Consider the following 72,089-nt stretch of genomic DNA (forward strand, 5'->3'; position numbering starts at 1 on the left):
CTGTCTCCTTTCTCTTGTAGCTTTTAATATTTTCTCTTTGTTCTGTATATTGGATATCTTCATAACAATGTGTCTTGGCATTGGTCTACTGTGATTTTGTGTGCTCGGTGTCCTGTATGCATCTTCAATTTGTATATCTGTTTCCTTTTTTATTTCTGGAAAGTTTTCTGTAATTATTTCATTCAGCAGGTTTCTCATTCCCTTGGTTTGAATCTCTGTACCTTCTTCTATCCCGATGACTCGTAAGTTTGGTTTCTTCATGTTATCCCATAACTCTTGGATGTTTTTCTCGTGATTTTTTACCAGCCTTTCTGAGTTGGCTAGACTCTTTTCAAGATGGTATATTTTGTCTTCATTATCTGATGTTCTGGCTTCTACTTGCTCCACTCTGTTAGTGATACTCTCAATTGAGTTTTTAATTTGGTTTATCGTTTCCTTCATTTCTAGAATTATTGTTTGATTCTTTTTTATAATCTCTATCTCGTGATAAAGATGCTTAACTTCTTCTTTTATCTGTTTATGTAATTCATTCTCAATGTGTTCTTTCGCTGCTTGAATTTGCTGTCTCGTATCCTCTTTAAGGTTCCATTCCATCTGTCTAAGGTGTTCCTTGAGGTCTTTATATGACCATTTTTCTGATGACTCTAGGTCCTCCTGAATATTTAGGCTGTCCTGCATTGTTTGTACTCCTTTTCTTCCTTGCTTCTTGAATCTGCTCATGTTGCTTCTTGTTCTGTTTGACTGCTGAGTTACTGTTTACTCCTATAAATTTATTTGATGCTTGGGAAGAAAGGTATTAGAAGGGAAGGGAAGAAGTCACTAAAGAGAATGAGAGTAGGCAGATAGAATTCAAGGAAGGGGGGATAAGAAAAATGAAAAGACAAAAGAAGAAAGAAATAGGAACTAAAAAAGAAAAAAATTAAAAAAAAATAATAATAATAATTAAAAAAATTAAAATTAAATTTAGAAGAGAAAGAAGAAGAAAAAGAGAAAAAAGAAAAAAACAAGATAGAAAAATGAAGATGAAAGAAAAACCCAAATCAAAAAAAAAAAAGAAAAACTAATAAATGCAGTCTTAGAGTTTGATTAACTTCTCTTCCACTAGGTGGCGCTGTGCCCACCAGGTCAAGTTACTCCTGTCAATACGCGGGAACCAATCACTGTGCAGCAGCTCCTCCCAGACTGGGCGAGTCTCCAATCCTGAGTGCCTAGGGCCTCCTCTTGTGTCCAATCACTTCCACTTTTCCTCTAGCCAGGCCCCTCTCAAGACAATATTGGCTACAGGCCAGGTCTGCTGCTCCCGGGAGCCCTGTTTTCATGAACGTCTGGGCTCACTCCTCCAGTTTGCCATTCCCTCAGACCCTAAGTTTGTAGAGCTTGGGGCTGAGAATCCTCAGAGAATTTTACTTGCCCTCCGGTAGCCACTCCCCCGTAGCTGGTGCAAGAGACCTCAGCAGTCAGCCCTGGTGGGAGCGGCAGTTCCACGCTGTGGGTCCCGCACCACCTCTGACTCCCTCGGGCTGACTGTAGCACTCACGGGAGAGCTGGGAGGGGCCCTTAAGGTTTCCCCGATGCGTGGAGAGGTAAAGCTAGGGGGTTACACACCTGTAGCAGCAGGCTTCAATGAAGTTATCTCCTTCGCCGCAGCCCTGCGACGCCAGCCCTCCGCCACAGTGGTGTCCCCCGCAAACGGCAACAGTTCGCCTACCCCTGCCGGGCGACCAATGCAACGGGCGGGTCCCCACTGTCTCTCCCAAGCCCCGCCTGGAACCTGCGGCCACTACCCACGAAGGCCCGGCAGGCATCCACCTCCGTAGGATGGGAAGGGCTGACCAGCCGCCTCAGCCGGATGGATTAATGCAGAGTCACAGCTGTCTGTCTCAGCTTTTCAGACGCGGCGGCTTGGGGCGCAGAGCACGGAGAGGCTTACTCACTTCCCACCGCCATCTTCCTCTTCTCGCTATTTCGGGATGATGGCAGGGCTCTCGTTCAGCTCCCTCCGGTGTGTCTCAGCCTCGGGCTCCCGCGCCTCTCTCCGCCGCGGCCCCCACAGCCAGCGCTGCCCCGGTCACTCTCTCCGCCCCCGGCATTCCCGGCTTCTGGCCGCACCGAGGCCCGCTCCGTGTCTCTCCGGCTTGTGGCTCCAGCGGCGCCCGGAGCCGGGGAGGCGACAGCCCCTCTCCGGCAAGTACCACAGTCCCCGGGCCCCGAGTCCCGGTGGCCACAAACTGTCACTTTTAATAAACCTACCAGTTCCCGGCAGGACCCCACTTCACAGAATTTTGCTAGAAGTTCCTCAGTAGGTAGACTGCCGCTGTTCCAAAGGGTGTTTCTGACCCCGTTAATGTGGAGACATTAGAATCGCTGCTTCCTCGTCGGCGGCCATGTTCTGGATCTCTTGTGCCCTTTTATAGTACATCCCTTCTTCCATTCCCAACTCCTGTCAACCCTGATCTTTATTTGGCTATATGTTAGTTTTCATTTTCTAAACTCATCAATAAATGGAATCATACAACATGTACTCTTTTGTATGTGGCTTCTCTCATTCAGCCTGCTGTTGAGATTCATTCATGTCATTGCAGGAATCAGAAATGTATTCCTTTTTATTTCTGAATAATATTCCATTGTACAAATTCACCACATCTTTTTTAAAAAAATCCATCTCTCTACATGGACATAATGCAATGGTTTTCAAATTTTAATTTTCATAGTTGTACGAGTTCAGTTGTGGTGCCTGGAATCTGTTCATGGGGATGAACTTTTCTGGGAAAAAATTCATTTGAAAAGGGAGTTCTAAAACTAAAAGAAAATGGTTAAGCAACAAATGACATTCTTGAGATCATGAAACTATTGGGAAGTAGATCTAGGGCTAAGATTCAGATATCTTTTCTCCTTGTCTCACCTTATTTCAGTCAATTCCACCAAACCTGATGAAGTCAACTCCCAAGCAGCCTAATGGGGAACCAGAGATGAATAGATAGAAAAAAATATGACCAAAGCAACTAAATGTGAAGCAAGGCATTACTGAGCAAAACTCAATGCACTCCTTTCATCCCAACTGCAGGGGTCCACATGACTTTGGGTGCTTCTGCAAAGGGAGTATCAAGGGACTGTCTCATTTGCCATGTGCTTACTCATTGAATTTTTTAAAATGAAGATTAATTAACAGTTCTCTAAATAGCTTAATTTCAAAATCAATGCAAAATTCATTCAAATTTCACCTATTATACATTTTATTAGTAATTTTTTACTGATTGTTATCTTAATTATACACATTTGTGGGGTATAGTGTGATAGTTTGATACTTGTACATAGTGTATAATGATCACATCTGTGTAGTTAACATTTCCCTCTCCTTAAACATATCTTTAAATCTTTTATTAACACTTACTGATTGTGTTAACATCACTTAATAATTGTGTCATTTATGAGGTACAGTGTGATAATTTCACACATGTATTTAGTGTATGATGATCAAATCAGGGTAATTAACATTTCCACGTCGTTATCATTACTTTGTCTTTAGAGGCTTCAAGCTCATGTCTTCTACTTATTTATAAATATAATATAATTGGTTATCATGAACTATAGTCCTTCCACTGTGCTGTGGAACACTAGAACTCATTACTTCTATATAATTGTTTCAGTGCCCATTATCCAACCTCTGCCTGTCTCCCCTCACCCCTACTCTTCCCAGCCTCTACTAATCACTACTATACATTTATATCAACATTTAAAAAAAAGTCCATAATACATTTTTAAAGGTACAGTCATCCCTCCGTATCTGTGGAGGATTTGTTTCAGGAAGCTTGTAGATAACAGTATTGGCAGATGCTCAAGTTCCCTATATAAAATGGTATAGTGTTTGCCTATAATCCACAATATCCTCCTATATACTACAAATCATCTCCAGGTGACTTATAATGCCTAATACAGTGTAAATTATTTATTAATAATTGTTACACTGTATTGTTTAGGGAACAATCACAAGAAAAGAAAGTCTGTACATGTTCAGTATAGACACATTTTCAACCTGTGGATGGTTATTTCACAAATAAGGAACCCATGAATACGGAGAACCAACTACATATAGTAGTACTAGCCACTGAGACCATGTTTGAATATCAGTAAAGAAAAACTAGGAAAAAGGCAAGTAAATTGAATCTTTAATTTATTCATTAAGGAAACTATAAGTTTTCTACTTTCAGCCAAGTACTGTGCTAGTGCTGGGGCAAGTTTCATACTTGCAAAATTTCCCTTAGTATTGAGATAAACATTTCAAATTAACATTGTGAAATGTCAAACTGGTGAAATCAGTAAAATTTTAAAGTGAATAAATGAAATTGCCTTCAGATAGAGAGAAATTCAGAAATTAAGAAAAAGGAAAACAGTATTCATTTTAATGATCCTGCTTTTGTGGGGGACAAATACTCCACTTTCCATTAAGGTTGGTTTAGAGTTCAAGATGGAATGATATTTTCACTAATGGTGCCCCAGGACAAAAATCACAGCAATGTCACTAGATTCCTTCTCTTTTTATTGACTTGCTGGTACAGGTGCAGCTTGCAGACAAAGTGACATAGTGGAGTCTGGAAATGGGGACTGTGGAATTGATTCTGCTACTAACTGTGTGACCTTAGTTATATCACTTTCTGGCCTTCAAATTTACCCATCAATATACCAGGAAGGTTGTGTTTAGTTAGCTAAGGACCTCTCTAACATTCTGTGTCTATGTGTTATTTTACATGTTTCCTTTCTTTTCTTATAAAAATGGAATCATATCATCAATTTACTCTGCAACTTGCTTTTTCCCCTTGACAATATATCATGCACATTCTTCCAGATCAATATATATAGATCTATCTCCGTGACTTTAAATGTTAGCCTTGACTGAAAAAAAAAAAAAAGCAGACAAACACAGCAGCTAATTAGTATGGTTCTGGCCCTTCCAGCACTAACATCCTGTTTCTAGGCATTTAAACTCTAAAAGCTATCTAATTTGACATTGACATCAATTTATTTTAAATGTAAAAATGAACTCTATGGGGGTGTTCTGAAATGAAATCAATGATGAGTTTTTGAAAACCCCTAAGGTTGAATATTGCTTCTCCCATTGATCAATTGCAAGCATACCAAGAAGTCCTCCACAGTGCCCACTCCATCCTCCACAGGAAGCTGGGTAGTGACGCTTACTTTTCTTCACCCTGAAAAGTAAAACAGGAAGATTTGATTGAAACTTGGATGGTTTTATCAAAAATTGAGAAAGTTTGCAAACTGAAAAACAGGCTTCAAATGATATTTGACACTGAAATATTCAAGGAGATTGAAGGGAAAAAAACAGTGTCCCATTCATAGGATTTGGGTTTTTAGTTGAAAATAGGCAGAACATAAGTATTTAGAGTATAAGCCCTGGAGAAAAATTGTTGAATTCCTTCATTGATTTTTCCACTTGTTCACTCAAGTCACTCTCGGTGCTTTGGTCTCTTTACCTGTAAAGTGAAGCTAATAGTAAGACCTACCTGTAGCACTCAGAGTTTGGCCAGGTAAACAAACACTACTCTAATTGTTTCAGGCAGGAAAAGATTTTAATAAAGAGAATTAATGGATTACAGATCCTTCAGAAGGCCTATGGGAGGTACTGTGAGGGATTGCTGCCATCAATTTCAGAAAACTGGAGAAATTGCAGGAATCTTGGGAGATTTTTAAAGATGTTGGGAAACTGCTGCCAATGATGTTTCTGAAGCAGCAGTTTCACAGGAATGCTCAGGAGTCACTTAAATCTCTTCTGACAAAGTCCACCACCTAAATGTGATGTCAGGAAGAGCAATGGTGGCATCTGCTTCTGTTTGCCAAATTTCCTGCAGGCACCTCCCAGGGGTCAATCAAAAATTAAACTCTGTTGCCAAAGGAGTGTGGGAAATGTAAAGTTTCTGAACTTTATAATGCAGGTGGGAGCTGAAAATATTAGGGATGGTATTGAATATGACTTCATAGATTAATATGAATCAATAGTATAAAGCACTTAAAACAATATCTGTCCTATAGTTAGAGTTTAAGAAATGTTAGCTGTCATTGGGTTGTCTGGGTCACATGAGCCCAAGATATGCTAAGAATCGAAGTACTTAATTGCATCCTAAATGCTACATCCCAGTGCTGTTCCTCCACTTGAACATTTGAGCATCCATACACATATCATCTATTCAGTACGTGATTATTAATCACCTATTGTATAGCAGATTCTATGCTCTCTGCTAGGGATGCAGTGGTGAATGAACCATTACTTGTTGCCTCCAGTCAAAGAGTTCATTGTCTAAGTGGGGAGAAAGCCACATATGCAGGCGGTGTTGCTGCATGAATTTGTATCTTCCTAGTTCTTTGGTTTGTAAAGTACTTTACATACCTTATGGTTTATCTTATTCTTGAGCATATATTACCCTGTATCATCCTCAAAACAATTTAATGACATAAGCAGAACAAGTATATTATAAATATTACTAATTGCCATTTACAAAGGATAAAAATATTTAAAGAGTCTGTGAATTTATCAAGGTCAAAAATTAGTGACAGCTAGGTGTGGTGGCACACACCTGTAGTCCTAGCAGCTCAGGATGCTGAGGCAGAAGGATCATGAGTTCAAAGCCAGCCTTGGCAAATGCGAGGTGCTAAGCAATTCAGTGAGACCCAATCTCTAAATAAAATACAAAATAGGGCTGGGGAAGTGGCTCATGAGTTGAGTGTTCCTGAGTTCAATCCCCAGTACCAAAAAAATATATATAAAAAAATAAAAATGTTAGTGACAGAATTGGGATTGGAATGTATTCTTCTGATCTTTCTAGATTAATGATATTTCTGATGGAAGCTTAATGGATTTAGGGAATCATTGGAAAAGAGGCATAGAAAGAAGAGAAGATTGTTGCTGATCATGTTAAATGAAATATGCCTCATGTAAATAGACAAGTGTAATATGTTTTCTCTCATATGTGGAAACTAGAGAGAAAAAAGGTGAAAAATTGGGGGGAATCTCTTGAAATTAGAAAGGAGACCAGAAGGATAGAGGAAGGGGACCAGAGAGAGAGAAGAGGGAAAGGAAAGAGGAAGTATTGAGGAATGAAATTGACCAAATTATGTTTATGCATACACCAATATGTCACAATTACAATGCACCAAAAAATGTTTTAGAAGATTGATGCTGAGCAAAGAAAGGAAAAAAATCCTGTTTTCACATTGTCTGGATTCAAAGTATTACCTTGACACTAGCTATATGATCCTGGACAAATTTCTACCTCCATTTCCTTATCTGTAACAGGAAAACAAATATAGGGTTGACCTCATCAAGTTGTTAAGATTGTATCACTTCATTTATGTAACATACTGAGAACTATTATATAAAATGCTGAGAAGATTATATCTGTTAATTTATATAAAATATTTACTATTGAGACATAGTAAGTCCTCAATAAATGTTACCAATTATTCACATTGTTATTAAAATTACAGTTAATACTATTATTGAATTTTTGATGGACTCTAAAATTGTTGGCACTCATCTTGCTGGATGGCTTCTCCCTTTCCTCTTTTTTTCCACTAGCAATGAGCATAGTAACTCTTTCTAGAAGTTCAGGCAGCAGGTCAGACATTTCCAATGCAACATCATGATGGAGTGGTTGGGAAAAAAACACATGCTTAGGCGTCAGCAAGTCTGGGTTTTAGTCTGGGTTCTGCCATTAGTGAGCTATGAAACTCTGGGCAAATCACTTAACCTCTCTGGACTGCATCTGTCAAACAGGGGAAAATATATTCCTTAACCTACCTCACAGAACAGTTGAAAGATCAAATGAGATCATAGACGTTAGGATGTTAAAAAGTTCAAAGCACATTACAAATGCTACATGATGGTATTATCATTATCCTCAGATTTAGACTCTACATCTCCTTCTGGTTTACCCTTGACAATCATTCACTTAATGAATTTTATTGAGTCTTGATATAAAACATCTCCCAAATTCATTCACTCATGTCCTAGTTCATGGCTCCATCAACACTTACTAGGTGACTATAACAGGCTCCTAACTATTTCTCTCTAATCTGGTCCTACCTCTCTCTAAAGTAGCCATTCAAACGATGTCTCCAGAGTGAATTTTTAAGGGACAATCTGATCATGTTACTTTCACCACCACCCCATAATCACACTCCCAGATTACAAACTTCTAGTGACTCCTTATTGCCTATAGGATATGCAATACTTATTGCAACCCCTGTTAATCAGTCCATCCTTTTCACTCACTCCATCTCCACAAACTTTACACTCCAGGAAAATAATACTTTTTTTCTCCAAATGTAATTTGCTACTGCGTACACCATTCTCTGTCTGCTGTGCCCTTCCCATCTTCTATGCTTAGCTAAATTCCAGTCATCCTTCAAGAACCAGTTCAAATGTCATTTTTTCAATGAACCCTCCCCAGAGTTCATCCCAACTCACTTAACCCCAGATGGGTGATTTCATTCTATTTTTTCTTAAGAGCATTTTGCTTGATCCTCAATTTAACACCTTTCACGCTATTTTATAATTAGTTGTTTTGGAGTGTTTATCCCCAATTAGATCACAAGTTCATTGAGAGCAGGAACTTTGCTTTATTCAAATCTATCTCCCTAGTTCCTGGCACAGAGTGCATGCATAATAAGAATTGATTAAATGAATAAGTGGTAAAGCAATGTTTCTTAGACTAGCTGTGGTTATACACATTTTTAAAAAACATCTCCAAGCTGTCGTAGACTGGTAGTTTATAAAATACAACAAAAATATTGTAGCAATGTCAAATCACTTTAAAAGTTACTAAAGTTTACTCTGGATGCTGTCTTTATCTCATTGCAAACATTTTGAGTAGCATTTAGCTACACTCTTTGCAAAGATGTCTTCTTATTCCTGCCCCCTAAAATTTTATATTTAAGTTGGAAATGCTAATAAGGCTACTCATAAAAATAATAAACAAGTGCATCATGTATTCAGAACACAACTAGGCAAGAAATCAATAAAATAAAAATTTTCTAAGTAGGTACATATTCAGGTGAAGTAAATTAAGGGGGCAGTGGAGGACTAGGTGCAGAACTATATTTAGATAATAAAAGTTTGTATAGCATGTCAAAACCAATCTAGTAAATCTTTAGGAAAATCAAGATTTCTAGAAATTATACAAATCAAGATGGCTGATGTGGGGTGGAAGAAAGAAGGGAAAAGTTAAGAGGAAGAGGCTATGTCCAGTAAATCCTGTTTTAATATAATTTCATTTATTTGAATGTTTAATTCATAGCTTCCATTGAGTTCCAATAGATTGCAGCAACTCCTCCTGCCCTATGCATTCATGCAGTCACTATGTTGGGAACTTTACCAAGAAATTGGGCTTTCTGAGTAATTATTCTAGGAATGGCTATACTCCCTGATAAGAGTGGAAATTAAATTAATGATGTTAGTCAAAATTTTTATGATGTTGTCACTAATGAAATCTTGGAATTAGTGGGCAAAAGCAATGTATATTTTAATGACTTAGAAATAACACTCTCAAATGAATACATGGCATCACCTCAGTAGTGGGATTTAACTAAAATGAATAAACTGTGAAAATGGCATCAGAAAACTTTTTAAGATCGTCCTTGCCATCTTCTGTTGTTCATATTTTTAACCATTTAGGATTTTGGTTTCTAAAATGCTGAGAAGAATCCAGACACAATCCATCAAAAGAGCCAGTGAAGAGCCATATTTTTGCAATAAATAAATAAGCCATATTTATCTATACATATGTGGAATGGTCAGTCTTAATATGGATCTCCCAAGATACACTGCAACTCATTCCCCTTGAAAGCATCTAACACCTCAGGAGCTGATGATGCTACAACACACAAGAGACTATGTCAACACAACTCAGAGTTTAGTGGGGTTTTTGGAGAAGAGGGATTTGACATGTTTTTTTTTCATTTTTTATTATTCAGGTGAATAAAACCAATTCAATACAAAAACTTCAGTGATTTCCTGCCATGTGTGAGAAATGAGCTGCATACTAGAGTTACAGAAATAGGTAAAATGTAAATTCAGCTTTGGGAGGACTCAGAATATAATCCGATTATACTGCCTTATTTCTGTCTTCATTTATTGAATTCTTATTTCCACCCTTCAGAAAAAAGACAATCAATGTGGCCACTTGTCATAAGTGCTACTTTCCAAATGAGGTCTCATTTTAAAATAATAGAAGCTCATAAATTTATAGCACTAAACCTCTATAACATAGATACCATAATCATCAATCATCTCAGTTTTACAACTGAGGAAACTAAGATGTTGTTATGGGTTGGATATGTGTTGTCTCCTGAAAGCTCATGTATGAGAATGTTCAGAAGTGAAATAACCAGGTTATATGACCCTTAACCTAATCAGTGTGCTGATCTACTTGAATGGATCAACTGGGTGGTATAACTGTAAACAGGTAGGGTTTGGCTAGAGGGTTTGCTTTTGAGATTTTTACCTTGCTCCTGGTGAGTGGAGCACCCTCTTCCTCTCTGCTTTCTAGTTGTCACATCCTGAGGTGCTTTGCTCCACCACAATGTTCTGCTTCACCTCAGATACAGAGCTATGGAGTTGGCTAATCATGAACTGAACCTCTGAAACCATGAGCCCAAATAAACCTTTCCTCCACCATGTTGCTCTTGTTAAATCTTTTGGTTCCAGTGACAAAAAGTTGACTGAAACAGATACAAACACTTCAAGAAAACTACCAATGTCAAACAGTGGATAGTGTTGAATCCAGAATTCAAACTCAGCCCCATGCTCTTAACAACCTGGTATGGATAAGAAATTCATGTCTGTCAGCACTACCCATTCCATAAAGTATATTTTGAACTTATGGGAGCTTTTTGAAAAGCTCAGGGGGAAAGAATGATATTTCAAGTGTCCCCTAATTTTAATGTTGAAAATAAAATGAATCTTCCTGAGAAATAGGCTCTTGCCTGGTAGGTTGGACTAGGAAAACCTTCTTTGAGAAACTAATGTGAAGAAAAGACATGAAGTGTGCCTAAAATATTTCTAAAAGGATCAAAAAGCTGTGGGTATATGTGTGGGTATCTCTACATATGTATAGATAGGTTAGGAAGATTCTGGCTTACACAGTGCTAAAACACTGGATTATTCAATCAAAATATATGGTTGGTGTGGTGAGACTCATTCAAATTATATAAACAAAAAAAAATGTGTTCTAAAAACGTGTTGTTTTCCAGATACCTGGCATTTTTATGAGATCTTTAAGACTACAAGATGGTAAATATAATACTTTAATGCCCCTGATAAAGTCTGTGCCTGAAAATCCTTTTCTTGTAATACTCTTAGGAAAGTAGGATCATGGTGTCATTGATATATAAAGGCCATATCAGCTGGTTTCAGCCTCCACCTCCCTCTAATGCTATTCCAAGAATCTCTTTCCCCTTCAGATTAAATCTGTTTTCTGATTCAAAACCTGAGAGTATCAATAGAACAAAAAAGGAGCATCATAATTCTCACTAAATGTAGACAAGGGTCTCTTTGTAGTATCATGCTCTATAATAAGTAGAAGAATCCTTAGAAGTTGCATAGCAAGTAAATAGTGTTTCTGTTTATCTGCTCTTGGTTCTGGTTCAGATTCAGAGTCCCTTCATTCTGCATCAGGTCTTATTGAGGACGCCTTTATCTTGCTCTACTTCCTGAATTACTTGTCTACAAAGGTCTTCTGCTTTCTGAGATTTAGAGTCTGTCCTAGGTACAGAGTCCAGAGAGTTTACCTACACAATTAGCCTGGTCATCCTTGTGGCTGCCCAACTCCTAAGACAAACCTTCACAACTACAGCCTGCTCTCAGCAAGCCCTAATACCTGACTTGTAAGTTTACAACTATATTCTATAAATCCCCCAAATCTTGATTCGTGACTAAAACTTGAAAAATGAGCAGGTCTGTGATAGCATTCATACTTGACAGAACTGGACCAAACAAAGTAAATAAAATTTGGATGGGTGAAAATATTATTTTTTTGATTCTAGAATAACCTCCATTTCCTTTCTTCACCAGATCACCTTTCTTCTATTCAAAGAGCAGATTATAGTGCTAAAAAATGCGAGACATTGGTGCTCATTTCTGAGCTACAGAGCATTAATAACACTAAATACCATGAGATAGTGACCATTTCTCATCATAGGCTTTTCACCAACAAATATTTATTTCCTTCAGTCAATTCAATGTAGTTCCAGTCATATTAATTTCTGGACAGATGGTATGGCAGAAGAGCCAAATAAATGGAGTTGACTCATTCAATAAACATGTGTATTAAACTCATATTTTGTGCCAGATCCTTGTGAGGTGATGAAAATAAGCCCCTGCTTAGAACAGTGAGGACCTATCCCTTCCATAGCTTATAATTTAACAAGAGTGCAGAAATTAAATAGTCATACAAGTATATGAATATAAATTGTGATGAAGGCCATGAAAGCGAAATTTAGGGTACTGTGAATGTTTGCAATAAAGAAACTTGATTTCAACTGAGATGTTATAGAAGTCCATTTTTTTTTTTTGGTACCAGGGTTTGAACCCAGGAGCACATACCCACTAAACCACATTCCCCAGCCCTTTTAAAACATTTTCTCTTAAGATAGGGTCTCACTAAGTTGCTTAGGGCCTCACTAAGTTGCTGAGGCAGGCTTTCAACTCACAATCCTCCTGCCTCAGCCTCCAAAGCTGCTAAGATTACAGGCTAGCAAAGTCTATTCTTAATAAATCCTTTTAAGCTGAAATATCAAGGATGACCATGAGCAAAGAAGAATAGGAAGAATATTCCCAGAAGAGAGAAAACAATGTGCAAAAACCTCTGAGAAGAGGACAAGCTTACAATATTTCATAAAGACAGCATGGCTCCCCATAGCGCAAGAGTTAACAACTAGAATCAACAATTGGGACTTACTCAAACTAAAAAGTTTTTTCTCAGCAAAAGAAACAATAAGAGAGGTAAACAGGGAGCCTGCATCCTGGGAACAAATCTTTACTCCACACACTTCAGATAGAGCCCTAATATCCAGAGTATACAAAGAACTCAAAAACTTAGACAATAAGATAACAAATAACCCAATCAACAAATGGGCCAAGGACCTGAACAGACACTTCTCAGAGGAGGACATACAATCAATCAACAAGTACATGAAAAAAATGCTCACCATCGCTAGCAGTCAGAGAAATGCAAATCAAAACCACCCTAAGATACCATCTCACTCCAGTAAGATTGGCAGCCATTATGAAATCCAACAATAACAAGTGCTGGAGAGGATGCGGGGAAAAGGGTAGACTTGTTCATTGTTGGTGGGACTGCAAATTGGTGCAGCCAATTTGGAAAGCAGTATGGAGATTTCTTGGAAAGCTGGGAATGGAACCACCATTTGACCCAGCTATTCCCCTTCTCGGTCTATTCCCTAAAGACCTAATAAGAGCATGCTACAGGGACACTGCTACATCGATGTTCATAGCAGCACAATTCACGATAGCAAGATTGTGGAACCAACCTAGATGCCCTTCAATAGATGAATGGATAAAAAAAATGTGGCATTTATACACAATGGAGTATTACTCTGCATTAAAAAATGACAAAATCATAGAATTTGGAGGGAAATGGATGGCATTAGAGCAGATTATGCTAAGTGAAGCTAGCCAATCCTTAAAAAACAAATGCCAAATGACTTCTTTGATATAAGGGGAGTAACCAAGGACAGGGTAGGGACGAAGAGCTTGAGAAGAAGATTAACATTAAACAGGGATGAGAGGTGGGAGGGAAAGGGAGAGAGAAGGGAAATTGCATGGAAATGGAAGGTGATCCTCAGGGTTATACAAAATTACATATAAGAGGAAATGAGGGGTAAGAGAAGAATAATACAAGTGGAAGAAATGATTTACAGTAGATGGGGTAGAGAGAGAAGAGGGGAGGGGAGGGGAGGGGAGGGGGGATAGTAGAGAATAGGATAGACAGCAGAATACATCAGACACTAGAATGGCAATATGTAAATCAATGGAAGTGTAACTGATGTGATACAGCAATCTGTATACGGGGTAAAAATGGGAGTTCATAACCTACTTGAATCAAACTGTGAAATATGATATATTAAGAACTATGTAATGTTTTGAACGACCAACAATGAAAAAAAATTTTAAAAAAAGACAACATGGCTCAAATATGGTGAGCCCAAGAGGACAACATGCAAGATTAGTTTACTGTCTGATCATTTAGAGTCTTGTATGTCATGGTATATATGTTAGATTTCATTCCAAGAGTAATTGAAGCCTCAGAGTTTTAAGCACAGAAAGGATGTGGTCATAATGTGATTCTGGCTGCTTTGTCAAAAATAGACTATAGAAAGAAAAAACATGAAAATAGGGAGACCTATTAGACAACTTGTGTATTAGTCCAGATGAGAAATGATGGTGGCTCTGACTAGATAACATTTGTAAATAGGTTTGAAATATATGTAGAAAGAAGAGCCAATAGCACTTGGTGATTGATTAGATGTGCAGGGTAACAAAAAATGAGAATGAGTTAGGCATTCATTTTATGTTGTAGATATGAACTAGCTAAATATCCATAACAGGAAAGGACAATTAGCAACTTGGTGACTTGGGGAATCTGATTACATCTGAACAGCAAAATAGTGCATATTCTTTAAGGGGAGTGTTCAAAACATGTTTCAGGTGGAGTCTACCCCGACTCATTTTATGGATGAAGGAATTACGACTCAAAATGGATTGTGCTACTTTGCAAATTAATCTTGTACTGTATAAGAGTGCTTTATCTCCCAAATTAGAACATAAACTTCCAAATGGCAGCACTTGTTTTGTACACACATCTTCCTAACATCACCTGATACAGGAACTGAGAACATAGCAGACTCATCAAACGCTTCCCAAATTAAAATAAATTAAATTTCTTCTTCTTTCTCAGCAAACAGAACAAAACAGATATTCTGATTACTGATAATGGCAGCAAAGTGGCAGAATTCATCCTGGTGGGTTTCCCCAATCATCCAAAATTCCAGATTACCTTTTATTGTACCATGATGGTGGAGTGATCACAGTGATGGGTAACAATTTCATTATCATTGTGGTTAGAGTTGGTGGACAGCTTTATACACCCCCATGTATTTTTACCTAAATGATCTGTCCTTTCTGAATATCTGCTACTCCAGGAATTCAGTCTTGTTGTTGTTGTTATTATTCAATGGATTAACAGATTATTCCACAATTTCCAATAGTAGCTGTTACACCCAGAAGACCATTGCACTTTTTCTGGGGATGACAGTGTCCCCTCCTTGCAGTTATGGCTTATGACAGATTTTTGTTGTAATCTCCAATCCCTTGTGCTATATACCATCATTATGAATAACCAGGTCTGCATACAGTGGCAATGGTGACCTGGTCCAGTATCTTCCTTTGGCAATAATACTAATCATTGCAATTCCTGCTCTTTGTTGTGGACATAGCATTGTCAATCAGTTTACCTGTGAGGTACAGGTCTTATTGAAGCACTTCTGTTTACACACCCCAGTCAGGCTTATTTCTTGTCTGGTCATAGGCATAATTATACTGCCCCTGCCCTTCAACTTCATCCTCATGTCTTATACTAGCTTATGGTTGCCCTGCTGAGAATTCACTCTGTGGGAGCCAGGCACAAGGTTTTCTCCACCTGTGGATCCCTTCTGATTGTGGTCACCATATTTTTTGGGGTAGTCATCCACATGTACTTGAAATCCCAGTCAAGGGAGTCCCTAGGATGAGGGTAAAATTATCTGTACATTTTATGGTGTTGTGACATCTATATTAATATCTTATTTATACCTTGAGGAAAAAGAGTGTACAAAATGCTCTAAGAAAACTAGGAAGAAAAAGTTCTAAAAGGATGTGAATATCCCATGGACCTCATAACCAACAATTTGCTCTTTTTTGTTTGTTTTTCTTTTTTTTTTTTTTTGTATTAGAGCTCTATAGTTATTCATAGCAGTTGGGTTCATCCTGACAAACTCATACATGCATGCAATTGAATTTCAGTTCATGATCCACCCTTTCCATCCTCCCTCCCTTCTCCATTCTCCTTACTCTACTATACTTCCTTTCACTCATCTATTAATTTACAATTTGCTCTTGACTTGCAAAAATTATAAGGTAGAAATACTAAACAATATTTTAGTAAGTTTATTTCAAATGCATTTAGTTTCAAATGTATTTTTTCTGTTTCTAACAGGCAGGTAAAATAGAAAATCCTTTCACTGAGAAAAAACATGTTAAATTTTTATGATGCCATCTTTTTAAGTAGTAAATAACATGGGAAAATTTTGAGGAAGGGTTTTTTAAAATATTTAATTTTTAGTTGTAGATGAACACAATACCTTTATTTTATTTATTTATTGTTATATGGTGCTAAGGATCAAACCCAGGGCTTCACATACGCTAAGCCAGCACTCTACTATGGAGGCACAATCCCAGCCGGAGGGACAGTTTTTTTGTTTGTTTGTTTGTTTTTTAATATTTATTTTTTAGTTCTCGGCGGACACAACATCTTTGTTGGTATGTGGTGCTGAGGATCGAACCCGGGCCGCACGCATGCCAGGCGAGCTTGAGCCACAACCCCAGCCCCCGAGGGACAGTTTTTTAATGAAATAATTATTAGTACATTTTAATCCTGAGTGGCCTAACTCATTTTACTAAATAGGAAATATTCAAATATTCTCTTTTATAGGTGATAGAGAGTAAAGTTGCAAAGTGTACAATCTCTTATACCAATGATTTTTGTATGAGATATGCCATGACCCATGCTTTAAAGTGATGGATATTAGTGGGTAGAAAGAGAACAATTACTCAATTAGTATATAAGATTCCACATGGAGGGGCCTCTGCTGAAGCAAGGAACCCTTTAAGACTTTGTACAAAATGAGAACTGAACCCAATGACCATATGGACCTATGGAACCTGAAATTACATGTCTTGGTCATAAGATAGGAATGTGTTTTCTCTAACAGTGTATAATACTCTTTCCAACTTCCAAAGGTGTTGCCCTCATAAAAAGAACAAATTTGCCTCAGGGTTAATGACTTGCCACACAAGTAAATATGTACTTTATTTGAGGGTTATGAAAACTATAATGTTCATTATTATAAAATAGGTTAGAGTAGAGAAGAAATGGAAAATCACTTATAATCCTTATATTCAACAAGGCTTGCATAGGTTTTAGAATCAGACAGACATATATTTGAGTCTATGACTCACAATTGTGTGGAATTTAGCTAATTTCCATCTCTAAGCCTCCTTTTTCTCATTGTAAAATAAGGATTATAAGAGTACCTACCTCACAAGGTTGTCTTGAAAATTAAATGAAGTAATAGAGATAATGAATGTTAACTTTTCATTACAATGTCTAGCTCATGATTGATACTAAATACATGTGAGCCAAAAAGGAAAAAAATTCTGTCAGTTGGTTCTTTAATATCCATACCTATTGTATAAATGGTCGTTGACTATGCCTATACCAGTAAGGACTGAATCATTTAGAAATAATTTATGACATGACACACTGAAAAAATATATTCTCATTGTTATCCTAATTTGAATTTATCTCATTAGAAATTAGGTTGATGGGTTGGAGGTGTAACATGAGAAAGGCCCTGCATTTGACCCCCAACTCCACAAAAAAAGAAAGACAGAGAAATGAGATTAAATGTGTTTCCTTGTGTTCACGGGTCATTTGTATTTCAAAAGTGTTTGAAGTTAGGTCAAAATAACAATGAACCAGCTCAATTCTGGAAAAAGAAAATGCTAAACTCAGTGATATATGACTAATAAAAAGTCTCCGCACTTGTATCAACCTCAGTTGACTCCACCACTGCTTCTAGGTACATCCTGACAAGCAGACCCCCAGTTTGATCATTTCTGTTTCACTCTGCCAAGCACTCCTGGGATTAATACTTTATTGATCAACCACAAACTCACTGGATACTGTTGTAAATGTGAATGGAAATGAGAAAACATAGGAACCCCAAGTGAAATCTCTTTTGAAAGGGAATCTATGGTGTCATGCAAATTATATTTGACATTACCAATTCACAAATTGAACAAATTCTTGCATAAATTTAATTTCTGGTGTTTTCTAATCTTTCTGACTTAACCTAAACCACTTCTGAAACTAGAGGGGAGTTACTATGAACTAGCTAACAAGACACAGCAAGCAGATAAAGTCAATTGTGGAGGTGGCAGTGGGGAGGAGGTTGACAAACGTGATTGGAAGGGGAAAAAAAAGGAGTAAAACTACAAGCCTAATACTTATTGAAGTTTGATCATTTTCATTAGAGACTAAGAGGAGGTTGAGAAGAACGAGCAATGAGATGTGCCTTGTGCTGACAAAGAGAAATTTATTGGGGAGAGGCAGGGACCTTTTTAGCTGTGAGAGAAAATTAGACAGGTAAACTAATGTCTTTCGTTTTGATTACCTCAGGGAGACGTTAGACAAGGTTTTTCTCTAGAGAGAAATATGTTACATCTGGAAGTGGAGAACAAGCTACAAGAAGGCTCCTGACATGAAGTCAAGACTCCGGATGAATACAAAGTATAAAGGATTATAAGAACAACTAATCAGTTAAAGATTTGTGTCTCAGGTGCATTTATGTTAAATGTTTACTGTGAAAGTGGCCTTCTTCAAATCTTCCTTTTATTGCCAAATGAACAAGTTCAAATTATATTAAATAGGCAGTACTTTGGAACTACCTTACACCTCAGGAAGCTTGTTTAAATTTCTTATCTCTGCCAAACAGCACTTATGACTTGCAGTTGATAATGAGCAACTCTGCCTCTCTGCACACCATCTCTTCATAACATGTGCCAAAATCACAAGGCAACATTTTAGAAGGTTGAAATGACCCCTCAAAAATCGACATCATGGAGCAAAGAGCTTCATGCTGGGGACTGGCAGTAGCAGAGTGAAGAAAATGCACTCAAGAACCATAACCACAACTTTTTCTGGAAATTTTTTGAAGAAAGTAATTTAAAATTTGAAAAAGGCTGAGAATATATCATTGGATTTTTAGTGAATTTGTCCATAATGTCTGTACTTAAAAAAATTAATGTATTACCTCTGAAATATTTCTGAGTTTTAACATGTCATGAAATTAGAACTATGAAATCTACTATTTCAACACATGGAAAGAGACATGCAGAAAATTTTTCATTTGTTCCTGAAATTATTTTGTTGTTGATTCAGTTAAAATTATCCTCAAATAAAGTTTTCCACTAACATATTTGAGTCATAGTCCTGTATGTCCATATGTGCCTGCCCACATGTGCACATAGACACATATATACAGGCTTTATTAGCAGAAAGACCTGGCTCTGAGGCTAGATTTTTAGATTCAAAAATCTATTTTCCAGCTGTGCAATCTTGAGCAATTTACCTTAACCACTGAAACCTCATGCTTATCTGTGTGTAGGAGAATGTAATAATCTCTATTTCATAGTGTTGTTATGAGGATTGAAAAGGTAAACCATATAAAAAGCTTAGTCCAGTTCTTAGCAAATAATAAACACCTTACTACACTAGCCATAATTACCATTCTTATCATCATCATTAACATATAACTCTGGTATTTCAAATGAGTATATATTGAAAGACCTAGTTTATTCAGTGTATAGCAAACTTATCACACTTTTTTTTACAAAAGCCCATAGCTAGTATTGTGGAGAAGGTACATAGGTGTATGTGGGTATCTAAGTGTAGGTGTTGGAGAATATTTTACACTTTGTATTTTTTTATTCCTTATTCAACCAATTATTAAGTATCTCCCATTTGTTAGGTAATTTACTAGTACTGGGGATCTACATGGAAAAAGACAAAGTTCCTGACCTTAGGGACTAAACATTTTTACAGAAAGAGAGATATTAACCAGATTATCTTATATGTAAATAAAATAATTTGAAAAGTGTAAGTATTCTTGAAGGAAACAAACAGGAACCTGGAATAAGGAGTAAAGGGTAGAGCCTATTTAAAATAGAATTGTAAGGTAAAAATCTCTCCAAAGAAGTGATACTTATACTGAGAATGAAACAGTCACATTAAATGCTTAGTGTTAAGTTCAAAGAGTGAGAAGATGAATGTACTAGAATGAAGGGGAAAATGCAAACGTGCTGAAGGAAGAATTAGGTATGCTTGAGGAACAGGAAGAAGACAAAGAAGTGTAGAGCCAAATGGACAAGGAGATTGATAGGTGGTGTGTTGTGATTTGGAAGTGAGGTGTCCCCTCAAAAGCTCACGTGTGAGACAATGCAAGAAGGTTTAGAGGAGAAATGATTGGGTTATGAAAGAAGAAAGTAGTAGATCAGCTCAAAGAGGAGCAAAAGTGCCATATTTTTTGGGGGGTAGAACCTCCTAGAACACATAAGAGGTTTAGTTTCTTGATTTTTTTAAAAAAAGAAGAACTAAGGTCAGGTGTGGTGGTACATGTCTGTAATCCCAGCAGCTCAAGAGACTGAGGCAAGAGGATCACAAGTTCAAAACCAGCCTCAGCAACTTGGCAAAGCCCTGTCTCAAATTAAAAGGGCTGGAGATGTGGCTCATTGGTTAAGCACTGATAGGTTCAATCCCTTGAACCAGAAGGAAAGGAAGAAAGGAAGAAAGGAAGGAAGAAGGAAGGAAGGAAGGAAGGAAGGAAGGAAGGAAGGAAGGAAGGAAGGAAGGGAGGAAGGGAGGAAGGAAGGAAGGAAGGAAGGAAGGAAGGAGGGAAAGAAAGAAAAATTGAAAACATCTTAGTGGGTGCTCACAATAGTGAGACACCTTGGAGATTGAATTCCACCAATTTGGAGGACTTTGGTAAATATTGTAGGTTTTCTATTGAAACTTCAAAAGTGCCATGATTTAGGAATAAAAACTAGGTTTGAGGATTAAAGATTCACCCCAAGATTAACAGTAAAACTGATTTGGAACCATGGCAACAAAGTATAATATTTAGGCTCTAAAAACTCAAGATAATCAGCCTATAATTTAAAATTCAGATAGAATAAAAAGCAAAATATTGTTAGGAGGAAGATATGAAAATCAATAATTTCTACAAAATACCATCAATACTGTTATTATATAATCAAATATTAAAAGACATGAATAGAAAGAAAAATATAACACAAAGTAATAAGAAAAAAGTGAATAAAAATAGAAGCCATAATGATCCATGCTGAATTAACAGATAATAGTTTAAAAGCTATTATAAATATGCTCAAGGACTTAAAACAGGTGGCCAAATAAGTGGACAAGTGAATATTCAATATAGAAGTTGAAATTCTAAAAAAGAAACAAATGTAAATCTAAAGACTAAAAAAAGTATATTTGAAATGACATTTCACTGGCTTGGAGATGATAGAAAAAGATTATTAACAAACATGGAGACAACATGTTACAAATTGGAAAAAATAAAAGATTTTTACAACACTGTCAACAATATTGCCTGAATTCATATTGTTAAAACACTAGTATTCCATTTAAAGACTTAATAAACTTCAGCTATTGAAATTTAGCAGAATATGTATTCTGGCCACAAAGAAAATAGATTTGAAACAAATAAAAACCAACTATCTTTAAAAAATTACAGCCACATCAATGTTTATAGCAGTACAATTCACAATAGCTAAATTATAGAATCAATCCAAATGCCTGTCAATAGACAAATAGATTAAGAAATCATATATATATATTATATATATAAAATGGAGTTCTACTCAGGCATTAAACAGAATGAAATTATGGTATTTTCGGGTAAATGGATAGAAATGGAGAATATTATGCTAGGTGAATAAGCCAAAGTCAGAAACTCAAAGGTCAAATGTTTTCTCTCATATGCAGAAGCTAGAGGAAAATAAAGGAAAGAGGAGGGAAAGCTAATATTACCTAAAGAATCAATCAAATGCAAATTAATAGACAAGGGAAAGGAAGTCTTGTAGAGGAAGAAGAATGTAAGAGGGGAGGGAAGACAGGAGGTAAAGGGGGGAGGGAAAAGAGGGGATCATGAACTGAAATAGATTTCCATGCATGTATGAGTCTGTGAGGATGAACACAATCACTATGTATAACTATAAAGCTCCAATAATAATAATAATTCCACACCCTTTGAAATTTTATGTAACATAATATCAAGTAAAATGGATAAAGGAAGAACTCAAAGGAAAAATTAGAGACTGCATCAAATTGAATAAAAATAAACTATGATGTAAAAATTCATAGTAAACAGCTAAAGCTGTGCCTTAGGAGATATTTATAGCTTTAAATACTTATATTTTTAAAAAGATTTAAAGTCAATCATCTATACTTCATCTGTAAAAAGCTAGGGAACAATGAGCAGATTTAATACAGAGTAAGAACAGAATCAATAATAGAAATAAGAGCAGTAACAAATAAACTAGAAAATAGGCTAATAAAAATTAAAGTTTGTTCTTTGAACACACTAATAAAAAGAGTAAGCCCTTACCATATCTGATCAGGAAAAAATAGAGATGATTACCACTTCTGGTAGTAGTTTAGTAAACTCTTACTAGATCAACACTCCTGCAAAACAACAACCACAGTTTCCAGGCATAATACAAAAAATGCTGCTATGTGGAAACACTGGGGAAGAAACAGAAGGGCAGAAACTGGCAAGGAGTCCACACTTGGAAGAAAGGAGTTACACAGAATGCATTCCCATTTTTGTGGGTTTTAACTTAAGGCCATGTGCAGGCAGTGCCATGGGCAGAGTGGTTTATATTTCTCTACTGGGGATGAAAAACTTGAATTTACAGAAATCACAGTGCTGGAGAAAGAGAGGATACTCCAGAAGGAAAATATTAAGGAAATAAATCCCCAAGTTCTGCTTGACCACATATCTGGCAGACTACTGAACCATACAGAAAGTTCAAAGAAGCTCACTTAAATGCAAAAGATATGAAAGAAGATTGGCACTGCCATCCAAAAAGCAGAGCTTACAATTTCAGTTTAATTAAGACAATTGTCAGTTCAAACAAAAGACACACTCATTAGAGAGCAATAGCATAATTTAGATCCTCCACAATTTAGAATTTATATTAATATGTGTGACACAATCCAAAAATCAACCAATATAGAGAATAACAGAAAAATGTTATACATTCTCAATACAAAAGAAAATCAACTGAGACCTTTCACTAGCTGACACAAATGGCACAATTGGCAGAATGTATTTAAAGTATTTTTCTTACTATTCTCAATGAAGGATGGGGGAAGGACTTGAAATGAATGAAAAGGCAGAAAGTCCCAGGAAAAAAAATAAACCAAAAAAAAGTTAAAATGGAATTACAGAACTGAAATACAATATCTGAAATTAAATTTATTGTATGTACTTGAAGACAGAATGGAGATGATGGGTGAAAGTCAAATTGAAATTGAAGATTCACCAGTGTGAAGAACACAGAGAAAAACTAATTCAGATAAAAATTAATAAAGTTTCAGTGACCCATTAGAGAATATCCAACAGTTCTGATATAATAAAAAAACAGAAAATTAAAGAGATAAATATTTGAAGATAAAATGGCTAAAATTGTTTTAAATTTAAACAAAGGCATAAATTTGCAGATGCAGTGTGTCTGAAATCATCAAGTATAGTAAGCACAAAAAAATTATAATCAAATTTTTGTCATCCAAAGATAAAGCAAATATAAAAATCAGTAGAGGAAAAGCAACATTATATATACATATTAAAAAGGGAAAATAATTAATGGTCAAATTCTCATCAGAAAAATGAAGAGACTAAAATAGAGCAAAACAATACCTTTAAAGTGCTGAAATAATAAAACAAATCATCACTCCAGCCTTCTGTATCCAGTGAAAATATTCTTTGAGAATGAAAGCATTTTCAAATAAAAGAAACTGAAGTGACAAAATTTGTCACCTGCAGAACTACACTAAAAGAAATGATAAGTAAGTTCTTTAGGTCAAAGGGAAATTTTGACAGAAGGAAAATGAGATTCTCAGAATGGAGTAAAAAGTTCTGGAAATTATAAATATTTGAGTAAATATTAAACCTTTTTTGCTCTTTTCATCTTCATTTCATTATAACTCATGTGTTTGCAAAAGTAAAAAGTATGGCATTGTCTATAGGACTTTTATCATATGTAGATGTAATACATGTAATAATAATAGTACAAAGCAGGGCTAGGCAAACTTCATGTATAAAGGACCAGATGAGAAATTAAGAACTATTTTAGATTTTGCAAGTCATATGGTATCACTGTCACATCATCTCACTTTTTTAATTGTATATTTTATTTATTTATTTATTTATTGGTACCAGAGAATGAACTCAGGGACACTCAACCACTGAGCCACATCCCAGCCCTATTTTGTACTTTTTATTTAGAGACAGGGTCTCACTGAGTTGGGTCTTACTGAGTTGCTTAGCACCTCGCTTATGCTGAGTCTGGCTTTGAATTTATGATCCTCTTACCTCAGCCGCCCCCCCCCCCCCAGCTGCTGAAATTATGCCATCACATCCAGCTTTTTTTTTTCTTTTTAAGTTGGTGAGGCTGGCCTTAAACTTGCGATCTTTTTACCTCAGCCTCTCTAGTCATTGAGATTCTGAACATGTGTAAAGAAATGTGTAAACCTGCTGGTGGGACTGCAAAATGGTGAGGCCAATTTGGAAAGCAGTATGGAGATTCCTGGGAAAGCTGGGAATGGAACCACCATTTGACCCAGCTATCGCACTTCTCGGACTATTCCCTGAGGACCTTAAAAGAGCGCACTATAGGGATACGGCTGCATCAATGATTATAGCGGCACAATTCACAATAGCTAGACTGTGGAACCAACCTAGATGCCCTTCAATTGATGAATGGATAAAAAAAATGTGGCATCTATACACAATGGAGTATTATGCAGCACTAAGAAATGACAAAATCATAGAATTTGCGGGGAAATGGATGGCATTAGAGCAGATTATGCTAAGCGAAGCTAGCCAAGCCCTAAAAAACAAATGCCAAATGTCTGCTTTGATATAAAGAGAAAAACTAAGAACAGAACAGGAAGAAAGAGCATGAGGAAAAGACTACGGTAAACAAAGACGAATGGGGGGAGAGAAACGGAGAGAGAAGGGAAAGCATATGGAAATGGTAGGAGACCTTCAAGGATACATAAAATTATAAGAGGTTATGAGGGGCAAGGGGGAGGGAAAAAAAAGGGAGAGAATTGAACAACAGCAGGGGAGGTAGAGAGGGAAGATGGGAGGGGAGGGGAGGGGAGGGGGGATAGTAGGGGATAGGAAAGGTAGCAGAATACAACAGTCACTAATATGGCATTATGTAAAAATGCGAATATGTAACAGATGTGATTCTGCAATCTGCATTTGGGGTGAAAATGGGAGTTCAAAGCACAATTTGAGTCTAATGTATGAAAGATGATATATCATGAACTATGTAATGCGATAAATAATCAATAAAAAAAAAAGAAAAGAAATGTGTAAACTGCTGGGGACAGCTCAAAATATAAAACATAAAGATTTGGGCATGTGGCTCAGTGGTGAAACACCCTTGGGTAAAATCCCCAGCACCAAAAATAAATAAATAAATAAATAAATAAACAAATAAATAAATCAGGTATCATTTAAAAATGTGTAAACACTCTGACTTGAGGACCATACAAATGCAAGCTGCAAGACAGATTTGATCCATGGGCTACAGTTTGCCAAACCCTGGCAGATACTCATATAGAAAAACAAAATAAGCCTCTACTCTTACCTTACACCTTGCTCAAAAATTAATTGAAAATGGATCATAAAGTAAAGTAAATGCTAAAACAATAAAATTTCTCAGAAAAAATATAGGGAAATATCTTCATGACATTGGCAATGACAAAGATTTCCTGAACAGAACCCAAAAAATGAACTAAGAATTTAAAAATGGATAAACTAAAATTCATCAAAATTAAAAATTTCTGCTCTTCAAAAACATCATTCAGGAAATGAAAAGGCAAATCACAGACTTGGAGAAAATATTCACAATGTTTATATTTGATAGAATTTTCTATTTGGGATATTTAAAGAGCTAAAACTCAGTAACAAAAGACAATCTAATTAATACAGGGGAAAGAATGGAGCATACAGTGGAATGAATGTGAAATAATTTTCCTATGTACTTATATGAATACACCATAGTGAATCCCACCATCATGTACTTCCTTAGGATGTACATTCTTAGGAATGGGGTCCGAACTAGAATAAGATATATTCTATGTTTGCATAATTATATCAAAATTAATTCTGTCATGTAAAACTAAAAAGAACCAATAAGAAGTGTACAAAAATGAATGGAAGGCTGGGATTGTGGCTCAGCGGTAGAGCACGGGCAGGACCCAGGTTCAGTCCTTAGCACCACATAAAAAAAAATAATAAAGGCATTGTGTTGTGTCCATCTACACCTAAAAGATAAATATTTTAAAAAGAATGGAGCATACACTTCATTCAGGAAAATATGTGAATTGCCATTATTTGTCATCAAGGAATTGAAAATTAAAATCACAAGATGATATGGTGAAAATGGAAACTCTGCTAATTTTACAACTTTTCTCTGAATCTAAATTTATATCAAAATAGCTTTTAAAAAATGAGTCTACCACACATCTACCAGAATGGCTAAAATTTTAAAGGCAAACTGTACCAAATACTGGCAAGGATGTAGAGCAACTCGATCTTAACTCTCATATATTGTTGGTGGGCATGTAAAATGGTACGAACATGTATATTCAGGAAGCAGAAGTGGGAGGATTGCTTGAGCCTAGGATTTCGAAACAACCCTGAGCACAATAGTGAGAACTGTCACAAGAAGAACAACAAAAGACAACAAACAACTTCTGAAAACATCTTAAGAATCAAAACTATATGAACCAGCCACTACACTTTTAGGTATTCAATCAAAAGAACTGAAAACATATAACCACAAAATGATTTGTACTTGAATGCTCACAGTAGTGGGTATTCAAAATAGCCCCCAATTTACAAAGAGCCTAAAGTCCATCAATAAGAGGATAGTTAAACAAAGTGTGACATATCCATGCGATGGGATATTACTTAGACATAAGAAACAATAAATGACTAATACATGCAACAACATGTATAAATCTCCAAAGTTTTATGTTAAGCCAGGCACTATGGTGCACACCTGTGATCCCAGTGGTTTGGGAGGCTGAGACAGGAGGATTTTGAGTTCAAAAGCCAGCCTCAACAATGGTGAGGCTCTAAGCAACTCAGTGAGACCCTGTCTCTAAATAAAATTCAAAATAGGGATAGGAATGTGATTCAGTGGTTGAGTACCCCTGAGTTCAATCCCTAGTACCAAATTTTAAAAAAAGTGTTATGTTAAGTAAGTTAAGTAAGTAAAAGAAGCTAGATGCAAAAACATGTATATAGTCATTGGAAGTAGTTGCAACTTCATGCATAGGAAGTTCAAGAACTGGCAAGATCAGTGTGGGAAAATAGAAACAGAACAGTAGATGTTGTTGGAAGTAGGGATTGGTAGGGGATATAATAGAATCCTTGGGTATTATAGAGATATTGTATATTTTACTGAAGTTGTGGTTGCATGTGTGTATATATGCATATATAAATTCATATTTTATACTTTCTTTTATCATATATAAATTTCACTTCAATATTTGAAAGAAAGAAAATCTAAGTCTCAGAGAGGCAAAATGTATTGCCCAAAGTTGTGTTTCAAGTTCATGCAGTTACAGTGAGACCTAGATCCCCCTGGTGCAACAAACACCTCTAACATGTGGGGAACAATAAAAATAATAAAAAAGAACAAGTCCATACTCCTGGCACTTCAAGTCCAATGTTAAATGTACAAAATACCAACCCACCATATCTTCCAGTTTTCCTTCTCTCTTTAAGTGCAGATCTCAGATGTGTTTCCAACTCATAACAGATAGGAAGCCTTTCACAGAACTTCTCAATTTGGCTCTCTAACTTACCCAGACCACATCCTCAGTGGCAAGAATTGTAAATGCATTGCAACTCCTTTGTTGAATTTATAACATTTGAGGAAAAAGCCAAATAGGGAATTGTCAACCTTTTTTATCAGCATATAAATTTATTTAAATTCAAAATAATATGGTTATTTTTAGAATAATGTAATATTTCTAAAGCAAATATCATCATTGGCTCTGAAACAGTCTAAAGATATCATTTTTGAAGTCAAAAAATATGTAATAAGAATGTATACAGAAGCAAAAAAAATATAGAAATAAATCTGCTGAGTACTAGGAGTTGTGACAAGAGGGGAACACTGAGACATTGTAACAGAGTCTGAATTATAAAACAAGCAGCAACAAGTCCTCTGGCTTTATCAACTCCCTGGAAAATAAATCTGTAACCTCAGGAATGCAAGATACCAGCTCGTGGTTAACAGGACAAACTTCCTGAGGAACACAGGTAGTAATTCACTATACTTCCTTTCTCTAACTCCTTTCCTCACAGCAATTTCTTTTCTTTCCTTTAAGATGGGTTTCGTCCTATTAACAAAACATTTGGCAATATTTTATTTTATTTGCTAAGTAAATTTCCTGTTCAAAGTATTCAACGATTTAGTAGAAGATACTGAAAGATCAAACTTTTTTAAAAAGGTTAATTCAGCTAGTTAGCGGAAACCATCAGTGGCCAGCAGGAAAAAAAAAATGTTTTCCCCCCAATAATATGTTTGCTAAATAGACAAAAAGAATAAGCAGTTAAAAATGGGTGGAAAATCCTAGAGAGTACTTAACACAGATAATCAAAAGAGACTGATGACCTTTGATTAAACCCATTTACTTGTGGAGTGAGCTAGGAGGTGGCTCCAAGATAGTCTGGTTCCCAACAATGTCCATGGCCAAAAGGCATGTTCAGAAGTTCTCCTCCTCCTATAGAAACTGGAACACAGATGAGAAGTCTTTTTTGGAATAGCCCTTTGCACACATCATTCTGTAGATCTGATGGGCTAGACTGCCGGGAAGGATTGGGCTCTTTGTGCTGGTAGCAGAGTCTTGTGCCAATCCCAGGTCCTTAGCCATGAGTGTTGTTCCAAATCCACCCTGATAGTTATTAGTGGAGGGAACTCCATCCATCACTCCAGGAACAGGATTATAAGTGTCGCTTGACCAACACGGTCCTGAACTCATATTTAGGATTTTAGCCAATAGTTTTGGGTCAAGCCCTAACCTGATTCCAAGATTCATAGCTTCAGCGGTTCCAATCATACTAATAGCTAACAGCATGTTGTTGCAGATCTTTGCAGCCTGCCCGGTCCCAACAGCTCCACAATACACCACATTGGAGCCCATGCACCCCAGCAACTCTTGGGCAGCAGCAAATTCCTCTTCGACTCCTCCTACCATAAACGTTAGGTTCCCAGACCCAGCAGCTCCCACACCACTAGAAACAGGGGCATCCATGAAAACTGCTCCCATTTTCTCAACTTCTTTGGCCAATTCTTTTGAAACTGAAGGATCAATAGTACTGGAATCTATTAATAATGAGCCGTTCTTCACTTTTTTTAGAATTCCGTTTGTTCCAGAATAAGCTTCTATAGCATTGATACTGGTAGGCAGCATTGTAATAATCCTGTCAGCCTTTTCAGCTACATCTGCTGGGGAAGACACTACCTGTTCACCTGCTCTTGAAACTCTTTGCATGCATCAGGGAATACATCATAAATAATGAGCGGATAATCATGTTTCATGAGGTTTTTTGCCATTGGATTCCCCATGTTGCCCAGTCCAATGAATCCAACTGGAGTCTTAGAAGCCATTGACCTAGAACACACCGCTGCAAGGCTGGCTGCTGCCGGCCGCTGCCTGTGGCTCCAGTACTGGAGGCCGGAGGTGGCTCCTCGGAGGAGCCGCAAGGAAGCTGCCATGCTGCCCCCGCCCCGCCTCCCAGCGGTGACCTCCACCGCCTCCCAGCTACCCCACAGACTAATTGTCAACCTTTTGCTGGAAAAGTAAAACAGTAGGCACTAGATGGTGTACCTAAATGCTTGTCCTGTCATATATGACATAACTAAAGACTGTTTTCATCTGCTTTACTTTAATGATCAAGGATTTTGGGCATTTCAAATTGCTACTGCCCAAGCATTCCCTGTTAGAACTGTAGTCCAAGAAGCCGCAGGAGTCCTGAAGAACTACACTGCAGCACCCCCACACGACACACACACATAAATACCTCTAATCCTAGAATACTTCAACTCTATGGAATGATTGATGGTATACACTCAGGTTTACCTCAAACTTCATAAAGTGCTTACATGCACACTTGCCACTTCAGCTACATCCTCTTGGCTTATGAATCATTGAAGAATCTTCTTATTAATAATAGCTATGATCATTTACCGAACATTTGAATAAGGCACTGCTGTGCATTATTTTATTGCATTCTCCAAACAACCCTATTTTATACATTTTCCCATTATCACATCCATTTTCCAGATGAAAAACTGAGATACAGAGAAGTTCCAGTTCACAAAATTAGCAAGCAGCAGTTCTGATTCCAACTGAAAATTGTGTCACAGCAAAGCTCACTCAAATATTAAGCTACTCTATTTTTTGATAATTTTTAAATTTTATTTATTCTAATTTGTTAGATATGACAGCAGAATGCATTATAATTCATATTACACATATAGAACACAAGTTTTTAGATCTCTGGTTGTACACAAAGTAAAGTCACACCATTCTAAGTTTTATCATGTCCAGAGATTGGGCTTACTGAGAAAAGGAGACTGAGCCATGATTGCAGCCCCTAACATTTTATAGTAAAAACACTATAAAATTTACCTTTCCATGCCATTAGGAGCAAAAGAAGCATGTGATCACGCTTAGGAAATTATTTCAAGAAAAGAAAGGGAATGACTCACTAGGAGAACCTACTAATCAAAATATTTACCTGAATAGTTTGTAATCATAGTAGAGCAAACAAGGGAAATAATAATTTATTTCCCAGGGACTGTGTCCCTTGAGTATCCCAAAGACAAGAACTTCTGGGCAATTGAATTTATAGCCACTAAATATTTTCATTGTGATGCTTGTTTTCTTATTCAAGTATTGTAGTCCAATTGGAAATATCTGGAACTGCAAGGAAAGCCTTGATGGGAATGTGGCACGACTTGCAAACGTGTTACAGAAAGCAAGTCCAGGGTATGAGACTTGGTTTTCTCTTATACACCACACTGAGATGCCTCTGGGTTCAACTCTTAAAAGTTGATGCTTAGCTGAGCACCGTGGTGTATGTCTGTAATCCCAGCAGCTTGGGGAGGCTGAGACAGGAGGATCGTGAGTTCAAAGCCAGCTTCAGCAAAAGTGAGGTGCTAAGCAACTCAGTGAGACCCTGTCTCCAAATAAAAATTACAAAATAGGGCTAAGGGTGTGGCTCAGTGGTCGAGTGCCCCTGAATTCAATCCCCTGTACTAAAATAAATAAATAAATAAAAGTTGATGTTTTCCTTTCACATAGGCAGTAGAGCCATCACTTTTACAGGATAAGAAGAAATTTCTTTCAGTTTGTGCCACGATTATGAAGAGTTTTTTCCATATTTCTTGCAATAATAGAACACTATTCAAATTAACCTCATCCATTCAGGTATTTAACATCAATATATTCTCATTCAGAGATAAAAGGAGCTTTTCTATCTAGAGAGCTTCTTATTAACTGTTCTTATCTGGTCAAATTTCACTAGGCAGAACACAGGAAGTTGTAGATCCTAGTGCTGCCCGGATATTGGACTTTCTCCCACATCTCTGCCTGGGAACTGCCAGCTGAGTTATTGCTGTCGGAGAATTATGCAGTGTGTCTGGGCTTTGGGGTTATCTGATCAGCACAGGCATCAGTGAGTAAAGTTTATTTTTCCCCCAGCCAGCCAAAGAATTATAAACTCAGAATCATAGGTCTGTAATAACCTAAAAGGTCATCTTGTCTACCTTCCAGTCAATGCCTGCATCTTAAGCAGCACATTTAGGCTCCTATAATAATTGTAGAATAGAAATAAATTTGAGTGCTTACTGTATACCAGGGGTAATGTTTTATGTATAAGCTCATTTAATATTTATAACACAACTCTGAGTTAGAAATTATTTACAGATGACAAAACTAAAGTCCAGAGAGGTTACGTTCACTTGGAAGTTCACTTGAAAGTGGCAAGGCCAAGATTCAAACCCAGGTCTGTCTGCAGTACCAGTGATATGCACCATATTATTCCTCATAACTCAAATATCTGAGATAACTCCAACTTCTAATATTCCATCATTTTTTATGAAAGTTGACTCACACTTGGCACACTGTCCATAGCAGTGTTGGATTCAGAACTTTTGATTAGCAGTGTCTACCTTCTTGTTATTTCTCTTCCTTTCCCAACAACAACAGCAAACCTACTTTTATTTTCAGTATTAGTCCTTCATTCCATGGCAAGAAAAAATATTGGTTAGCTGAAACATAAATCTGGTCATAATACCATGAAATTCTAAGTTAAAAGCCTCCCTCAAAGACCACAGAGAAAATTTGGAACCAAAGAGATCTGTCATAGCTATTAATAAGTCAATCCCCGAAGTTTCATTGAGTTCAAATTTAAGTGGACTAAAGATCCCCTGGTCAAAATGCATCTTTGTTGCTCATGGGGTTCTACAATGGAGTAGCAAGGTTGTTGGGCTTATTTAAAGTTATCTCTGCAGAGCTCATCTCCCCCTTCTACCTGCTGGATGGTGACTTCTTCCAGGGCAGGTATTATGTCTTTCATTTATGTCTGTTTCCTCTAAAGTATCTATATGTTTATTAGTGTCCTTTTTGTCCTTAATAATGTAATAAGAACTGGATAGACATGAAAAAAAGATAGTCTCTCAGTCTTGTGATGAAAAAGAACTCTAAACCAATAGCTACAATTTAATAAAAAGTGCTCTAATAAAAGTATGCACAGAGTGCTGTTAGAACAGCAATTAGCACAGTAGCATGCACATGCAGGGGCTTTATATCCATTTGTTAATTTAATTTACTCTAAGAGAAGGGCTTAGCTTGGTAAGAAGTAGAGAATGAAACAGGCTTTGGGAGTAGAAGAGTGACATAGTCAAAACATAAGATTACTATGGCAAAAAAAAAAAGTCCAGAACAGATTAAAATGGTAAAAAAAAATTAGTCAGGAACTTATTGTAAAAGCCCATGCAAAAATTATTCAGGAGACATTAATAAGGAAAGTTATGACAGGGACAGAACAGAGACACCATATTGAAGAGACAGTGCATTACTAAAATCACCGAACTTTAGTGAGTGTAGTGCAACACTAAAGGAAAGGGAAATGATGACTAAATTTCATGGCATAATTTATGGGAAAATTGGGGTGTCATTAGCAAATGTAGAAAAGAATCAATGACAGTTTTAAGTGGAATAGAATATTCACAAGTACATTTTAATTTTTAAATGTTTTAATTTCTAACAGTCTGGAGCTCAGGGAGCCAAATGGACATGTGAGTCTTAAGCTAAAGAAAGATATCTGGTTTCTAGTTATAAGCTTTGAAAGCCATGAGTACAAAAAAAAAAGAATGAAGACATCTACAGAAAGAGTAAAGTTACAGAGATTAGTGAGTGATATATGGTGATCATTAGAATCTTTTGCAATTTTCTAGTTCTCATCTACTTCCATATACATGACAGCATTGCCATATGATTGTTTTAACCAAATAAATGTTATTAAAATTGACTTATGTCATTTTCAGGCAGAAGCTTATAGAGGAAGTATAGATTTTACTATTCTTCTTTTGTCTTGCCTTAGTAATCATTAAATCATGTGTCAAGTAGCTGGGGCTGGGGCTCAGCAGTAGAGCACTTGCCTGGCATGTGTGAGGCACTGGGTTCGATTCTCAGAACTGTATATAAATAAATAAAATAAAGCCCTATCAACAACTAAATTTTTTTTTAAAAAAGCATGTGTCAAGGAGAATCCCCATTCAATCTGGGTCCTTGGTGAGCAGAGCCCCATTGCTAATGGATATGTAGCTTGAGCAAAACATAAACCCAAGAGTTAATAACAAGAATAAATAAATGGGACTTGCTTAAACTAAAAAGTTTTTTCTCAGCAAAAGAAACAATAAGAGAGGTAAATAGGGAGTCTACATCCTGGGAACAAATTTTTACTCCTCACACTTCAGATAGAGCCCTAATATCCAGAGTATACAAAGAACTCAAAAAATTAGACAATAAGATAACAAATAACCCAATCAACAAATGGGCCAAGGACCTGAACAGACACTTCTCAGAGGAGGATATACAATCAATCAACAAGTACATGAAAAAATGCTCACCATCTCTAGCAGTCAGAGAAATGCAAATCAAAACCACCCTAAGATACCATCTCACTCCAGTAAGATTGGCAGCCACTATGAAGTCAAACAACAACAAGTGCTGGCGAGGATGTGGAGAAAAGGGTACACTTGTACATTGCTGGTGGGACTGCAAATTGGTGCGGCCAATTTGGAAAGCAGTTTGGAGATTCCTGGGAAAGCTGGGAATGGAACCACCATTGGACCCTGCTATTGCCCTTCTCGGACTATTCCCTGAAGACCTTAAAAGAGCATGCTACAGGGATACTGCCACATCGATGTTCATAGCAGCACAATTCTCAATAGCTAGACTGTGGAACCAACCCAGATGCCCTTCAATAGATGAATGGATAAAAAAAAATGTGGCATCTATACACAATGGAGTACTATGCAGCAATAAAAAAATGACAAAATCATAGAATTTGCAGGGAAATGGATGGCACTAGAGCAGATTATGCTTAGTGAAGCTAGCCAATCCCTAAAAACAAATACCAAATGTCTTCTTTGATATAATGAGAGCAACTATGAACAGAGCAGGGAGGAAGAGCAGGAAGAAAAGATTAACATTAAACAGAGACATGAGATGGGAGGGAAAGGGAGAGAAAAGGGAAATTGCATGGAAATGAAGGGAGACCCTCATTGCTATACAAAATTACATATAAGAGGTTGTGAGGGGAATGGGAAAACAAACAAGGAGAGAAATGAATTACAGTAGATGGGGTAGAGAGAGAAGATGGGAGGGGAGGGGAGGGGGGATAGTAGGGGATAGGAAAGGTAGCAGAATACAACAATTACTAATAGGGCATTATGTAAAATAGTGGATGTGTAACCGACGTGATTCTGCAATCTGCATTTGGGGTAAAATTGGGGGTTCATAAACCACTTCAATCTAATGTATGAAATATGATATGTCAAGAGCTTTGTAATGTTGTGAACAACCAATAAAAAAAAAGCATGTGTCAAGGAGAATCCCCATTCAATCTGGGTCCTTGGTGAGCAGAGCCCCATTGCTAATGGATATGTAGCTTGAGCAAAACATAAACCCATCTTGTTTCAACCTACTCAAAATGCAGGGGTTGTTTATTACTATAGAGTAAGCTAGTTTATCATGAATGATACTGAAAATGTACAAATGCATGCATTTAGAGGATAGAAACCAAAGAAAGCTGACAAGGAAACTGAACTGGGATGGAGCAGAGAAGTTGCATTGAAGAGAATGCAGTGGTAAAAAATAAAATCACTGACCCTTAGTGATTTTACTAAAAATTATGGAACTTATAGTAAAAGAATATTCACAGAGGTGAGAGGTGAATCAAGAGGAAATGGATCTTAGAAGATAAAGGAAACATTTCAAGAAGTGATACTGGCGAGTAGTGAAATGAAATGAATCAAAAACTGAGAAAGAATATTGAATTTGGTCATTTAGTAATCTTTTTGGTCAGTAATTTTATTTCAGGTAAGTTCAGTTGTGTCATGGAAAGAGCAGAAATAAGTTGAGGAGTTAATAGAGGTGTGGAAGTGAAGCTAATTAATGTGGGTAACCATATTTAAAACTTTGGTACAGTCTGTAGAGTTAGCTGATTTCATGTCTGTCCAGAAAGGAGAATTATCAGACTTATCAGATGTAACACATTGTTTTGTGATGCAGGAGGTTGGAATATAGGGCCTCACACATGCTAGGCAAGTGTTTTATCTCTAAGCTATACCCCTAGCCCTAGACAGACATATTTGAAGACAATCATTGATATACTGTGATTTAAGAGTTCTTTGGACATACCTGTCTCTGAAATTTTAAGGGAATCCCTGACCATTTGTTCTATCACAAAAAAATGCCTTGCATTTGTAAATAATTTAAATTTAATAAGCATGATCTGGCAAAGTGCGAGTCTTAGAAATCCAATGAGAAAATTCACATATTGTGACCAGGAGAGGAAAAGTATAAACTAATCCTTGATCTTTATTTTTGCTCTATGCTATAAAATGTTTTATCAGGTTTAATATTTTATAATGTCAGAGAACATAAGAAAGTGTGTCTTACTATCTCAAATGAGAAGAGTTATATACTATGATTACATGTTGATAGTATGGGTCATCTTGAGTGTGTAGCAGATCCCTTCAGTGGAGAAAAAGATCACAAATAGTTGTGTCTAGGGAAGAAAAAAGATATGCATCTCTGCAGTTAAATTTATTTTGACAGCTATATAGTATTTCATTCTGGGAATACATTAGTGTTTATGTGTCTGCTCTCCATCAAAGGACATTTTATTTGTTTCAGGGTCTTGCTAATATGAACTGTGCTGTTATAAATTTGTTTGTTCGTGGTTTCTATAATAAGCATGCAATACCTTCTTCCGCTGGGTTGCCAAGGAGTAGTTATTAACTATGTGAATTTTTGGTTTTCTAGAGGTGTGGTCTGACCCTTTTCCAGAGTCATGGGATCAGCTGACACACACCCTTTAGTAAAGCATTAAAAAACTTTTGCTTAAGCAGTTCCCTGCCTCTCTTTAGATAAACATGTTTCCTTCTCTCTTTCCATCACTCTTTGCTCACTTGCTTCTTCTGTATTCCTCTAGTCTAACTCTAGTCTGCCTCTTTTTTCTAGTGTCTTTTCTGTGCTCTTATGTCTGTCTGTCTTTTCTTCCTTCCCATAATTATGACAGCATAGACTCTCATGGTTTTACACACTGAGCCTAATTCAGGTTTTGGTCTGATACAAGAGACCCCTCTACTCTATTGTTGAGTAGGCTGAAATCAAATGTGGCACCAGTGATTTCATTAATTCATGAAACTTCCTATTCCATCATTGTTGAATAACTCTAGTTATCAACACAGAAAATTGGCCCTCCTACTCAGCTGAACTCTACCTTCTTCTAATTTTCTTGCAGTCATAATTCTACCTTCACAATCACACCAAAAATATTATTCTCTCCTATATCCCAACTTGATATTCATCTTCTTTTCTCTCTGCTTTATTCTACTATACCTCATTGTCATCTCTCATTTTTATTATGTCAGTGATAACCTTCAACTAAAAATACAATATTAATTGTATGCTTAATATCTTCATTTTCATCAAGTAAATGAATAAATTGGCCTTAAGTTTTTAAAAATCCACACAAATGCGCATATATATATATATATATATATATATATATATATCAGCAGATGTATTTATTCAGAACACTGCATTTCTAGCCATGGAAACAACATAGGTTAACATGTACTTTAAACTATTTCCAGAGAGGAGTAAATTTTATATAGAGAAGTGTTCATCTTCCTCTTTTAAAAAGAGAAGGACTTTTAACTTTACAGTTAGGTAGAGCATTTTAAAAATCATCTTTTCTTTGCAAACAAAGCCATTAATATTTTTAAGTTACTTTTTACTCATATATGACCCCTGACAGATATGTGAGAGTTGTATTAGTTATCCTCAGAAGGTCAAAGCTTTAGATACATGTGCTTGAGAGATACTTGCATACCCATGTTTGTTGTAGCACAATTAACAAAATAGCCAAGTTATGGAATCAGCCTAGGTGTCCATCAACAGATGAAAAATGAAAAAAATGTGGTATATATACACAATGGAGTTTTATTCAGCCATAAAGAAAAATTAAATAATAGCATTTGCAGGAAAATGGATGGACCGGGAAAGTAACTAACAGATTCAGAAAGACAAGTGTCATGATGTTTTCCTCTCATTTGTGAAAGAGGAAAAAAAGAAAAAAAAATGAGTCTCATGAAAGTAGAAGGGAAACCACTAGGATAAAGGTAGGGGAGCATGGGGAAAGAGAAGATAAGGGCAAGAGGACTTACTGAGAAGTGAAATTCATCAAACCATATTATATGTATGTACGAATATGCCACAGTAAACTCACTATTCTGTATAAATAATATGCACCAATAACCTTCATAAGATAATAATTATTCAGCTACATTATAGCACAGTTATGCTGGGCAAAGATTGTATGCAATTTTACAGGAAGCAATATCTGAAGATGATACAGAGCTGTTCTTGGCACATTGTTGGCTTCTCTTCATATTCAAATCCCTTAAGTTTCTTGATGTTGGTGACTAGATCTTTAGTTTCTATGGTATCTATTACCTGCTTGGGTCAAGGAGATTTTTTCCATAATTAGCCAATGATCAAGACCCGAAGTCTGACTGGAATCAAATTAATTTGTATTTTATTTTTGTTACCTAGGTAAAGACAGGGGAAATGTTTTGTTTAGGATTTGAGTTAGTTCACCTTGAGTATGATAGCATGTAACATCACCTGGCCACATAAATGCCTTGACAAATGTGGAAATTCCTTTGGAGAACTGTGCTTCACCATTAAAACCCTCATCACAGCCATGGAATCAAGTACAGCCACCCAAAGAAAACTGTATAGAAAAATGCCCCTTTTAATACAAATACTCTATAAGGAGGGTATGGTTTTGCCTCTTCAGGTGTGACTGCTATGAGTGACAATATGAGGAGCTAAAAATGAGGTCTCATTGACAATGAAATTTTCCCTAACCACGGCTGTGAGAAGATCAAAAGGAATATTGCTAGAATAGCATTAATCATGGATTTTCTCCCCTGTGGTGAACTTCTCCTGCATCATTCATCCCTGAACTTTCTCCAGAGCCCTTCTTGAGATTACATTGCATTTTTCACATCTTTCTTCTTTTTCTCTTCATAGAAGGGATGATGATTTCCACAAGTGAGGAAAATGATGCAAATGTGATGGAATTCATTTGGTGGGACTCTCCAGGCAGCCTGCAACTCAGCTCCTTTTTTTTTTTTTTTTTTTTTTTTTTTTTTTTTTTTTTTAAAGAGAGAGTGAGAGAGGAGAGAGAGAGAGAGAGAATTTTTAATATTTATTTTTCAGTTCTCGGCGGACACAACATCTTTGTTGGTATGTGGTGCTGAGGATCGAACCCGGGTCGCACACATGCCAGGCGAGCGCGCTACCGCTTGAGCCACATCCCCAGCCCTCAGCTCCTCTTCTTTTGAGCTATATTATTCATCTATTCTGTCACCCTGATGGGTAATATTCTCATCATTGCTATTATCCAGATTGAATCCTGTCTTCACACCCCCATGTACTTCTTTCTCAGCCAATTATCCCTCTTAGTTATATGCTACTCTACAAGCTCCACACCTATGGTTCTTGTAAAATGCCAAAATGACTTTCCCACCATATCTTATAGTGGCTGTTTATTCCAAATGGCCATCTCTTTTTACTTGCATCTGGATGGTGTCAGGAGTTTGAGCCAGTGCTTTACTAATTGCTATGATTTCTGTCCTAGTCAAACCAATCTAATTTTGTGGCCACAATGTAGTCAATCATTTTATCTGTGAGCACAAAATGATCTTTAAGCTCACTTGCTCTCAGTACTAGTCAAGGAGATCCTGGTGCTTGCCGGAGGTGCATTAGTACTGTCCTGAACTTTTAGATTCTTTGCACTATCCTATTTCTGAATTCTATGGCTATCCTGAATACCTACTGCATAGAGGCCACTCTCAAGGCTTTTTCTACCTCTGGTTCCCACTAAACTGTGATCATCACTTGCTATGAAAGAGCAATCTTTATATACATGCACCTACACTCTCAACCTTCCCAGGATGAGGATAAGATAATTTCAGTGTTGTATGGAACAAGTAACATCCATGCTGAACCCATTCATTTGCATTCTGAAAATATACTTCTGCCTTGAACATAATTCAGGACCCTATAGCTTATATGACCACAATTCAATAATGCGTTTCTTAATCCTTAATGAAAGATACCATAATGAAGTTTGTCAAAGGAAGGATATAGGTCTGATGATCCTAGGTGTCTTGCCTAGCATCCTGGAAAAAAAGATCCCACTTTTTATTGGTTCATATTAGTTATACATAACATTAGGACTCATTGTGACATAATTATAAATGCATGGAATATAATTTGCTCTAATTTAGTCTCCATTGCTTCCCCCTTATCCTTCCCTCCTCCATCCCTCCCTCTATTCCCTTTCCTCAACTTTACTGATCTTTACCCAACATACTTTCAATGAATCAAGAGTCCTCTGGTCCCTCAAATTTTTTCACAAAGCATAATGGAATAAAAGATAAAAATTTATTTCAGGGCTGGGGATGTGGCTCAAGCGGTAGCGTTCTCACCTGGCATGTGCGCGGCACTGGGTTCAATACTCAGCACCACATAAAAATAAAATAAAGATGTTGTGTCCACTGAAAACTGAAAAACAAATATTAAAAAATTCTCTTTCTCTCTCTCTCTCTCTCTCTCTCTCTCTCTCTCTCTCTCTCTCTCTCTCTCCCTTAAAAAAATTTTATTTCAGCCAGGCATGGTGGTGCACGCCTGTAATCCCAGCAGCACAGGAGGCTAAGTCAGGAGGACTGTGAGTTCAAAGCCAACCTCAACGTAAGAGAGTTGCTTAAGCAACTGAGTGAGACCCAACTCAGTGAGAACCTGTCTCTAAATAAAATACAAAATAGGGCTGGGATGTGGCTCAGTGGTTGAGTGCCCCTGAGTTCAATCCCTGGTACCGAAAAAAAAAATCTATTTCAGATCTCATCAAATGAGAATCACTTATTTTTAAAAGAGGTTTCATAAACTTTTCATCTTTGGACTAGGGATATGGCTCTGCAGTAGAGTGCTTCCCTATGCATGAGCCCTGGATTCCATCCCCATTACCCTAGGGGGAAATTGTCCTTAAGAAAACTCCAGATATAGATCTTGCAGATAATTCTCCAGTGCATGAGTTTACTTCGCACTGATTGTAATCATAACTGGTACTTGATCTTCGCATAGATTTTATAGAAAATACAACTCTCTATCTATCTATCTATCTCTCTCTCTCTCTCTCTCTCTCTCTCTCTCTCTCACACACACACACACACACACACACACACACACACACACACCTTAGACACCCTAAGCCTTTAGTTCATCACCCTCACAAAGTATCTACATTGCATAGTACAAAGAAAGAAACAGATGATTTGGGGGGAAATAAAAAAATCCAGACTCAATGGTTCTGCGCAAAAAAAAAGAGAATGGGACTAGGATTGTGGCTCAGTGGCAGAGTGCTTGCCTCGCACATGTGAGGTACTGGGTTTCATCTTCAGCACCACATATAAATAAATAAATAAATAAATAAATAAATAAATAAATAAATAAATGTGTCCATGTATAACTAAAAAAAATTAAAAATGAGAATGAACTTCTATACATAGACTAAACACGTTCCTTCAATAGGCCTTATAAATTGCATCTTTCCCAGAAGTGAGAATAACAAAACACTTGTTCTCGGGCTGGGGATGTGGCTTAAGCGGTAGCGCGCTGGCCTGGCATGCATGCAGCCCGGGTTCGATCCTCAGCACCACATACAAACAAAGATGTTGTGTCTGCCAATAACTAAAAAATAAATATTAAAAAAAATCTCTCTCTCTCTCTCTCTCTCTCTCTCTCTCTCTCTCTCAAAAAAAAAAAAACACTTGTTCTCAACCCCACTATTAACAAATTCCATACACTGTCTCTGAAGCAGCTAGATATTCATGGTATTTCCTTGATGGAAGAAAAAGATATGGCAAGAAGGCATACTCTCTGCATCGTCCCTGATATATCACTGATCTTTCTTCTCTCTTTCCCCTGCCCATGTGTGTGTGTGTGTGTGTGTGTGTGTGTGTGTGTGTGTGTTGCTGAAGATTGGACTCAGGACCTCTGTTCTGACATGCTAGGCAAGTACTCTACCACTGAGCTACACCTTCAGCTAACCAATTTATTATTAATATATTTGCTGCAACAAGTTTGTGATTTTACATTCCAGAGCCAGATCAGAATGACTTTTGGATGCGCTACTGCTTTGTTTTGCCACCCTATTACCTCCCTGCCTACATACAGAAATGAGAGTCCATGAAAGCTCTGTTTATCTTCCAAGAGCTTATATTCTGAAAACGGCCAGATGACTGCTAAAAAAAAAACTAAGGGGTATGAGCAATTTAATAAGAGTCTAATACACATAACCTGCTTAATCTGGGCAATTTCTGTGGAACATACTGCCAAATTCAGTTTGTTAAACTTCCTTCCTTCCTAGAGAGTTAGCCTGACCCACCCACGACTGGTTGAGTAGAAGTGATACAGATGTAGCATTGAATTTTGAGGAGGTGGAGATATATAGATATAAATATAGATATAGATAGATAGATAGATAGATAATCTCAACAGGGACAGTAAGTGGGTGAGTCAAACAAACATCCATAATGAAATGAGAAATTTCACACACATATAAAGAAATGACAAACCCAGATGGCCATAAATGAGAATTGATATAAAAGATCATCAAAGGAAGGTGGAGTAGGGGATAGGAGGAGACTAGAGATTTGAAGAAGATTAAAGTAGGTTGACAAATAAAGGGCACATTATTGCAGGCTCTAGTGCAGGCTCTAGTCTAAAGATTAAAGTAGGTTGGCAAATAAAGGGCACATTATTGCAGGCTCTAGTCTATTTAAGTTATTAATCCATCAAATGGATTAATATTCTGATGAGGTTACAGCTCTAATAATCTAATCATTTCATTTCTGAACAAGTCTTCATTGCCTGATACATGAGCTTATCAGGCAATATCTCATATAAACCATAACAAGAAGATGCTGATCCAATAGGATGGGCTGAAAATATAAAATTCTGGGTTTCTAACCTAGCTCCTAGATGAGTCCAAGGCATCTAGTATGTGGATCATACTTTTTTTAAGTATCTTGAATATGGACAATCTCATATAGAAAGCACTGAAGTGGTAAATATTCTAAATTTCAAAATAACTACAAGGGAGCACTTTGAATGTTCTCATTACAAAGAAATGATAAATTTTTGAGATGATGGAGATGCTAATCTTCACAATATGATCATTACATAATATATACACAAATTGAAACATCACACTGTACTCCATAATTATGTACAATTATGATACATCAATCAAAAATTAAACAAAAATAACTTATTCAGCTAACAGCTTAATGGTGTGATACTTTTAAACATTTTATTTTATAATTCTAATGGTTTTCTATAACACTGTGAATAAAGAATAAAGTTTTCCACAGAGAATACATTTCTGCCTTGGACATCATTCAGGACCCTATAGCTTAACTGACAATGACTCAGTGATGCTTTTCTTAATCCTTAATGATGTTGTTTACAAAATGACATCTACCCTGGGACTTCCCCCAGAGGATAATGAGACATTTGCTACATGCACATAGACTTGAAAGACATATATTTGGCATTAGGCTGGAAAGGATAATGTAGTGGGCCAGTAACCTAAAAGCTTAAATCTATAAAAATTTGTCCATTTCTAAAACCATCATTATTGCTCTCATATCATATAAAGGGTTATGTTTTCCTCAGCACTAAAAACTCTTTTAATACTATAAAATAATATTTTTGTAATACTTAGGAATTTACAAATTATTTTCACACGTATTATCACATTTCACCCTCACAACAAATCTATGACATAGGTAGGGAAAATATCAGCCCCATATTCAGAACAGAAAAGAGACTCCGGGAAATCAAATGACCTACCAAAAGATACAACTTATATTCAAGTGTCCTGCCTATAAATCCAATGTAGTTTCCACCATACATCTAAGGTTCTATCTTAAAGTAAATTGTCATGTATAACTTAAAAGAACCAATAAAATAAAAAAGTAAATTGTTACAAGGTAAATGCTTGATTGCCATGCTGTTTGCTGGTATGTTCAAACATTCTCATTAAACAGGTGAAGAAAATCTTATAAGTCAACAAGTAAAATGTTATATAAAGAAACATAGGTCTGGGGCTGGAATTGTAGCTCAGTGGTAGAGCACTTGCCTAGCACATGTGAGACACTGGGTTCAATCCTCAGCACCATATATAAATCAATAAAATAAAGGTATTTTGTCCATTTACAACTAAAGATAAATTTTAAAAAAGAAACTTGGGGTCTGTATGAGAAGTATTTAGTGTTTGTTCTCTGACTCAGGGACTCATCAAGTATAGGAATATTGCCTTTCTTATTGATTTCTGTGTGATTCCCAGCCTTTGGTCTTTGAAACATTTCTCTCCATGTAGCAAGAATTACTTTTCCCACCATGTATTAAGCTCCACCCCAATGTCAATCATAAACTCAAGCAAGGGGTATATAGGAAACAGTAAGTGCTTTCAAGGTTCAGTGTTAGAACATTCAACTTCTATTCCATATTTGATCTTGTGTCCCAGTTATCTTCATTGCCTTTTTTGTAACTAGTTTTTGGGGACTTGGTCAATTGCCTAGTAGTCCAGACTCTCTAGGACTCAGAAGCAGATTTCTTTTTGCCAGAAACATTGTCATCATCCTTCCAGACATTAGAATTCTACCTCACCTGGAGTAAAACATTCTACCAGACAAACTACTGAAAGATGACTGCCCCTATAGATGGCTCAGATCTGCATCCACCAGACACTGGGTTTCTCATTACTATGTGTTATCAACAAGTCTGAATAAACTTTCATTTTTATTAAACCTCTGATTCCAACTGCTGATCTGAATCCTCTATTTGTTTGTTTTGATCATTTTTGCCTAAATCATGTCTTGCCTATCAGATCTTATGTCACAGTCTGGAGTTGAGGTACAGCAATTATATGCAATTTTGTGGGAATACAATTTTATGGGTTAAGAATGAGGGACATGGGTAATGAATCAAGAAATAGGAAAGCCTGGGACTGTGGCTACGTGATGGAGCATTTACCCAGCATGTGCAAGGCCCTGCATTCAATCCCCAGTTTAAAAAAAAAAAAAAAAAAAAGGAGTGTTGAGAGCCACAGCCAAAGGGGCCCCAGCAAACTTCCAGCTGCCAGCAAACTTCAGACTGCCAGCTGATGATTGGCTCACAGCGGCCCCAGCAACATCTAGCTGATTGGCTCCTCCGTGGAGCTGCTGATTGGGGGACTTCTTTGGCTCCGCCCATGCAACCCAGCCAATCGGCCTCAAGAACAGGAGGATTGTGGGAGGTGGAGAGGGTTGTGTGGGGGTGAGAGGCTTGTGGGAGGCCGGTGGTGGCAGTTGGGCTCTGAGGGTTTTTTCCTGAGGAGCTGTTTTGTTTGGCGTTTGTAGTTCTAAAAATAAAGTTAGTTTCTTTTGACAAGTGGCTCCTGAATTGTGCCCAGCCAGACTGCGGCAAAGGAGTAAGGAAAGCCAATTAGAGGATGTGTTATTTAGCTGACCTCAGCTAAATTAGACTGATTGCTTAATCTCACTGAATTTTTCAACAAGTTATGAACATTGAAACCCATTAATGAATGGTAACAAAGGATGTTTTGTTGCTATAACCAAAATACCTATTTATTTTTTATTTTCCAATGTCTTAAGTTAAGTGCTTAGCTATTAATTTTCAGCTTTGTTTCTTTTTTGATGTAATGCATTTAATGATATAAATTATCTCACCAGGACAGCTTTTGCCCCATCCCATAATCACTGGTGCAAATTATTGTCATGGCTCAATTCTAATATTTAAAGTCTTCCTTTATGGTATAGTCACTCAATCTTCTATATGGAAATGCTTAACTTGTCTTTATGGTATTGCTGTCAAAAAAACAAAATGTCTGAATAATATAAGTTCTTTAAACTTTGTTGAGAATTGCTTTATGGGCCAATACATATCAATTTTGGTAAAGTTTCCATATGTTCTTAACAAAAATGTGTATTACCTTATTTAAAAATACCCTACTAGAATAACTTAGAATAAGAAAACTTTATTTTGGCTCACAGTTCCAGAGGTTCAGTCCATGGTTGACCAAGTCCGTTGCTCTGGATCCAAAGTGAGGCAGAACATCATGGTGGGGCTGGGGTTGTGGCTCCAAAGGTAGAGCACTTGCTTAGCATGAGTGGGGCACTGGGTTTGATCCTCAGCACCACATAAAGTAAAATAAATACATTATGTCCACCTATAACTAAAAAATAAATATTTCAAAAAAAAGAACATCATAGTGGATGGAAGCTTCTCAGGACATGGTGTGCAGGAAGCAGATAGAGATAGAGGAAGGAAGGAAGGGAATACAGGGAAAAATGCACCCTTCTGGGGCATACACTCATTGCTCAACCTCCTCCAGCAATGCCCCACCTGCCTCAGTTACCACCCAGTTAGTCTATTCAAACTAGGATGGACTGATCAGGTTATAGCTCTCACAATTCAGTCATTCACTTCTGAACATTTCCTGTATTAACACAGGAGCTTTGGGAGGGGACACCTCTTATCCAAACCACAACAAAAGTAATGGATTTAGTCACCATCTCCTAGCTCCCAATAGACAGTTTCTAGCATCACCCGGTCCTTCATGCATCATTCCCATCAACAGTGTACAATGTTTCCCTTTTCTCCACATCCTTACCGATACTTGCTATCTTTTGACTTCCAGTAATAGCCATCCCAACAGATGTGAGGTGATATCTCATTGTAGTTTTGAATCGCATTTCTTTGATGTTTACCAAAATAAACCATTTTCTGAAATTAGAGTACCAGGTACTGGCATAAATAGAGGAATATAGACTAAAGGAACAGAAATAATCCCATGCATACACTGTAAACAAGTTGTCAAGAATATATAATAGAGAAGGGATTGTAGTGCTTCAATAAATGGTGCTGGGAAAACTGGATATCCAATTCAAAAAAATGAAATTGAATCCTTATCTTACACCATACTAAAATTAACACAAAATAGATTAAAGAGTTAAATGTAAGAGCTGAAACTAAATCTAAAAAAAATAAGGGAAACTTGATATGAGTTTAGACCATGTTTTCTTGGATATGACACTAAAATCACAGACACAAACAAAAATAAACAAATGAGGCTACATTTAAAAAAAGCTTCTTTACAGCAAAGTAAATAATCAAAAGAATAAAAGGCAATCTATGAAATGGAAGAAAATATTTGCAAACTATATATCTATAACAGGTTAATTTCTGAAATATATAAGGAACTCCTACAACTTAAAAGCAAAACTACCCAAATAACTCGATACAAAAATAGCCAAAAGACTTGAATATATATTTTTCTAAAGACAGATAAATTTTTAAACTTTACTTTCATCTAAACCTTACTTATTCCTGAATTTTTCTTAACTTTTCTCCAAGTGCCTATAAGAGTTTCCCTGGCAAATTAATGATAAATCTCTCTGATATTAAGGATTTGCCTTGGACAACCCCACTTAAAATATATTCTCCTTGCTAGATTGGAAGTTTTCTCACTAATCTTTTAGGTGACTATTTTTCTCCTTTCACTTTTTGTTTATTCAAAATGGCCCATATTGACGTAATATCCTATAACAGAAATTGTTTGTAATCTACCCTATCATCCATTCTCCCAATCTTCTTTGGTAACAGATCACTGAATTTTATCCAAATAGTAGCATATCCAGCTAAAAGACTACTTCCAGCCTATCTTAAAGCAAGATGTGCTCAGGTGACTACATTCTAATCCATGAAATACATTTCACGTGCTGCATAGTGATGTTTTTAGTCAATGACAGACTGCATATTGAACTGTGGACCCATAAGATTATAATGAAGCTGAAAAACTTCTGTCAGTGACGTTATCACTATCATAACATCATAGCATAACACTTTACTCATGTGCTCATAGTGCTGCTGGTATAAACAAACCTACTGCCCTGCCAATCCTATAAAAATGTAGCACATGCAATTACACATAGTACATAATACATAATAATGATAATAAGTGACTATATTACTGGTTCATGTGTTTATTATACTATATTATTCTTTTAGAGTGCATTCTTTATATATATAAAAATGTTTTCTGGGGCTGGGGATGTGGCTGAAGCGGTAGCACGCTCTCCTGGCATGCGTGCGGCCCGGGTTCGATCCTCAGCACCACATACAAACAAAGATGTTGTGTCCGCCAAAAACTAAAAAAAATAAATAAATATTTTAAAAAATTCTCTCTCTCTCTCTCTCTCTCTCTCTCTCTCTCTCTCTCTCTCTCTCTCTCTCTCTCTCTCTCTCTCTCTCTCTCTCTCTCCCAAAAAAAAAATGTTTTCTGTCAAACACTATGCTGTGTCACACTGGCAGAAGCCTCATACTGTGTTTACCACATTTGTTGATTGCATCAAAAGGCTATATGGAAAAATTGACCTGTACTATCTAGTTACATGCCAGTATGCTCTGTGGTGTTCACACAATGAAGCAATTGCCTAATGGTGCACTTTGAAGGATGTATCCCCATTATTAAGTGACCAATGCAAGACTGTATAAGTAGAAATGAAAGAAATTGCTAAAACGTCCTTAAAAGGAGCAAATGAGCCCTTCTTATTTTCCCCTTCCTCTATGCTGATGCTTACAATGCAAATTGATATCTGCAGCTCTACCAGCTTCCTTGCTTTGTGAAAATGAGGGCAGAATGGTTAGCTGGGAAGAATATGAGTTATCTGTTGTGTGTTGTACAAAAACCATCTGTCTTGTCTGACCTACTATTTTTTTAACAGTGTTAAGAATCAAACCCAGGGCTTCATGCATGCTGGGTAAGTGCTCTACCACTGAGCTACATCCCCAGCCCATTAAGCCATGATTATACTAGGTTTTCTCTCTCTTGCAGTTGAAATTGATTCTAGCTGATACATTTTTCCTGCTCAATTTTTCATGTCCCATTGAAAGTAACTAAACTATGTCCCACAGTATTTCAATATCCAACACACCTAATAATATTTCCCTACCTATGTAGGGGATACAGATATTAACAGAATTTTAAACCCTAATCCTACTTTTCATTCTTTTAATATCTACATATCAGCTTATTATTATGCATTGAATACTTGGTATTATGGTTTGGGTCTGGAGTGTCCCCAAAAAGCTCATGTATTGAAGGCTTTGTCTCCAATGCAGCAAGGTTCAGAGGTGAGGATTTGGGGGTGATTGAATCATGAGGATTAATCATCAGTGGATTAATCTACTGATAGCTGAATGGACTACTGGGAGGTGGTGCAAACTATAGGCATGTGAGACATGATTGGAGGAAGTAGATCACTGAGGTCATGCCCAAGAACTCCACTCACATACATTCATGTAAAACCAAGAACAAGATATACATACAAGTAAAAGATTATATCTCTTTCTTTGGCCTCAAAGAACCCTCCTCTCTCCCTCTCCCTCCCTCCCCCTCCCTCCCTCCCTCCCTCCCTCTCTCTCTCTCTCTCTCTCTCTCTCTCTCTCTCTCTCTCTCTCTCTCTCTCTCTCTCTCTCTCGCTACCAGGAGCTAAGGAGGTCTCCTATGCCACAACCTTTCACTGTGATGTTCTGTCTCACTTCAGGTTCAAAACAATGGAGCCAGCCAACCACAGACTAAAACCATGAATCAAAACTAATCTTATCCTCCTGTAAGTTGTCTTGCCAGGTATTTCTGTCATGGCAATGAAAAGCTGAATGATATTCTTGATGATTTTTTCCTTTACAATTGAATTAAATCTTCACTCCAAATTATGATGGGAGACTACATGCCATGCAGAGGATGAAACTTGCTTCTCCAAGATGATTTAAGCAGAACATATTATTCACAGCGAGTTCAAATTCATGAACACCATCAAATCATTAGAGTAATGACAACTAAAGTTCTATCTATAGCTCACACATCTCTTTGGAACTCCAGTCACATACATTCATGTAAAACCTGAATTTGTCTTAAATTTTCACAGACAGCCTACATTGAACAATTCCAAAACAGAAGGCTTCATATTCCTTCTATAATATTTTTTCTGATCTCATCAAATGATGCCACTATCCTCCTGGAAGATATCTTCTATTCCTCCTTCATTCTCAGTGAAACTTCCAATAATCCTCTAAGGACTGTCTATACTATTCCTTGATATATCTTATCCATCTCTAAACTCTTATCCCAGTGACTCTCCCTTAACTCTAGCCCTAATCATTTCTTCCTTTGACAATTTCAGTGACTTGAGATCTCTTGTCCTTAGCAACACACTCTAATCCAGACTACACATTATACTGTCACTCATCCTTATGAGACATGTCAGAGCATGGCACTACCTTATTTGAAAGTTCTTGGTACTGGGCATGATGGTATACAACTGTAATCCCAGATACTCAAGAGACTAAGGCAGGATGATGACAAGTTCTAGGCCAACCTATGCAACTTAGCAAGATCCTGTCTCAAATTTTTTAAAAGTTTAAAAAGGGTTGGGGATGTAGCTCAATAAAAAGATGTCCCTGGGTTCAATCCCCAATACCAAAAATTAATAAATAAAAGTTTTCAGTGATGACCAGTCATGTAGAGACGCAAAGCTCAAGTCTTCAGTGTGATATTTAAGATCTTCCAAGATCCCAACCTGGTGCACATGATTATTCTAACTCTTGCTGATTCAGCAATACAAACTTATTAATATTCCCATAAGCCATTCATTTATAATTGTATGCACATGATTGATTTGGTTTCTGAAAAATTCATTTGATTTTTACCTAGTGACCCATACCCTCAAGTATCAGTGCAAGTGTTTCTCCTAATGAGTCTTCTTCAACCATCTTATAAGATATATCTCCAGGCCAACAGTCAAGTTTTTTCTTCACCAGTGTCGTCACACACATTTACGTGTGCTTATTTTGTACATGACTCAAAAATGTAACATTTTCCATAGCACTAAAGGTCTTGGAAATTAGAGAATAGTGGATCCATATGGGCCATCACTAGAATACTGTCATACTGCTGTGTGAATTTCTTCAGATGCTCACATGGATTCAGTGACTTCAGAAGTCCACAGAAGAACTTCAAGAGAAAAGTCCACCTCTACTCTCTAATCACTCTCACCCTAATTATTCAAGGGCTGGTCTTACTTCCAAATATCACAACAAGACCTTTGACTCCACTCTAGGCCTGGTATCACCTAAGCTCTGGGCCTGGTCTGGCTGGGGGACCCAGGCTGTTCATCCCAGAAGTCCCTTTATGTCAGTGGCTTTGCTTCCTGAGTAATGAGATGAGTTTGAGTAGCTGGGGCCCTAGCATAGCTAACCCTTTCCAACCACTAAGGACACTGTTCCCTTGGCCTGGCTTGAATGGTCTCATGAAGCTGGATTTATTCATTGCCATTAAATTCAACATTTCAGAGGAAATACTGTCCAGGACTTCTTGTCTTCATCTCTTTTTCCTTTTAGCAAATAGAACCTCTGCCTGATTACACTCCTACTCCCACCCCCACCCCAAGCCCAGAGTCAAGTGGAATAATTGCAGGGAAGTTACCATGTTTTCTGCAGAGTTAAGAAATGAGAAATTCAATATGTGTTTACAATGATAGCAAAGTTAAAATAGCTCATCTCATGCTACATTGCCAAATGAAGGATAACAGAGACATAAACATTGTCCTTAAAAAGATTCTTTTGGAAGAAAAGTATGAATCAAATCATTTACTGGAGTACTGTTTGAACAGATGGTGTGATTAACAGCTAACATGTAAGCCATCTTGGGAGTTTATGGAAAAGTAAACAAGTGGAGCTAAAAAGAAATCACTTTATTCCCCAAAAGGTTCTTTCATTCATTTTACTAGGAAAATTGGAAAGCCTATGTTTTGAAGGCCGTGATTCCTTGGGGGAGGTTAGGAGTGAGCAGGAGAGTCTCTTTAGAGAAAGACCACTTGGATGAGGGGTTGAGCTCCAAACTCACTTGCTGAGGGAAAATAGGGGTCTGAACAGCCAGATGCCTCCTGGTCAGCCACTAAGGACGCTCTGTTCATCTTTGATTGTTCTGAATGGCTCGGTGTACCTTGAGGGAGGGAAGAGGAGTTAAGATGTACAAACCAATTGTGCTCTCTGCACTCTGAAAAAGCACTTTCCAAGGACTGTTTTCTCTAAGGCTAGTCCAATGTCCTTGGGAGTCATGTGTCTGTTAGAAGGCTGTGTGATGGTTTAGAGGTGAGATGGCCCTCAAAAACTCCTTCAGAGTGTGACAATGACAGGAAGCTCAGAGGTAAAATGATCGGGTCAGGAGAGCCTTAACCTAATCAATGCATTGATCCACTTGAATGGATTAACTAAGTGGTAGCTATAAGCAGGTAGGATGTGGCTGGAGGAGGTGGGTTACTGGGGACATGTCTTTGGGGTTTATATTTTTTCCCTGGTGAGTGAGAACTCTCTCTGCTTCCTGACTGTCAAGTCCTGAGCTGCTTTCCTCCACCACGCCCTTCTGCCATGATGTTCTGCCTTCCCTCAGGCCCAGAGCCATGGAGTTGGCCATCTATGGGCTGAGACCTCTGAAACCATGAGCCCCAGATAAACTTTTCCTCCTCCAAAATTGTTCTTATCAGGTCTTTTGGTTGCAGCAGCATAAAGGCTGAATAAGATAGGCCAGTTTTCCCAATGGGGAAACTGAGGTACATAAAGGAGGAAGGGACCCACCAAGAGCTGCCACTGACACCCTGGCCTGTGGGGTTCCAGAGCTCTAGGAAGAAGCAGCAGTTAATAGAGGAAAGAGCAATGAGCAGGACATCTGAGACATGGGTATTAAAGTCTCCTCTGCTAGTTCATGCCTTGGGGACAACAGCTGCTCCCTTAGGCTCCATGGCCTCTCCAACTTTAAGGTGTGGCTTCCATACCAGATGATGGGCTCTAACATCATCCGCTCAGTACTAAAATGGTATTGAGAGACCAAGTGGCTTCCCCAGCCCCATTCATGACCATCCTCATCTGACATAAGGAGAAAGTAAGTGCTTGGACAATGGGACCACTGAGGCCACCGTGCCACCACTCAGGCAAACCTCGAAGGGGCTGGCTGACCTTTGGCAGAGCTCTTTCCCTGCTGCCTTCACCAGAGCACATTCTTCTGAGTGATGGCCACCACAAGTGGCCTGTGCACTTGTTCATTCGTCCAACATGTGTTGAGTGTGCAGTGATGCTCGGGCATCATGCTCGACACTGGGGAAACACTGGTGAGCAAGAGGGAGATAGCTTCTCTCCTTCCAAACTAGACCCAGTGGGAGACATGGAAGTGGCCAGATAATTAAAACATAGAGGGATAAATGTGAGCCCAAGGAAAGTGAACTGGAGCTCTAGCGGAGGAGTCAGGGTCGTGATGTTGGCACCAAACTAAATTTTCATTAGCCATCGAGATATTAAGAATCATGGGAGCGAGATGGCCACCGACGAGGAAGCAGCGATTCTAATGTCTCCACAGTGACGGGATCAGAAAGACCCTTTGGAACAGCGGCAGTCTACCTACTGAGGAACTTCTAGAAAAATTCCGTGAAGGGGGTCCTGCTGGGAATTGGTAGGTTTATTAAAGTGTCAGTTTGTGGCCGCGGGGACTCGGGGCCCAGGGACTGCGGTACTTGCCGGAGAGGGGCTGTCGCCTCCCCGGCCCCGGGCGCCGCCGGAGCCGCGAGCTGGAAAGACACGGCTGCGGTGCGGCCAGAAGCCGAGAACGACGGGGGCGGAGAGAACGACCGGGGCAGCGCTGGCAGTGGAGGCGGGCGGAGAGAGGCACGGGAGCCCGAGGCTGAGACACACCGGAGGGAGCGGAGCGAGCGCCCCGCCATCATCCCGAAATAGCGAGAAGAGGAAATGGTGGTGGGAAGTGAGTAAGCCTCTCCATGCTCCGCGCCCCGCGCCGCCGCGTCTGAAAAGCTGAGACAGACAGCTGTGACTCTGCATTAATCCATCCGGCTGAGGCGGCTGGTCAGCCCTTCCCATCCTACGGAGGTGGATGCCTGCCGGGCCTTCGTGGGTAGTGGCCGCAGGTTCCAGGCGGGGCTTGGGAGAGACAGTGGGGACCCGCCCGTTGCATTGGTCGCCCGGCAGGGGTAGGCGAACTGTCGCCGTTTACGGGGGACACCACTGTGGCGGAGGGCTAGCGTCGCAGGGCTGCGGAGAAGGAGATAACTTCATTGAAGCCTGCTGCTGCAGGTGTGTGGTCCCCTGGCTTTACCTCTCCACGCATCGGGGAAACCTTAAGGGCCCCTCCCAGCTCTCCCGTGAGTGCTACAGTCAGCCCGAGGGAGTCAGAGGTGGGGCGGGACCCACAGCGTGGAACTGCCGCTCCCACCAGGGCTGACTGCTGAGGTCTCTTGCACCAGCTACGGGGGAGTGGCTACCGGAGGGCAAGTAAAATTCACTGAGGATTCTCAGCCCCAAGCTCTACAAACTTAGGGTCTGAGGGAATGGCAAACTGGAAGAGTGTGCCCAGTCGTTCATGAAAACAGGGCTCCCGGGAGCAGCAGACCTGGCGTGTAGCCAGTATTGTGGTGAGAGGGGCCTGACTAGAGGAAAAGTGGGGAAGTGACTAGACACAAGAGGAGGCCCTAGGCACTCAGGATTGGAGACTCGCCCAGTCTGGGAGGAGCTGCTGCAGAGTGATTGGTTCCCGTGTACTGACAGGAGAGACTTGACCTGGTGGGCACAGCGCCACCTACTGGAAGAGAAGTTAATCAAACTCTAAGACGGCATTTATTAGGTTTTTTTTTTTGGAGGGGGGGTTTCTTTCATCCTCATTTTTCTATCTTGTTTTTTTTTCTTCTTCTTTCTCTTCTAATTTTAATTTTAATTTTTTTTAATTATTATTATTATTTTTTAAATTTTTTTTCTTTTTTTAATTCCTATTTCTTTCTTTTGTCTTTTCATTATTCTTATCCCCCCTTCCTTGAATTCTATCTGCCTACTCTCATTCTCTTTAGTGACTTCTTCCCTTCCCTTCTAATACCTTTCCTCCCAAGCATCAAATAAATTTATAGGAGTAAACAGTAACTCAGCAGTCAAACAGAACTAGAAGTAACATGAGCAGCTTCAAGAAGCAAGGAAGAAAAAGGAGTACAAACAATGCAGGACAGCCTAAATATTCAGGAGGACCTAGAGTCATCAGAAAAATGGTCATATAAAGACCTCAAGGAACACCTTAGACAAATGGAATGGAACCTTAAAGAGGATACAAGACAACAAATTCAAGCAGCGAAAGAACACATTGAGAATGAATTACATAAACAGCTAAAAGAAGAAGTTAAGAATCTTTATCAGGAGATAGAGATTATAAAAAAGAATCAAACAATAATTCTAGAAATGAAGGAAACGATAAACCAAATTAAAAACTCAATTGAGAGTATCACTAACACAGTGGAGCAAGTAGAAGCCAGAACGTCAGATAATGAAGACAAAATATACCATCTTGAAAAGAGTCTAGCCAACTCAGAAAGGCTGGTAAAAAATCACGAGAAAAACATCCAAGAGTTATGGGATAACATGAAGAAACCAAACTTACGAGTCATCGGGATAGAAGAAGGTACAGAGATTCAAACCAAGGGAATGAGAAACCTGCTGAATGAAATAATTACAGAAAACTTTCCAGAAATAAAAAAGGAAACAGATACACAAATTGAAGATGCATACAGGACACCGAGCACACAAAATCACAGTAGACCAACGCCAAGACACATTGTTATGAAGATATCCAATATACAGAACAAAGAGAAAATATTAAAAGCTACAAGAGAAAGGAGACAGATTACATTTAGGGGTAAACCAATACGGTTAACAACGGATTTTTCATCACGGACACTGAAAGCAAGAAGGTCATGGAACAATGTCTTTCAAACTCTGAAAGACAATGGATGCCAACCAAGAATTCTGTATCCAGCAAAATTAAGCTTCAGGTACGACAACGAAATAAAGGTCTTTCATGATAAACAAAAGTTAAAAGAATTTGCAGCCAGAAAACCAGCATTGCAAAGCATTTTGAGCAAAACACTACACGAGGAAGAAATGAAAAACAATAACCAAAACCATCAGTGGGAAGTGCCTCGGTAAAGACAGAGGGTGACGGGAAAGATAATCACGGAGAAACAAACTAAATTTTTTTTTAAAAAAAGGATAAACAATCAAACATGGATGGAAGTTCAAACCATATATCAATAGTAACTCTGAATGTTAATGGCTTAAACTCTCCAATAAAGCGACATAGGCTGGTATCATGGATTAAAAAAACAAATCCAACAATATGCTGCCTCCAGGAGACACATCTGATTGGAAAAGACATACACAGGCTGAAGGTGAAAGGATGGGAAAAAATATACCACACACACAGTTCTCGTAAGCAAGCAGGGGTGGCCATCCTCATATCGAATAAAATCAACTTCAAGACTAAGTTAATCAAAAGGGATAAAGAAGGTCATTATATACTGTTAAAAGGAACCATTCACCAACAAGACATAACAATTATCAATATTTATGCACCAAACAATGGTGCTGCGACATTCATAAAACAAATTCTCCTCAAGTTCAAGAATCAAATAGACCACAACACAATAATTATGGGTGACTTCAACACACCTCTCTCACCATTGGACAGATCCTCCAAACAAAAGTTGAATAAAGAAACTATAGAACTCAATATCACAATCAATAACCTAGACTTAACTGACATATATAGAATATATCAACCATCATCAAATGGATATACTTTTTTCTCAGCAGCACATGGATCCTTCTCAAAAATAGACCATATATTATGCCATAGGGCAACCCTCAGTAAATATAAAGGGGTGGAGATAATACCATGCATTTTATCTGATCATAATGGAATGAAACTGGAAATCAATGATAAAAGAAGGAAGGAAAAATCCTACATCACATGGAAAATGAACAATATGTTACTGAATGATCAATGGGTTACAGAAGACATAAAGGAGGAAATCAAAAAATTCTTAGAGATAAATGAAAATACAGACACAACATATTGGAATCTATGGGACAAAATGAAAGCAGTTTTAAGAGGAAAATTCATCGCCTGGTGTTCATTCCTCAAAAAAAGAAAAAAACAACAAATAAATGAGCTCACACTTCATCTCAAAGCCCTAGAAAAGGAAGAGCAAAACAACAGCAAATGTAGCAGAAGTCAAGAAATAATTAAAATCAGAGCGGAAATCAATGAAATTGAAACAAAAGAAAGTATTGAAAAAATTAACAAAACTAAAAGTTGGTTCTTTGAAAAAATAAATAAGATCGACAGACCTTTAGCCTTGCTAACGAACAGAAGAAGAGAGAGAACTCAAATTACTAACATACGGGATGAAAAAGGCAATATCACAACAGATGTTACAGAAATACAGAAGACAATTAGAAATTATTTTGAAAACCTATATTCCAATAAAATAGAAGATAGTGAAGACATCGATAAATTTCTTCAGACATATGATTTGCCCAGACTGAGTCAGGAGGATACACACAATCTGAACAGACCAATATCAATGGATGAAATTGAAGAAGCCATCAAAAGACTACCAACCAAGAAAAGCCCAGGACCGGATGGGTATACAGCGGAGTTTTACAAAACCTTTAAAGAAGAATTAATACCAATACTTTTCAAGTTATTTCAGGAAATAGAAAAAGAGGGAGCTCTTCCAAATTCATTCTATGAGGCCAACATCACCCTGGTTCCGAAACCAGACAAAGACACCTCAAAGAAAGAAAACTACAGACCAATATCTCTAATGAACCTAGATGCAAAAATCCTCAATAAAATTCTGGTGAATCGAATACAAAAACACATCAAAAAAATTGTGCACCATGATCAAGTAGGATTCATCCCTGTGATGCAAGGATGGTTCAATATATGGAAATCAATAAATGTGATTCACCACATCAATAGACTTAAAGATAAGAACCATATGATCATCTCGATAGATGCAGGGAAAGCATTTGAAAATGTACAGCATCCCTTTATGTTCAAAACATTAGAAAAATTAGGGATAACAGGAACTTACCTTGACATTGTAAAAGCTATCTATGCTAAGCCTCAGGCTAGCATCATTCTGAATGGACAAAAGTTGAAGGCATTCCCTCTAAAATCCGGAACAAGACAGGGATGCCCTCTATCTCCATTTCTATTCAATATAGTTCTCGAAACACGAAAGAAATTAAAGGCATAAAAATTGGAAAAGAAGAACTTAAATTATCACTATTTGCAGATGACATGATTCTATACCTAGACGACCCAAAAGGGTCTACAAAGAAACTACTAGAACTAATAAATGAATTCAGCAAAGTGGCAGGATATAAAATCAACATGCATAAATCAAAGGCATTTCTGTATGTCAGTGACAAAACTTCTGAAACGGAAATGAGGAAAAACACTCCATTCACAATATCCTCAAAAAAAATAAAATACTTGGGAATTAACCTAACAAAAGAGGTGAAAGATTTATATAATGAAAACTACAGAACCCTAAAGAGAGAAGTTGATGAAGATCTTAGAAGATGGAAAAATATACCCTGTTCATGGATAGGCAGAACTAACATCATCAAAATGGGGATATTACCAAAAGTTCTCTATAGGTTTAATGCAATGCCAATCAAAATTCCAACGGCATATCTTGTAGAAATTGATAAAGCAATCATGAAATTCATATGGAAAAATAAAAGACCCAGAATAGCAAAAGCAATTCTAAACAGGAAGTTTGAATCAGGTGGTATTGCGATACCAGATTTCAAACTATATTACAGAGCAATAGTGACAAAAACAGCATGGTACTGGTACCAAAACAGGCGGGTGGACCAATGGTTTAGAATAGAGGACATAGAGACTAATCCACAAAGTTACAACTATCTTATATTTGATAAAGGGGCTAAAAGCATGCAATGGAGGAAGGATAGCATCTTCAACAAATGGTGTTGGGAAAACTGGAAATCCATATGCAACAAAATGAAACTGAATCCCTTTGTCTCGCCATGCACAAAAGTTAACTCAAAATGGATCAAGGAGCTTGATATCAAACCAGAGACTCTGCGTCTGATAGAAGAAAAAGTTGGCTCCGATCTACATACTGTGGGGTCGGGCTCCAAATTCCTTAATAGGACACCCATAGCACAAGAGTTAACAACAAGAATCAACAAATGGGACTTAATTAAACTTAAAAGTTTTTTCTCAGCAAGAGAAACAATAAGAGAGGTAAATAGGGAGCCCACATCCTGGGAACAAATTTTTACTCCTCACACTTCAGATAGAGCCCTAATATCCAGAGTATACAAAGAACTCAAAAAATTAGACAATAAGATAACAAATAACCCAATCAACAAATGGGCCAAGGACCTGAACAGACACTTCTCAGAGGAGGATATACAATCAATCAACAAGTACATGAAAAAATGCTCACCACCTCTAGCAGTCAGAGAAATGCAAATCAAAACCACCCTAAGATACCATCTCACCCCAGTAAGATTGGCAGCCATTATGAAATCAAACAACAACAAGTGCTGGCAAGGATGTGGGGAAAAGGGTACACTTGTACATTGCTGGTGGGACTGCAAATTGGTGCGGCCAATTTGGAAAGCAGTTTGGAGATTCCTGGGAAAGCTGGGAATGGAACCACCATTTGACCCTGCTATTGCCCTTCTCGGACTATTCCCTGAAGACCTTAAAAGACCATGCTACAGGGGTACTGCCACATCGATGTTCATAGCAGCACAATTCACAATTGCTAGACTGTGGAACCAACCGTGATGCCCCTCAATAGATGAATGGATAAAAAAAAATGTGGCATCTATACACAATGGAGTACTATGCAGCAATAAAAAATGACAAAATCATAGAATTTGCAGGGAAATGGATGGTACTAGAACAGATTATGCTTAGTGAAGCTAGCCAATCCCTAAAAAACAAATACCAAATGTCTTCTTTGATATAATGAGAGCAAATATGAACAGAGCAGGGAGGAAGAGTGGGAAGAAAAGATTAACATTAATCAGTGACATGAGATGGGAGGGAAAGGGAGAGATGAAGAAGATTGTATGGAAATGAAGGGAGACCCTCATTGCTATACAAAATTACATATAAGAGGCTGGGTGGGGAATGGGAAAATAAATAAGGAGGGAGATGGATTACAGTAGATGGGGTAGAGAGAGTAAAAGGGAGGGGAGGGGAGGGGGGATAGTGGGGGATAGGAAAGGTAGCAGAGTACAACAATTACTAATAGGGCATTATGTAAAATTGTGGATGTGTAACCGACGTGACTCTGCAATCTGCATTTGGGGTTAAATTGGGAGTTCATAACCCACTTCAGTCTAATGTATGAAGTATGATATGTCAAGAGCTTTGTAACGTTGTGAACAACCAATAAAAAATAAAAAAATAAAAATAAAAATAAATAAAAATTTAAAAAAAGAATCATACAGGTGGACTGTTGCAGATTTGCTTGCCTTTCATCCTGACATGTGGTCCTACTTAGATGCACATGTTGCTTTCCCAGGCATTAGCGCCAAAAGCTGCCAGGAAGGCAATGAAACCTTTTTATGTTCCCAAAGATCTAGCAACTTAATTAAAGAGGAAGAGAACTTCAGTGATAATAATCCAGAAATAAACACTTTCTTTTGGGCATGTTCTTGTAAATATTTCTGAGCTCTTTCATGTGAACGGCCTTTAAATTTCCTCTCTGGAACTGAATCCTGCAGACTTTGAAATGGTTTCCTTTAGCAGTTTGAAACCTTGGATAGTATATCCTAGCAGGTGTACTAGTACCTAGTACCTGCTTTCCTGAGGTTTTTTGCTTGTTTCATGTTTGTTTAAAGGACTGTGAGAATGATCCTCTCCCCATCTTTGAATTACATTTGGAATTCACTCCAGGTCTCTAGTAAATGGAATGGAAAAACTTACAGTGTGTTCTGTGTTGATATGGGACACTGCTCACCACAGGGACTCATTCCTGGGATGGAATGATCCATTTGGAACATTGCTCCAGGTCCTCAGAAGAAAGGAATTCCTTCAGGTACCTATGTGCTATAACACTCACCCTTTTGCACCTCACTTTATAGTCACTTCCGTCCAAGTGCCATCCTTACCAACCCCTAACCAGTTTTAAGTTCCTGCAACTAATGACAGTGTCTTGGTCTTCCTGACAGGCCACTCGCCTAGGGCCAATGCCTTGTATGTGGTAGGTGCTCATTCAATATTTAGCCAATGCCCAAACTTCCAATATTGTTTTATGAACTCTTAGTACTGTTTTATTGGCATGTTAAGCCTGCCACAATTCATTTGCAAAGGTAGCCACCTTCATTCTTTTCCACGTGGCAGTAATATTGTTTCATTAATTTACCAAGTGATAAAATGTGTACTTTAAACTGGTTAGTCAGAGGACCAGTCAGTTTTTTAATATTTCATTTGTGTTCATTTTCAGTAATTTGTTGAATAGACTAACTTCTGGCCTTAAAATCTATATGCTTCTCCTAAAAGAGAGACATGACAATAATGACACTTCCACTCACTATACTTTATTCAGACTATAATACAATAAAGGTTCAACAAATATGAACAAAGGATTATAATTACTCCTTCTAAGTCTATAATGATTGAATTGTATTCTTGCTATATTTAATTTCCATTAAAATTTATCTTGAGTTGTTTATTGGTAAAAAGAAAATATTAGTTACCACGAATTTTGGTGGTCTTTATATTGATCATGTGAAACCAAACATACTTGAAATGATAGAGCTATAATAGTCCTTGATAACTTTCTAGAGCTGTGGGAGTTTCCTCAAGTGGGAAAGGAAGTCACAACAATTTTTTTTTTTTTTTTTTGGTACTGGGGATTGAACCCAGAGGTGCTTAACCACTCAGCCACATTCCCAGTCCTTTTTTTAATTTTATTTAGAGACAGGGTCTCACTGAATTGCTTAGGTTCTTGCTAAGTTGCTGAGGCTGGCTTTGAACTTGTGATCCTCCCGCTTTAGCCTTCCAAGTCGCTGGGATTACAGGCATGTGTCACTGCACCTGGCTGATGGTCACAACAATTTTTATAATGTGACATAATTACTGTGAAAATCGGCATAGGATTGGGAAAAGAGGCCAAATACTTTTTATGGTCATGTTTAGGCAATGAGATTAAGATTCTATGTGGCTTTTGTTCTATGACCTATAATTTCCTATAGCTTCCAGGTTTCCCATTTTGATTGAAAACAGTGGTCATTACAAATAGTCTGGCAAGATTCGTTTGTTTTACAGATGAGAAAGTGAAAGTCCTGGTGTCTGACAAAAACTGGTGAAGAAATCTGAGCTCTAAACTTTAAGTTGTACTTTGACTTCATACTTGGGGAAGACACAGACAGGATTTCATTTTTCAATTAACCTACAAACTGAGGTGCAATAGAAATTCTAGGCATATGAAACCTAAAACTCATTATAAAGTCAAGGGTGAAAGCATGGTTTTACACGAGTACTGTATATGCTTACTAAGCTTCCCCTTTCTTTGGACTGGAGCAGCCCAGTCCTGTGGGATCTCCTTTGAAATACTACCAAGTGCCTCTTCTCATTTACTCACTCTTCCCAAATTCCCATTTCCAGTAGTGGCTTCAGTCTTCCATGGATGCTCATGACCTCTGGTGCAAAAGAATATTAGACAGTTTTGGCAAGTGGCTATCAATATATCCGGGTGTAAGTTGATTTCACTGAAGGAAATCTGAACTTTTGTCATCATGGGTGCTAATTCCTGCTAATTGCTAACACCTCATAATTAAATTGAGAGAAATTTCACTACAGGGTCAGGGGATACAAAAAACTGGCAAGCTTATTAAAAGGCAGCCTTCTCAGAGGACTGTAAGACTTGGGATTGTGGGATGAACAGGGTGTTTCCAGGTCAAATTATAGGAGAGATCCCGAGGACACAGAGGGCCATAAAGGAGTGTTGTTTGATACAGAGCATGAGACCTGTGGATGCAGAAGAAACTGATAATTTCAGTGACCTGTAGGGCATGGGTGCCTTCCAATTGATAAAATGCAAATTGAAAGTGCAGCATGGTACTCATGCTAGAGGACATGATTTCAAGAATAATTGCCATCCTTTCTAGACCAGCAATGGTAAACTGTAGCATAAATTCTAGGCCAGTCCACCATCTGTTTTTCAGAGAAAGTTTTATTAGGAAACAGCCATGCCTACCCGTTTACATAATCTCTATGGCTGTTTTCGTGCTACAATGTCAGAGCTCATTAGATGCAACAGAGATCTACGTCCTGCAAAATATAAAATATTCCTTACTACAGAAGAAATTAGACAACCATTTTTCTAGATCATATAAAAGAAAGGTTAGATGGAAATGATCTTGAAAGAATCCAGGATAAAAAGGGAACTCATAGATTGCTAGTGGCACTACAAATTGGTACAACCACTCTGGAAAGCAGTGTGGAGATTCCTTAGAAAACTTGGAATGGAACCACCATTTGACCAGTTATCCCACTCCTCAGTCTATAACAAAGAACTTAAAATCAGCATACTGTAGTGACGCAGTCACATCAATGTTTATAGCAGCTCAATTCACAATAGCTAAACTGTGGAACCAACCTAGATGCCCTTCAATAGATGAATGGATAAAGAAATTGTGGTATATATACACAATGAAAGAGAATAAAATTTTGGCATTTGCAGGTAAATGGATGGAGTTGGAGAATATCACACTAAGCAAAGTAAGCCAATCCCAAAAAACCAAAGGCCAAATGTTCTCTCTGATAAGTGAATGCTGGTCCATAAAAGGGGAAGGGGGCATGGAAAGAATAGAGGAACTGTGATTGGGCAAATGGGAGGGATAGGAGGGGGCATTGGGGTAGGAAAAATGGTGGAATGATAAGAACATCATTACCCTAGGTATATGTATGACTGCACAAGTGGTGCAACTCTATATCGTGTATAAACAGAAAAATGAAAAATTGTGCTTCATTTATGTATGGTGAAATGAAATGCATTCTTTTGTCATGTAAAACTAATTAGAACAAATTTTAAAAGATAAAAACAAACATAAAAGGAATCCAAGCCTACAGTGTGGAAGTTTAGTAATGAAAAAGTTTGATATAGAGAGGTAAGGGTGGGGAGAAACTATAGTCTGAACAAAATAGACATGCATGAATGTATTTCTATAAGGGTGATTCTGAATCATCTAAACCTGGCATTGGCAAGCTACAGCCTGCCAGTCAAAACTGTCCCAACATTTGTTGTTGTAATTCAAGTTTTATTGAAACACAATCTTACTCATTCATGTCTGTGTTTTCTATGGCTGTAGACATATTACAAAAACCTTTAATGCAATCTAAAACATTTAACTCTTTATTTATCCTCAAACTCACTTCTCTTTTGGTCTTCTTCAATTTGTAAGACTTCTGAATCAGCTTTGAGGACGCATTTGATCTTTCTTAGGTCTTCCTATTGTTCACCTATTCCAGCCACATTCCCAGTCGTACTACCCATTATAAGAGCAAATGAGAGGAACTATATCAGGAGGCAATAATTTAGTTCATGCCTATATACCATATCCCAAATCATAGGTGATAGAGTAAACTTGAAACATTAAGGCTTATCATTGGCTTAAAAAATTTTTCCTAACATGTTGATTGCCCAATCAATGTTAGAGTGGAAGCATATCTTCAGTGATGTATCCAGGGTCCTTTTTATTGAAAGGACTTCAATAAAAAGCCAGAAGAAAAATTTGTTAAATTTCTGGTAACAGAAAAAAAAACAGAAAGTGATAAATGAAGTTTTAAGTATCAGAATTAATGTTCGAAAAGAACTCGATGGACTGGAACCCTGAGACAAATGGAACAAGATAGAGCGTTGTTTGGCAAATGGTAAAGCTGGGCCTTGAGGTTAAAAAAAATCAATTATATAGTTACGTGACATGAGCTAAATGGTTTGAGAGTAGTTCATGTAGAAAAATCAGTATTCATATTCTTTATTCACTGCTAAGTATAGTACTACTAAAAATAACTGGGCATCCTAGATGACTTAGTTCAGCTACCACAGTCCATCTCAGGAATAGATCTGGGTTTGTGGTTGAGGTGTCTTGAAACTATATCAGCTGAGATGAGGTGGATGGACCACAGCACGGTTAAAATAGAGAAAGACATTCTAACTGTGAGCTTAATGTTATAATGAGTTTCTGTGGTAATCCCCAATCCCACACAGGGATTGAGAGGTTTTCTGGGACACAAGACTATCAAATGCTAAAACCAGGAAAGTTCTGGACAAACCAGGATGTCAGCTCATACTACACTATCTTCAGCAACAATTATTTCCTGTTTATTAAACAAAATATTGTACTTGTTCTAACCTTAGGACCTTAGTACTTGCCATTTACTCTGCCTGGAACTCTATTTCCCTACATTGTCACTTGTGGCTGTTTCTTTTGTGTCATTTTAGTCTCAACTCAAATGTGTCTTTCCATATATAACAACAATTTTGTTCCACCACTCTCTTTCCTACTACCCTCTTTTATTTTCTTCATAACAATTCTGGCTATGTGAAATTACTCTACTTTTATTGTCTGTCTCACCCCATTAGAATGTAAGTTAAATAAGAGAAAAAAATCTTAATTATTTTGTGCAATGTTATATTCTCAGCAACTAAAACAGAACTGGACACATAGGAAGAATTCAACACTTATTTGTTGAATGGATAAATGAATAAGTGAATGATGCTGCATAACCAAGAAGCATAGACTGAATCTTTACATATAACATGCCAAAGGCTCTGAGAAAAGTATCATGAGAAAAGGTAAATAAAGATACCTGTAAACTTTCAGATGAAGTCATACAAGTCAGTATGATGTCAGGATGGCTCTAGCATACTCTGGTTATATCATGGTAAATTTATGAGGTTGCTATATAAATACTATAGATACCCAGAACATTCAAGTTTGGGCTGTTTGTATGTTCTGTGTTGTGCTCCTAAAATGAAAAAATTCTGTTTTCATCTTATAGTTCTTGAGACCCTCTGGCTCTGGTCAAACTATCATCAGAGACTTATAGATTTAAAATTAAAAGATTCAGAGAAAAAATATTTGTGGTCTCACAGCCAATGTCCCTTTTAGAAATATTGGCTATAAAGTTTCTATTATGAGTTCCCACATTACATGGTTATTTTCTCCCAAGATTTCAGTCCATTTCATCATAATTAAGTCCATAGCATCATTTCCCCTCAAAGCTTCTTTAACCTTCTGAGAAATGAAATTGTCAGCAAGGCAAATCCCAAATTGATCAGATGCCCCACATTTAGCAGAATGAGACTTCTATCAGGTGCCTGGACAGCTGAAGCCTTCCATCCCTACTGTAGCTTCCCTCTGTGCCAGTTCTGTAATCTTCATTAGGGAAGCATCCACCATGTCTTCTGCGACATATTTCCTTGATGGCACTGCAATTTCTCCCAATTTTTATGCTCCTGTGAAAGTTCACAGTCTTATTCTCCTTCATATTTTGTGGATTTCCATGGAAGTTAAATATACTTTGAACATGCTGGGTGAGAAGGTACCTAGGCTAGAACCACCAACCCTCTGTGGATAGATAGAAGTGCCCCACAAAATTCCAATGGGAAGTGACGATCTGGCTGAAAGCCTTCCTCTTCTGTTGTCTTTTAGCAGCATACTGCTATCAGTCAACATATTTTTTGTACAAAGAAGCTAAAAATTTAAAATTTCCACAAAAAAAAGGTTATCCAGGGTCAGATGGCCAAAAACATTTAGTCGGGATGATTGAATGCAGCATTAAAATACCTGAATGGAAGAATCCATTTAGTCAAAGTGACATCAAGAGCTTTTATTTTTCTAACTTTCATTTTCTAGCTTTCATTTCAACAAAAAATATTTTTTTAAAGTTTCTTCTGTACAAGGGAGAATTTCAAAGCAAACAGGAATAATTCAAGTTTAGTCTCAATATTCAGAGGCTTAGGTTCCCAAAGTATACATTCAGCATTAGATATATTATAAGGGGGTCTAAAGCCCTTCAAATTAAAATAAAACACTAAATAAAAATTTAAAAACATTATCTAATCTCTGTTGGGCTTGCAATCATACTTCGTAGAGAACCCAATTGATCAATATAGCATAATCATCCTGAGGACCTCAGAGGACATAAAAATTGTTATAAAGACACACTATGATATAGACCTTGGTCTCCAAAATTGCTTAATTTTAATTCTTCATAACACCGCTTGAACATTCAAACTGCTAGAAGAAAAGATAGTGAGCCAGGTGCACTGCCACATGCCTGTAATCCCAGTGACTTGAATGGCCAAGACAGGAGAATCACAAGTTCAAGGCCAGACTCAGCAATTTAGTGAGACCTGTCTCAAAAACAAAAATAAAAGGACTGGTGATGAAGCTCAGTGGCAAAGCACCCCTGGGTTCAATTTCAAGGAGAAATAGAGAGAGAGAGAGAGAGAGAAAAGAAAGTGAATGTAAATGAAGAACTGCCCACACACAATTAAGTCTCCTTTTCATGAAGACCAGCCCTCATTCCCAATCACTACGTTTATTGACCAGAATAACATACGCTGAGATTCTCATTCACTGAGATTCTCATTGACCAAGGTAGAAGGAAGTGAACTCTATTTTAAAGAGCTAAATACAGGACTGGGGCTGGGGCTCAGTGGTAGAGCACTTGCCTAGCATGTGTGAGGCATTGGGTTCAATCCTCAGCACCACATGAAAATAAATAACAAGATAAACATATTGTGTCCGTGTATAAGAAAAAAAGAGCTAAATATAGTAGATGTCTCCTTTTCCTCCTTTGTTTTCTGTCTCCCTGTTTGCATTGAGAGACACTAATTGCAAAGCAGGGACATCCCACTAAGTCCTTTAGGTACAAACTTTCTTCCATACTGAAATTATCAATTCTTAAAACACCATAAGATTAACCAAATTTCCAAAGTTTCTTCATATTCAGATTATGGCTACTATTAATGCTATTTTAAAATATCTGTTATCTGTAAGTAGACTATATTTTGGCAAACACCAATATTTTAAAAGAATCTCAATGTTTTCAGAAAGGACATCTCGATTTATTTTTCTGTTGCGGGAAACAAAGTTACAGAAATTTTGGACACTACATGAAGAAATATCATTTTAATATTTATACAGGCAAAGAAAAACTGTGTGTCATGAACTGGCACCCATATTATTATTATTATCATTATCATTATTATTATATATGCTAGAAAATTATTTTATTGCTTTTTGGACACCAACTTTTTGTGATAATCTTATTACAAGCTACCTCTGTGTAAATAAAAGGAAAATATATTTAAACAAGTAGAAATAAATGTGCATGATTCACCAGCACAGTTAACTCAAGAATTTCCAGCCTTATAACCACAACTGATAGGAAGATTTATTACCACAGCTGCTTGTATTAAACTTCTTTTCCTTGCAGTTGAAGGAATCAAATTTCTTCTTGGAGATTAGTCATTTGTGGGGGTGTCACCAACTGCAAAATGCTTCTGTTATGAATGAGGTGCACTTCTCTGTTGCTGTCCTCCGGCCCTAAGTCAGTGAGTAATTTTCATCTCTTTATGTTTCTTTCCCGCCTACCATCAGGAACAAATTTTAATGACTTACGCAGTCAAACTTTCTTTAGTTGTTATGCAAACCTAAAACTTCAGATTGTATTGTTTCTGGTAATAAAATAACCTCACAAAGAAAGGTAGGATGAAGTGACATTTTGCCACATGTTTACAAGAATAAAATCCCTGAAGGAAAAGGTCTATGCGGGATACAAAAACAGGAAGGGAGCTAAAGTATCTTGGGTGGCTATAAATGTGTCAGGCACTGCACTAGGCTCTTTATAAAAGTATCTTACCTCATTCTTGAGACAATTCTTCAAAAGAATAGGTGATACTCCCATTTCACAGATGAGGAACCTGACCTTGTCAAGATTGTGCAGTTTATTAGTGAATAAACAAGTATTTAGGCTTAGATCCAGCTGGTTCCCTTGCTTTCTTCCTGTGTTGCAGTGTTCCATCTTTTGTCAATGAGAAATTAACCAATAATTTGAAGTACTAATAAATATAGCCATATACTTTGAAGAGACTGATTCTGTACCTAAATAAGAAAATCCTAAAGCCACAAAAGATATCAACTGGTCATTTCTTCCACTCCCTACTAAAATCATGCAAAACTGATAAGGCTGTATTTTCTTTTTCAACACTTCTGGAAACAAACACTTAAAATTTGCCTTGTACCTTTTCACAATTTTCGGTAACTATTGTCTTCATGGAATCCTTTTATCTAATAAGATTTCCCCATCTTCCTTCGAGCTCTTGTTTGCAACTATATGGAGATGGTAGGCTCTGCACATATTAAGCTTCTGTCAATTGAAAATAGATGTCAGAACAATTGAACAAAGAATGAGATTTTAGTAAATCCACCAATTGCTTGGTTTATTTCATGACAGTTTGGCTGGTGTTGTTTTGCCATTGAATTGACTGGTTGCTTTAGCTAAATATACACTTTCTAATTTACCATCTATTCATGGTGGTTCTAATATGACATATAAGTGCAACAACAACAAAAGTTTGAATAATAAAAAGTTTCAGGCATTCACAATGGAATATTTGAGTTTAAATTTTAAAGTCATTTTTTATATTTGTGAAACAACTTAAATCCAACAAATACTTTTTTGGTGGGGAGATGTTGCACTTTTGCCTCTTTATTCAATCAAGGGCAAAATTGATCATCTAGCTAATATCCCTTATAAGAATAATTACTGAGTTTGAATCAATGTTAATAATAGTCTTACTTGATCAGATATAAGTACTTCTATTGGGGCTCTAAGCGTCCAAATAACTTAATCAATCTTTCCTAGTCATGTTTCTACAAGACAGAAAAGCAAAGAGAATATATATATATATATATATATATATATATATATATATATATATATTCACCCTTGAATACCTGTATAGCCAAGCCTAACCCAGTGAAACAAATGGCACATGATAACTAATTAGAACATGAACTGCAACAGGCTACTGAGATGCTCTTCCTCATTTTCTCATGTAGATGCCATTATGTTGTAGCTCCTTTCCCAGCACTTGAGATGAGTAAATGGGCAGTCTAAAGAGCAATAATGCCTCTGAGGTGACTGGATTTATCCTTACTGGATTTTTCTAGCACTGTCAAATGCTTCTTGGAAGAAGGCAGCCTGGTCACAGTGCTTGGGAACAGCCTTAATCATTGTTGTAGTGAGATGGGATGCTCAACTTCATACCCTCATTTACTTTTTTCCTCAGTCACTTATCTTCTCTTGATACTATTATTCTACCTGCTGAAAACCATATGTACTGACCCAATGTTTCAGGGACTTCCCCACCATCTCCCGTGCCAGCTGTTATACCCTCGTGACCACATCCCTTTTTCTGGGCATGACAGAGTATCTCCTCCTTGCTGTCATAGTTTACGGTGGACGCATTATGATGTAATTTCCATTACAAATAATCGGCTTTGCATACAGTTGGTCTTGGAAACCTGGATCAGTGCCTTCTTAGTAGCAGTCATACCAATCATTGCAATTCCTGTCCATTTTTGTGGACGCAACATCTTCAAATATTTTACCTATGAGGCGCAGATCCTGCTAAAGCCTGTCTGCTCAGACACTCCTGTCAGTCTAATTCTGCCCCTTCCCTTCACCTTTATCTTCATTTTCTATTCCTGAATTCTGGTTACCATGATGAAGATCCATTCTACGGAGGCCAGGCTCAAAGTTTTCTCTGTGGATCCCGTCTTACCTGTGGTTATCTTATTTTATGGGACTGTCATCCATTCGTCCCTGAAACCTCAGAAAAAGGAATCTCAGAAAGAAGACAAAGTCTTTACAGTATTTTATGGAGCAGTTATTCCCATGTTAACTCCTCTTATTTATAATTTATGGTTTGTTTGTTTGTTTGTTGGGTTCCAGGAATTGAATCCAGGGATACTTAACCACTGAGCCACATCCCCAGCCCTTTTTTGTGTTTTATTTGGAGCAGGGTCTCACAAAGCTACTCACTCAGTTGTTGAGGCTGGCTGTGAACTCACAATCCTCCTGCCTCAGCCTCCCAAATCACTGGGATTACAGGCGTGCGCTATAGCACCTAGCACAATTCATGTTTTTAAAGGTAAACAACAAAAATCTTAGTGAACATTCTCTCTGTGGTCAACACTAGCCACTCATTAACAAGTTGACCATTAATATTAGTGTCTTCTCAAGCTACATTGAGATCTAAAGACATAAATGTACCCCAAACAGTTCAGAGAGAGAATAACAGTAGAAGGTACTTGAAGGTGGCACAATAGCTAAATAGCCCATCAGGGAAAACTTCTTTTCTGGGCTATAAACCACAAGGGTTTTGTAACCAACCATCATCTTTGTAGTTGCCACACAAGGTGAATAAAATTCAAACACAAGATAGAGGTTACATAACAATAGTTTAACATTTGCTCTTCATATTTCATAAGCATTTCCCCCAATTTGAACCCAATAGACAAATAGTTCCTCAATTTCCACATTTAGGTGATAATATCTCATGGAAAAAAATCTGTTGTATGTAAAGTAATCTATCTTTTAATTAGTGCTTTTAAATAAATTATTCTAGTTTATCCTAAAATTGCTTATTTTAAAATATTTTACATTTGTAAATATTAATAAATCTTTTCTCAACCAACATTGTTTCAACAAATATTAAATTTCCATTGTATCAATTTCTCATAAAAAATGTCTAAACTGAAATTGTTATTCTTTTGCCTTCTTCTGTTTCTCTGCCTTCTCTTCCATGATTTGCTTTAGCGACCCTCTGGCCATTTCAACTCCCACTTCTCATACACATTTATGAGCTTTAGCATTTCTGCTTGTCCCAAGAGTCTTCATGGCCAAGACTGTGATTATTTTTCTCCTTTTTCTCCATT

The 72,089-nt window shown here is 37.5% G+C and overlaps 1 protein-coding gene across 1 annotated transcript; it reads right to left on the bottom strand.

The window, feature by feature from the left end:
* Positions 1-28,800: 28,800 nt before the first annotated feature.
* LOC308639292 (3-hydroxyisobutyrate dehydrogenase, mitochondrial-like) lies at positions 28,801-29,995 on the bottom strand. Its single transcript, XM_081277490.1, is given in 2 exon segments — positions 28,801-29,722; positions 29,725-29,995. Coding segments are annotated over 2 exon segments (993 nt in total). The 5' UTR covers positions 29,963-29,995; the 3' UTR covers positions 28,801-28,967.
* Between the last annotated feature and the right edge of the window lie 42,094 nt (positions 29,996-72,089).

This window comes from Spermophilus citellus, assembly GCF_964194105.1.
Source record: "Spermophilus citellus genome assembly, chromosome: X".
Classification (NCBI taxonomy): Eukaryota; Metazoa; Chordata; class Mammalia; order Rodentia; family Sciuridae; genus Spermophilus; species Spermophilus citellus.